The 72,089-nt window shown below is 33.8% G+C and overlaps 3 protein-coding genes across 5 annotated transcripts; 2 read left to right on the top strand and 1 right to left on the bottom strand.

The window, feature by feature from the left end:
- Positions 1 to 13,851: 13,851 nt before the first annotated feature.
- Positions 13,852 to 14,577, bottom strand: LOC140972476 (uncharacterized). The gene has a single exon (XM_073434897.1). The coding sequence runs from the start codon at positions 14,575 to 14,577 to the stop codon at positions 13,852 to 13,854; it is 726 nt and encodes a 241-aa protein (XP_073290998.1).
- Positions 14,578 to 23,751: 9,174 nt separating this feature from the next.
- On the top strand, positions 23,752 to 31,876 carry LOC140973503 (vacuolar cation/proton exchanger 3-like). 3 transcript variants are annotated; one of them, XM_073436361.1, is made up of 14 exons: positions 23,752 to 23,983; positions 24,311 to 24,439; positions 24,534 to 24,830; positions 24,927 to 24,994; positions 25,076 to 25,104; positions 27,768 to 27,961; positions 29,611 to 29,814; positions 29,912 to 30,046; positions 30,135 to 30,251; positions 30,331 to 30,384; positions 30,499 to 30,615; positions 31,156 to 31,249; positions 31,330 to 31,405; positions 31,530 to 31,876. In XM_073436361.1, the coding sequence occupies exons 3-13, from the start codon at positions 24,564 to 24,566 to the stop codon at positions 31,338 to 31,340; spliced, it is 1,290 nt and encodes a 429-aa protein (XP_073292462.1). In that variant the 5' UTR covers positions 23,752 to 23,983; positions 24,311 to 24,439; positions 24,534 to 24,563; the 3' UTR covers positions 31,341 to 31,405; positions 31,530 to 31,876. The 3 variants fall into 3 exon arrangements, with proteins under 3 accessions (XP_073292462.1, XP_073292463.1, XP_073292465.1); XM_073436362.1 differs by having other exon boundaries at positions 24,308 to 24,439; XM_073436364.1 differs by lacking the exon at positions 23,752 to 23,983 and having other exon boundaries at positions 24,020 to 24,439; positions 31,330 to 31,412.
- Positions 31,877 to 40,175: 8,299 nt separating this feature from the next.
- On the top strand, positions 40,176 to 61,018 carry LOC140972475 (uncharacterized). Its single transcript, XM_073434896.1, has 7 exons — positions 40,176 to 40,262; positions 58,714 to 58,863; positions 59,361 to 59,609; positions 59,717 to 59,893; positions 60,054 to 60,160; positions 60,501 to 60,721; positions 60,788 to 61,018. The coding sequence occupies exons 1-7, from the start codon at positions 40,176 to 40,178 to the stop codon at positions 60,952 to 60,954; spliced, it is 1,158 nt and encodes a 385-aa protein (XP_073290997.1). The 3' UTR covers positions 60,955 to 61,018.
- Positions 61,019 to 72,089: the final 11,071 nt, after the last annotated feature.

The raw sequence follows: 72,089 nt of genomic DNA, 5'->3' as shown, positions 1-72,089 counted from the left end.
TGACTCTTGGTATGCATTTTGGAGCTTATAAATAGTGGGGTTCATTTCCTCATTTCAAGTACATGAAAATCTTTTCTCTTTCAAGCATTCTCTTGCATTTCATATTGTTAGCTTTTCATTTGGACTCCGTTAAATCTCGGTGATAAAGTAAAGGTACGTTTTCAGTTCGCCGTAGTAGTGTCTCGTGCTAAGTCACTGCTGGTTGTTCCGTTGTATCCTGGGAAACAGACGTCCAAGACAATCCTCGAAGCACATACAGGAGGAGACGAATCTGTTTTAAGAAAACTGTACATGCTACAGGCCTCGGTTTGGTTTTACTTTCTTTTACACGATAGTCATACTGTAAACATCACATTTTTTTTGGTTATTGTTTTATCTCTACAAGTTCGTTTCTACGCTATTGTTGTTAGCAATTTTTCTAACAATATATACTTGGTACTGCGACAAACGTAAGGGGATGATTTTATCTTTTCGTGACTTGATCGTTTTGTTTGTAATTTTCACTCGCGAAACCTATTCACATGGCTTTCTATGGCTAAGATCACAAACCGATTTCTTTGAATTTGCGTACGGATTCTCACATAAAATTTGACCAGCTGGTATCTGCATCGCTTTACTTTTGAACATAAATGATTACTAGAGGATGATTTCTTAGCGTATTAATTCAAACAAACTTGGGAACAAACTAGTGAGAACTCCAGTCTTCTTGAAAAGATTTCATAGTGCAATGGAGACCTCGATCAGATATTGGATGGTGACAACTTCAATAAATTGGGTCAAAAAATCAATAATCTTCACATATCATGTAACATATTATGCCTAACTAAAACCCCATATACTAAAATATTTTTCTTTACGCTAACATAAAAAATTTCTTAAATCTAAAGAACTAAAAATTAAATGATTCGAGTCTATAGAGTCTAATTCATGTCACAAATTTCATATCATGAGTTCATCCTAAACTCGATCGTGTTTTACATTATAGACCATAACAAATTCGGTCTTTAAAATGTACAGAAGTAAATCAACTAAATATATTCTTGAAATTAAAATATGATCAATCCGCAATAATCTCAATCACATAGACGATGGTCATAGAAAAATACTAATTTGTTCTAATTTCTTTCAATCTCAGTATAAAATTTAATCACTGCTAAATCCCATCAAACACCTGTTGATTTCACAATGTACCTAGCCACCATAAGCTAATTTACCCAAACTTGTTCAGTCACATGAAAATGATAAAACTTTATCTTATGCTAAAATATAATTGTCTAGATCCTCGTAATTTTACTTATTAAAAGGAAATCATAATTTCTCCATTTTTTTAAAAATCTCAATGTAGAATTGAACACCTACATGAAACTTTGGAGCTCAAGCTAATGACCAATAACAATATGTGAGGCCCCGTACCTCTAATAACAATTAATTATCAAGAAATATTTATTACTTTAATTCTGCAGCAGAAAATGATTTAAGAATAGTTTAAAATAGATCTCACACCTATAAAAAAATTTCAAAATAAACTCTCCATAAATAGGACATGCAAAAAAAAATCAGACAACAATTTTATATCAAAATAACTAAACTAGGACCTCAGCAAACCAAAATAAAACAAAAACGGAGGTCGACCAAACGCAAATCAATAACATACATCCAACAATCAACTAAATCCAGTAAGACACCAAACATCAAAATGTAAACTCAAGCAAGCATCAACAGATCCAAATAATCATATATATACAAGAGGCATCTCCCCGGTGAATGAAATCTTGCTTAACTTATACAAGACTCAAAATATATAGATATACTAAATGGGAGACTCCAAACTGACTGGATAAACACTATTCAACCTCACTCACGAGATCCACTGTGAACCCTCCGTATGGTGCTGCAAAACTATCTAGAGACCTACCACGATGCCCCATAATAGCCACAACAGCCCCCAGTAAAAAACTGAAGTTGGAATTCTGATATAAAATAGTTAAACAACAAAAATAAACATAAATCATGCATACAAATATAATAAAATGAGATATGAAATGCATGTACAGGGCTCGATAATAACGAGTAACTAGAGTTAATAAACGGTACGATAACAACAAAAATATTTCTCGAGAAACAACACAGGAGAGCTATATCGTCATGCAGCTAAATCTCCATGCCAAGTATGGAAGGTATGTCGTATTGTGCTGAAACGAACACCCATGACTCGGCCACCATACAGCTGTAAAAGATATAACAGGAATGTCTCAATGAAACAGAACTAGATATCACAATCCTCGTGCTCACCCCCAGGGCTGCACTAACAAACGAGATTGTTCAACCGTATATACGATTTCAGGTGTATTAATATAAGCCTATCAACCACATTATGATCCTGAGATATAAAACAAGTGCCGAATAACAATAAACAATATTCATATATAATATGTCAAATAAATGAACATTTAAATTCGACGAGGCATATAACAATCCACATAATCCATAGAAACACATAACAACAAATAATTATATTTAAAACATAATTTATGTGTTACCATCATATGTTATTGAATTATAAAATATTTATACCCTCCACGAAGATAAAAATGATCAACTCGAACTTCCAAATTTATCACTTCGTCCTACAAATTAAATGTGGGCCCTCGAATCATAATATCATCATTTTCACTTTACTTACAATAACGGAAGCGTGTGCAATCCTTGATTTTATAACAGATAAAAAAATACGAACTCAACAGAAAAGTCACGGTCTTGCTAAGACAACATTTTCATTCTCAATTTACATCCTATTCGGAGTCATGTAATTCTGTATTTGGATTTATAATAAATAGAAAGAAAATAGAGGTTAAGTTTTTGGAGACTTAATGAGGAAATAAATTGGAGTTATATAAAGTTTACAAATCAAACGATAATATATTAATACAGTATTTCAATATGAGACTACATGTATCAGTAGTAATGTATTGTTACAAAATATCTTGGCAAGTGAAATGCAGTGACTGTGAAAAACTATGAAGTGAATATCGTAGATAAAAAAGGTGGCTCCCACTAACAGTCGGTGTAATACTTTTTCCCACGTTCTCAAGTACGATACATATAAATCAATCATTTATGAGCTAACGTAAACTCACATTTTCGAACTGAAGTCATGTTGTTCAAATGAATCATATACTAGGTTTTAATAATTTGACTCACATTTTCGGACCGAAGCCGCGTTGTCCAGTGGACTAGCAATCTGGTATGTAGACCATTGTCTGAGGCTCAAATCATTCGTTCATTCGCTCAGTCATTCAATCAGTAATAGTCGATCGATAATGTAATGCCTCGAAAATTTGAAGGTCCACGCGAACAACATGCATTCAAGTTATTAAATTCCTGGTGTATTTCAATTAATTGTTTTAATTGCATAAATTAATTATGTTGTGCATGTTGACGTGTTTAAAATTTTCTACATGGTTGCATTAAAATGTATTTTTAAAGTTTATTCGAGTTGCGATCGAGAACGGAGACCGAGGGCTGAAAAATAGAAAATGTTTTTTTATTAAATAGTTGTTTTTAATTATTTAAAATATGATTGATGCTTTTTCTTATTTTTAAAAATAAGGAGTTTTGAGGTGATTTTATACGCCGGAACGTAATTTTTATCGGTATTGGTTTTTCAACAAAAATACGAACGTATTGACAATCCGGCTAATAAATTCACGAACTTTATTTAACAAAAGATTTTAATTAAGTATTAATGGGCCTAATTAACCCTCTTAATGGTTCTAAGCTTGGTTAGTGTTTTAATTAACTTTTTAATATACAAATCTACCCCATAACCCGCACAAACCCATGCCCCACTTCCCCAACAAATCAAAACTCTCTCTTGCATGCAACACACGTCACACACTATATTTCAAGAGGAAATTTTCGGCTATTGCTAGGAAATTCAAGCCAAGGTTCTCCTCGTCGTCGTTCTTAAATCGTCAACGTATAATCGTACGTTAATAACACAAATGCACGTCAAAATCCATCACATCATATTACATGTTTTAATTATGTTTGCATGGAAAAAATGTTGGCCTTTTTCTTATTTTCGTTTTTATGCCATAGCATGTCAAAAAATCATGTTTTTAGGTTCTAAAACTTGTGATATTGATGCATAAAGGAGCTGTCATCACAGGACTATAAGAAGGGATGAATTTGAGAGGGTTTAAGGTCCTAGACAAGTTGACACAAGGGCTGGACATGGGGTAGGAAATGGCTGCTCAAAAATAGAGTCCTTGTGTGCAAGGACTCTTCGACGAGGACTCTTCGAAGGCCAAGGTTACTAGCTGTTGTTAGGATGTGTTAAGGGGACAAAAAGGGGCTGTAGGATGGTTCGAAGGGAGCTGTGCGATGCTAGGGGTGAAGACTACATGATCGCGAGAGGAAGGAGGGCCGCGCATGGCTAGGGAGTCGCGGCTGAAGCTTCTGGGAATGGGAGGCTTGGTCCAGCAGGGTTCTTAGGGGTTAGTCATTGTCCTAGGAGAGTAAACTAAGGTCTGGACAGGAGGCTAAGGGTCTGGAGGCGAGACAAGCCAAGAAACGAACCAAGAGAGCTAGGGTTGCGTAGAAACTATCAGTAGGTGCTTTGGGCTGTGCAGTTCAGTCTAGTAGGCTGCTAGGGTTCAGTTATGGTCCTAAGAGGATGGCCTAGGGTCGGGTCGTGGTGGGTATGGGCTAGGGCCGTAGTTGCATGGTTAGGGAATGCTAGGGCTTCTCGAGTTAGAGGGCAGGAAGTTCAGAAGAAGTCCTAACGTGTTCAAGTGACTTAGTGGGCTTGAATTGGGTTGAATATGGTTTAGTTGTGTTATAGGAAGCTTGGGTTCAAGTTTGGTAAAGTTTGGGTAAGTTTCGAGTCCATACGAGTCAAAACTAGGATATACGTCTAAGTTTAAAAACGAATCGAGAAACCTATCGAAAAGCTAAATTTTAGGCCTAAGAAATAATTATGAGAGGGTTTTAAGGTATTAGGATAAGTTTGGAATGATTTGGGGCGTCGGTTCGAGGTCTAAGGATAAATACGAAAAAAATATGCTACTAGGAGTAAAACCGTAATTTTACACCTAAAAATTAGTAAACGTCATGGCAGTGTCGTGAATGATGTTTTATATGCTAATATGATTATTTTAAATGCTATGAATTTTTATATGTTAAAATATGTATTTTAATTGTTTATAGATTTAATATGTTAAAATGTTTATTTTAAAATGTTTATGGATCTTTATATGTCAAAACGTTTATTTTAAAATGTTTATGGATCTCTATATGTTAATAATTTATTTTAAACGTTTATGGATTTTTATGATGTTAAAACGTTTATTTTAAAAGTTTATGGATTTTTACCATTGAACGATAACGTTAAAAGATATGTTGCATGCTTGGTTTAAAAGAAAAACGTTATATGCATGTTTAATTTTTATAAAGTGATGAAAATACGAAATTTTGAAGCAAGTGAAGTAATTGTGACTAATACGATGATATGTTGGAGATATCGTGAGGGAGAATGTCCCAGTGGAAGCCCGACGATCGTATTTCCATTGATACGAATACGATGATATGTTAATACGTAGGCAAAAGGCTCAGTTGACGGGTGAGAGTGTCGCTGATGTCCCCGCCGCCCAGTACTGTGATTATATGTAGATGGATCTATCGTCCAATACGAATATGACTCACAATTAACGATCTGAATTCAACGAAAACGAATACGAATATGAATATGAATATGTAGATATGGATATGAATATGAATATATTTATATGGATATGAATATGAATACGATGAATATGAATATGTTTATGGTGATATGAAAATATTTTGAAAATTTTTACGAAAAAGTTTACGAAAAAGTTTATGAAAATGTTTATGATTAAAGTTGATGCATTATTATGAAAATATTTTTGTTTTAAGTTTATGCATCATTATGAAAATGTTTATGAAAATGGTTATGTTTAAATTTTATGCATCTTCATGAAAACGATATTTTAAGTACAAGTATTTTCACTGTTGTATGTGTTCTGTATTTGTAGTACTTGTTATCAAGATTACGGTGTGTTGAGTCTTTAGACTCACTAGGTGTGATTGATGCAGGTGATTATGATGATAATGTTAATGGAGGTCTTGATGGTTGACTTTGCTGGACTGAAGGTGCATATAACCCGAGGACCAACAATAGTTTTCCGCAGTAGTTTATGATTATGATTTATGTTAAAGATATTTTTACGACAATCTATTTATGTTTATGAGTGGTTTTGGGAGGTTATAGTATGTGCTATACTTTTAAATAATTTTTTAGGTTTGGTAAAATGTGTGATGATTTTATGATTTAAACTATTTTCCTTCAGATTTTTAAATGTTAGTTGATTGTTTTATTTGAAAAATGATGTCAAAGCATTTTAAAATATATATATGTATATTTTGAATTATGAAGATTAAGGAGGAAGAAATTTTTTTTCTAGTACAAGTTAAGAAAACGAGTAGTGGACGTTTCAGATAACTAGCCAGGAATCAATAAATTCAATATGAAGTGTAATATGACCAATAAAATGAGAAATGCACAATATGATGCAGTATATATGAATAAATCGGTAGTTATGAAACTGTATTATAAATTCCAGATCGGATGTCAAAAGGGTCATAATTAAATAAATCAGTAGTAAACCTCACGATAGAAAAAAAAAACCTCACGGTAGATAAACCTCAAAGTATAGAAACCATAAAGTAGAAATCCTCACCTCAAAAGCTTACATTTTCGTCTTTGTTTCAATCCCAAGACAATATTTTTTTTTATAAATATAATCTGATTGACTTTATATTGGTTAGGACATGTAGTAGGTGTTGGATGACCAAAACAGTACTTTTGTTGACCGAAGGATGATCGGCAAGCATACTTGTTAACTAGAAAAATTTTTGAGCAATTTTTATCTATTACACTAGTTATGACAAGTAGTTTTATTTATTGTTGTTGTTCTTGTTCATTAAGTTAAATTTTGACGAAACACCTCAAATTTTTGAGGCGTTACAATCTCCTCTCCTTAAAAGAATCCAGTCCCCAAATTCATCTCTACATAGAAGAATCCCAAAAAAAATTTCATTCTGTTTTTCTCCCTTATCTACTTTATTTAAAGCAAGAATAAGTGTGAATTGGCCAGTTTTAGTACGGTAGTAGGTAAATATCTAACACGTGTAAACCAATTTTGCTATCCACCGCAATAAAAAAGGCAGAGCAACCTACGGAACCGGTTTCCTTCTTTCCATTCCTTCATTTTTAGCGTCTTCTTCACTTGTTAATGATTTCTTGAGGGGTCAATAAAAAATATAAGATCTATTTAAAATTTAATTAAATAAAAGGGATTTTGACCTTTTTAAATCGAGGAAAGGGAGTTGACTCTGTCAATTAGGTGAGATCATTAATTAGTTAGTTAGATTTTACTTTTTAAAAAATTATTTTTTAATTGGTCTCGTCTCCCGATTTCAGGGTTTCATTTTAACTATTTTTGTGTAGCTATTTTTGCGTTCGTCACAACAAACAAAACAAAATATAATCAAAAATCATTTGAAAATTTGAAGATTTGTAAGATAAGTAAGTATATATGTTGGAACATTTCATGTTCGCAATCTTGATTTTGATGTTAACAAAATTTGTTATTGTGTTTCTAACATATTTACTCAAGTGATAAGTTATTAAAACAAGAAGCAAGCCGAAACTGAATTCTGACAAACTGAATTTCTGGTAAGTTTCAGTATTTTGATGATATCTCTCAACTGGGTGATTCAATGACACTCTGCTAATTTAACTGATCAGAAAACTCAATTTGAAACAAGTCGTATTTCACGTCAGTTTGGCAAAATAGGATGTTATCAAGGTCTAACTAATCGTTGAATTACTGAACTGATTGCACGCAAACAACAATCAGTTGGGTTTGAGCAGTTGCGGTATTTTGGTCATATATCTCAGCTCGGTTATCAAATGAAGCAATTCAATATGCGTTGGAAAGATAAGACAATGATCTACAAATCATCTTCAGAAGTCAAAGTCTAAATAAAAGCTTAAAATGCTGATAAATGATGATGAATCTACTGGTTTTGCACAAATTGAAATCAACTAGGCTGAATTCAACTGACCAACTAAACTGAACAGAACCAGCTGCTGCTGACCAACTGAAATGAACTGAACCACCAGCTGAAGGTCAGTTGAACTGAACCACCAGCTGAAGGCCAATTGAACTGAACCAGGTGAAGACCAGTTGAACCAGACTAGTTGAACTGAACCAGCTGAAATTGAACTGAACCAGCTGAAGACCAGTTGAACCAGAGCAGTTGAACTGAACCAGCTGAAACTGAACCAGACCGGCTGAAGACCAGTTGAACTGAACCAGTTGACCACTCGGAAAAATCTCCAGCAAAGCGAATTTAACTGTTGCAATATCAGAAACAGTACAGAAACTTTTCAGACGGTCATATTCTTGTGTCTAACGTATATATCATTGTTGGGACTTATAAATACAACATCTTGAAGATCAAACAAGAGCTTTTAAAGAGGATTAAAAGTATGGACAATTAGCATGAAGAAATCAGCTAGTTGAGAGAACAAGCCCTTGTGTGAGGATACATTTGAGATGTACACTGTAAATGATAAATTCTTCACACACAATCACTCACACATATACAAGAGAGATGAACTTCAAATATTAGTTGAGTGAGTCTTCACACAAAGACGTAAAACAATGTGTCTGTAGTATTTGCATATTAGACATTAAACAATATGCTAATTGTGAGGTGCTGCCTACAATCTTGAGTGCTAGGAGTTCTAGTTGGGTGCTGCCCTTTCGGAATGGGTTTGTACAAAGAGTTGTATAAATCAAAGTCTTCTAGTGGATCCTTCTCAAGGGGAAGAATGGGTGACGTACGAGCATTTGAAGTCTTCGAACATCCATAAACAAATTCGTGTCTATTTGTTTATTGCATTTACTTATCATTTTCATAGTTTTAAAGATGCATTGTTGAATTATTTTATGTGTTCTTCAAATACCAAAATATTGCATATCAAGTATTTGATAAAATGCTTCAACCAAAATATTTTTACTCATTCAACTTGCATATATTTTAAATATTTTGCAAAATATTTAATCAGTTCCTACGAAGGATTATTTCGAGTGTCTTCTGCTCGATTTGAACACCAAACTCGATTTAATTCATCGGTGTTCAATATTTCAAGACCGAACTATTGTAGCTCAACGATGATCCCCCTAATCGATCCTGTCAATTGGTATCAGAGCGAGTTGTTCTTGAAAGAATATTGAAACTGATTTTGATGTTTAAAATTCGAAAATTCAAGATTTTGTAAACATATATATGGAAAACTGAATTTTCGTTCAGCTTGCAGCGACAGTAGGAAAAATGACATATCTCCTTGCTCGAGTGTCCAAATGATGAACCCCTTTTTGCGTTGCAAACTAGACTCATAGATTTATAGCAGTATAAAATTTGCAGCCTATTTATGCTAGAGAAAAATCAGTTTATTCATTGAAGGCATATCATATGTGCTTTCATTATATGAAATATCCTTATTATTTTATATCATACTAATAAATGTGTTTATTTTTTAGTGCTAGATTTTGGCCTATGAATATTTTCTAGCAATTGATGAAGTGTTCGATAGACGTCGAGAAGGTCCCAATGTACCGATACCTCGGACGTGTAAGGAAATGGAGTAAGAATCATTTCCCTTTCATGGATGACGTGAACAAAGCATTTATAAATGTATATGTCAAGGTAAATACAAAAAATTCGTTTTATTTACTTTTGTATTATCTAATAAATTTTTTGTTAATTGTTAACTAATTTTCATGTTTAATGTTAATGATTAATATAGGATATTTTGGGGATCCTCATTCCCACCACGGATGAGCTTCTGTCTGTGCATTATATGACTTGAGATTTTGTCGATTCTAATAATGTGGTAATCAATCGCATTAGTGAGTTGATTAGCCAGGGTATCAAAGTAGTGTGCAGTCAAGATCCATTGGGCTACGCAGAGGATGAAGTGGGTGTGCAGACTGAGGATCAACAATTTCCCCGGCCATTCACATATACATACTCCAGATCATCTCGAGATAAAGTCCGAAAATCTTCTCGGCCATCTGGTGGTCCTTCACACATGAATCAACCGTCTTCTCCATTGACTGACATGATAGATACATCTATGCATAGATATCATACATCTCTTGCAGATATGTATGACGTTCGTTTGACAAGTTTGGAGGATAAAGTTGCGAGGATGCAAAAGGACCAAGCCGAGATATATGCCGACTGATATCTCAATTTTGAAGGATATTTTTGGGAGATTGCCTCCAATGAGTGCTAATGTTGGTAAGTTTTATCGATATTTATATGATTTTTAATTGTTAGCATAGAAAATGACAAAATTGTATGTATTATTCTCTCATATTATGGCGAGACATCAATGCGAACAAACGAAGAGATTCCATTTATGAGAACGGATGAGGTGGATCCAAATACACCACTTGTGAGCGCTCCATCTTTAACTCATGCTTTTGAGAAAACTTCGGGCCATAAGTTAAGATTGTTCACAGTGGAGGAAGAGCTTATGACAGATGAGGAATTGCATCATCTTCTTATAAATGATATGATGTCCATGTCTTTAGAGAAGAGAGCTAGAATGTTTGCCAATATATCGTGGGCTCGAGTAAGTGCAGAGATTAATTCTTGCATGGAAAATACAAGGATATCTGGGCTGTAATCGTCCTACGATAGAACGTGGTTTCTTGAATCGGAGACACCTGCTTGTTGGTTGAATGAGACCATAAGTTTTTTCTTTTTTCTTTTTGTTTATTATATTGAGTTAGTAATTAACATATTTCACTTTATCACTTTCAGCATATTCAAGAATGTTGTCGAGGGTTACTCCAATTACAAAGGACGTACTCACATTTAATGTCATAGGAGGTGTCATTGATAGACGTCGATTTTCATCAGCTGGTTTTGAGTGCATTCAGTGAGGTCGGGCAGAATAATATAGATTGTTTGATGCCCTATGTGAGAGCAGAAATTGGTGAGTGGCCAGCTATTCCATGGAATAAAGTTAAAATAATTTTGTTACCATTTCATCTTCCCGGACATTGGGTTTTGTTAAAAGTTTTGCCTAATATTAAGAATATCACAATCATGGATTCAAACCACATCGTAGATAGGTCGGGCAAGACATTGTTTAAACTTATTAACCTTTGTCGCTTATGCTTCCACATATTTTGGGTGTCAATGATGCTGAAAGATAGAGTATAGTTATGCCAGATAATTTTCCTACTCAAAAAATCATGTTAAATTTTTTTATTTTAAAAGTTATTATTTCATTATTGTTTAGTGTATATCAATGTACATTTTAAGTTTGTTTTTTTATTGCAGCGGTGAATGTGGAGTTTACTATTTAGCGGCAACAACTTATACTATGTTCAGAGAAAATGCCTATCAACTTAACGATGAAAAGATTGAGGAATTTAGGCATTATTATTGCTGTTGTATTTGTGATAAATTAATGTCATTTGATTAAAACAATAATATGATACTTTTTATTGATTTTTAGTTAATTTATTTGATCCATTTAAGAAGTTTTGAATTTTGATCAAAGTTTTGTAGTTTCATAGTTTCAGTACACGCAATCTATTTTAATCAAAGAAAACAATTTATTTTAAACAAAGAAAACAATTCATTGGGTTGAGGACGAGGTCGTGTGGGTATCTATTTTAAACAATGAAACCAACTCACGGGGTCGTGTGGGTTGAGCCACACAATTCTCTTATGCTTGACCCTGCGACCCAATTTTGGGTCGAGTGGGTTAATTTGGGTCGTGGCTAGACCCATTCGACCCAATTTTGGGTCTAGTGGGTCGAGCCTTAGTGGTGGAGACCTGAAGGCTCGACCCATGTTATGGAGGCTCGATCTATTGATATACAATAAACATTCAGTTAATATGCATCGAGAAACATTCAGTATTTAGTCAAGCGAACATGTAATGAAATTTGTTATTATTTTTTTAGGTTCTATTATTATGAAATTTGTTAAAAATTTTCACTACAACAAAAACGCTAAACGACAACGGATTTTATCCATTATTGTAGGTCATTTAAAACTGTTGTAATTGGCAGTGTTGTTGAAAGTGCGTTCAACGAAAACGGTTTTAAACTGTTGTCGTAGCTATCATATTGCGACGGTTTTTGAAAAACCGTCACTAAATAACCGTCGCTAATTAGCGATAGTTTATGATATACCGTCGCTAATTTTAGCGACGATTTATAAAATGATTTAAGATAAATCGTCGCTAAAATTAGCGACGGTTTTTGACTAAGCCGTCGCTAGTTTAGTCAAAACCCATCGCCACATAATCCGTCGCTAATTTTTTTAGTAAAATAAAAAAAGTCTTTTATAATTTAATAAATCTACCAAAAAAACTTACAATCTGACTAAGTTAACAATATTCATTATCTTAATTAACACTTAGAAATTTACCAAAAATTGAAGCGAAAAAACTTACCTTAAATCGAAACTAAAATCGTCTAAGAGAGAAAATTTTATTGTAGATGTGAAGAGGTGTGGAGGAAAATGGATCGAAAATGTGTATATTTATAGACAATTTGCGACGGTTTTTGGTAAAACCGTCGCTAATAGCAACAGTTTAATATATAATTAGCGACGGTAAAGAAAAACCGTCGCTAATATTGTTTAAACCGTCGCTAATTTAAATTTGCGACGGTTTTATTTTTTTAAATAGCGACGGTTTTTGTTTAAACCGTCGATATTGTAAAAATTACGACGGTTTTATTCGCTAAATATAATCTAAAACCGTCGCTAATTAACAACGGTTCGCTAAAACCGTTTTCGTTTCTCTAAAAAACATGATAATCGATAACGGTTATCATTGTCGTTTCTCCAAAAAAAACACGCTAATCCACAACGAATTTCGAAAACTGTTGTCGTTTCTCCAAAAAAAAACACGCTAATACACAACGGTTTTCTAAAAAACACACTAATCCACAATGGTTTTAACAAAAACCGTTGTCGTTTGTCCAAAAACACGTCAATCCACAACAGTTTTAACAAAAACCGTTGTCGTTTGTCGAAAAAGCACGTCAATCCACAACGGTTTTTGTTAAAACCGTTGTTAAAAGTAAAAACACCACGGTTTTCCAATAAAACCATTTTCTATTGAGTGTTGTTGAAGGCATATTTTCTTGTCGTGTTTACTGGAATTATAAAATTTGTTAAAAATTTTAGTCGAGTAGAAATTCAACCCACATTGCTAGAGTAAGAGATACATTCTTCTACTATTGTTATGAATTTTTTAACTAACATATTTAAATTATAATAAATAACTCATATTAAAATGTTTACACAAATAAATTTTTTATATATATATTTAAGTTCTAATTATATATAAAGTGAATTATATATTATAACATGATCAAAACTCAAAATCCCTCTACCCACTCGACCCAAACTCGACCCAAACCCTAAACCTTAAACAAAACCCTACACCAAACCCCAAACACCACCTCTCGACCCACTCGACCCAAACCCGAAACCCTAAACAAAACCTTAAACCAAACCCCTAACACAACCACTCAACCCAAAATCGAACCACTTACCACCCACTCGACCCAAACTTAAAAATCGACTGCATACATTACAATCTTGTCCACTCGACCCACTCACCACCCACTAGACCCAAAGTTAAAAATTCACCACAAACACATTACATATTAATAAAATCAAATCTATTGTCTTTAAATTCAAACAAATTACATATCATTCATCCCTATCTTCTACAAAATTCTCCAACAGATGAAAATCTGTTTTATTTTTTCTTCCACATCTTGTCTTGATCACAGGTGGCAATACTAACATATCATCAAGTGGCCACTCATTCTGATTCAGGACAGGATAACTTGGCTTAGAATAGGCTAAGGACCATATCATAACAGAATAATACTCTGAGCACAATGAATAAAAATTAACATCACAAAAGTAACTCGCTGCAATTGCATGAGAACATGAAATCTTGTCAATATCAAATTCTCTACTGGTACATCTCTTCGATTCCAAATCCACACTGTCACTGTTTGTAGCACTACGAACATTGAACTCAAGACGACCCATCTCATAAATTTGATATCCCCGACCAATATTAAACCTTTCACACAGAATCGACTCAATAGTTGAAGTGAAATTTGTTGTTGATGCGATGGATGCATTTCGATACGTTGAAAACCAAGATGTAGTCAATGTCTGCAAAGAATTTAGTAGTGCAATGATTGGAAGGTGTCTTTCTTCATGCAATCTTGCATTTATTGATTCAACACCATTCATTGTCATAATGTTATACCGAGATCTTGGTCTATATGCTCGAGTCCATCGATCCAATAAATCACTTTCATCCAAAAACTTTGCAACATCGGGATATATTTTCTTAAACTTTTCGTACTCCAAGTCAAAGTCGGCTTGCTTATAATTTTTGGCTAACTGCATAAACATTTCGGCACAACCCTTCTTTTTGCAACGAATTTTCATATTTTGTGACAAGTTTCATATACAATGACCATGATGTGCATTTTTGTAAACGTCGGCAACTACAACAATGATGCCCGGATGTCTTTCTGAGATAATCACCAACTCTTCCTCATCAACCACTACTTCCAAGAGCTTCATCAAAAATCAACTCCATGAAGCAATGGATTCTACATCAACAACAGCCGAAGCCAAAGGATATTGATGAAAATCTCCATCTTGTGCTACGGCCACAAGTAAAGTACCGTCTTAATTTCCTTTTAACCATGTACCATCAATAGATACGACTTTTCTCATGCATCTATATCCTTTTGCACATGCGTCATATGTTAAAAAAAATACTTGAATTTATTATTCTCATCTACTACTAAATCTATTATACTATCATGTTTTTTTCTCTCGACCCTTTATAAATATTAAGGTAAAAGAGCAAAACTTCTTTTAGGATCATATCTGAAGATATTATGGGCAAGTTGTTTGACTTTCAAGGCTTTGTAATTGGTAATGTCAATCCCTTTATTCCGCATCATTGTCATAATAGATTTTGGTTGAGGTGTTTTCTATTGTCCACGAAATTTCTCTACCAACATATCACAAACGACAGATGAGCTGGCTTGTCGATGCCTTTTACGCATCCATGTCAAGTCACAGTTGTGTGTGTTTCAGTATGTACGAATCACAAAATCTGTTGAGTTTTCATGTTTTGAAGTCCAAATTCTCCAGCTGCAACCTTTAGTCACACAACGAACCGAATAGATATTTCGAGAATATTTGACACTTTCAAACTCAAAAGATGAGTTCAAAACAATTTTGGATAGCACTTTCTTCACTTCGGTCTTGCTTGAAAATCTTTCACCATTAAATAAGTTGGAACCATCGGTAAATGAATATGTATCATTGTTAGCTTGAACATAAGTCTCAGTATCATGAGCTACACTGATGTGGTGGATGTTGACATCATTATCATCCACATGCACTGCATCTATATCCTCCACATCTTTTTATGTGCTTCTCACATCATTCTCTTCCATATTTTCGGTTGAAGTATTTATATTTTCTAATACATCATTATTGATACAATGGTCATTTGAGACAAAAGTTCTATCAAAATAATGATCATACATATTTGTTTCATCATCGACGCACTCATCATCCAAATGAGTCACATTTAAATCCGATGACATGATATTTTCACTTTCAACAATATCAAGAGAAACAACACTGAGTTCAAATTCGACATAAAGTACTGATCTTTCTTTTGCACATCCAAAATATAAGTATGCTTTCAAATCATTAGCATCCTCAATATAAATTGGACGAATATTGCAATGTTTCACGTCAGGAAGATAACTTAATTTCAATTTTTCCGTATCAACTAGATTCATAATTATGTATATCTCACTTTCTATATATTCCGTAGAACAAATATCAGAATCCAAAGGAATCGCTGCCTACTTACCACTCGGCCATGAACTCAATTTAAATATATTATCTTATTTAATTTCCCATTCGTTGTTGTACTCAAAGAGAATAACTGTTGGCATAACTTACAAAATATAGATAAGAATTTATATTATTGACAACATTATTTATTTAAAGAATATGCTATGTGAAAGAGATGAGTGCTTAGGCGCTACAAACTAACGCCGCAGCGCTTGAATTTGTGAAGCTCAAGCGCCTGGGCGCTACAAACTAGCGCCGGAGTGCTTGAATTTGCGAAGCTCAAGCGCCTCGGCGCTACATACACAACGCCGCAGCGCTAAGATCACAATATGCAACACTCGACCCATGAATTGCAACATACACACATCACTCGACCCCATGAATTGCAAGCTCATCCAACACATTTGCAACCTCGATCCACACATCACTTCATCAACACCTCATTCCACCAACACATCACTCGACCCGCACATCACTCCACCAACACATCACTCACGACCCATACATCACTCAACCAACACATCACTCGACCCACACACACTGGGTGTGAAGAGCTCGACCCACTCTTCATGCACCTCGACCCACCTGTGGGTGGAGAGATGGGAAAGCTCGACCCACACACGACCCAGATCCAGCACACACGATCATGCTCGACCCACACCAGCACACTCCATCTACCTACTCGACCCACACAATCAACCCATACTATGTTGCTCGACTGTAAATGCTCACACTAACTCCACCCACACAAATTCTAACAAAAAACAACATAAATAAACTGAAACAACATTCGAGCATATACTTATTTCTCTTACAAATATTCAAATTTTCAAATTATTTTTGATTATTTTGCTGTGAAGAACACCAAAATATCTAAATGAAACCTGAAATACAAATCTTCAAATTTTCAAATGATTTTTGATTATTTTGCTGTGAAGAACACAAAAATAACTAAAAGAAACCTGAAATTGGAGAGGAAACGATATCAATTAAAAAATATTTTTCTAAAAAGTAAAATCTAAGTAACTAATTAATGAGTTAATAAATGAGCTCACCCAACTAACAAGAGTCAACTCTCTTTTCTCGATTTAAAAAAGTCAAAATCTCTTTTATTTAATTAAATTTAAAATGAATCATATATTTTTTATTAACCCCAACATATTGTATATATCTTTACTATATTGTTCAATTGGAATATGATATAATTACAAATTACATAAAATTGATAATATTATCCCTATATAATTATGTGCTATGTGAATTATATACATTAATATTTTTTATAGACGATAAGCGAAGACCCATTATCTCTGAGTTTTTTTAATCAAATTTGTTGAAAAATTATTTAAAAATGTGAAAAATATTTGTGTTGAAAATGTGAATGTTGAATGTTGAAAATTAGGTAAAATTAGGTGTTGAATATTGAAAATTAGTGTGTGATGATGTAGGTAATGATGTATTTTATTTTTGGATTATTTGTAAAAATTTTCTATAAATAGATCTCTCATTTGTGAAGAAAATCACAATTGAGTTGAGAGAAAAATATTATAAAGTGTGTAGTGTGATAATTTTGAGAGTTTGAGATTTTTACTTTTTACCGTAAATTTTTACTTTTTCACAACACGTTATCAGCACGAAGCTCTAAAAGTCCTCCATATTTTTCCAAGCTCCGAACAGAAGAAAAAGGTAACAAAAGTAATAATATTTATTTTACTGTTATTTATTTATTGTTTATATATGTAATATATAATATAATGTTATTGTTAGAAATAATAAAAATAATTTTTTCAAAAACTTGTTATAAATCCTGGGAGGATGTTAAGACGACATCCCACACTCCCGGTAAGGGATACGACAAGTATAAAAGCCTATAAGGTTTTTAAACAAAATAACTTATGACACCTAATTATAATAATGTGATATGATATACATAATTATTTAAATATGACTAATATTATATACACCATATTATTACCATAAAATTATACAAATACATACATTTATTTTCTTATACACCAACGGTAATAAACGGTAACAAAACGGCTAGTTTTTGCTCTATAAATACAATCTCACAAATACATTCAATCACTCCAACTTTCTCTTCTTCTCTAAAAATTATTCTTCATCAAATTTTCGAAGAAAAAAAGAAGATGGCTTTCACGAGGTTATTTTTAATTATTTTGGTTATCATACTCACCAGTCTTGTATTTATCGGAGAATATCCTCCTCGTGTGTTTTCTTTATTTTTACGAATACTTGTACTTGTTGTTTATCCATTACTTTGTATTGCAATATTCATTAACTAATAAAATGCATCGTAATTTTTAGTACCACCATGGCAAACTTGGCAAAGCTCGAATTCATCGCTCTTGATATTACTGGGAAAAACTATATGCCATGGACTCTTGATGTAGAAATGCATCTTGAGTCATTGGGTCTAAGCGAGACCATTAAAGAAAATGGTATATCTTCATCACAAGAAAAAGCAAAAGCTATAATATTTTTACGACGACACCTTGATGAAGGTTTAAAATGTGAATATCTCATCGAAAAAGATCCCATGGCTCTGTGGAAAGGATTAAAAGAGAGATTTGAACATATAAGGGAAGTTATACTTCCGACCGCCCGTGATGAATGGAATATGTTAAGATTCCAAGACTTTAAAAAAGTCAGTGATTACAATTCAGCGATGTATAGAATAATCTCGCAGTTAAAATTTTGTGGACATGAGGTTACAGAATCGGAAATGCTTGAAAAAACATTTTCCACGTTTCACGCATCAAATATAACACTACAGCAACAATATAGAGTGCGTGGATTTGCGAGATATTCTGAACTCATCGCCTGTCTTCTTGTGGCGGAAAAGAACAACGAGCTATTAATGAGAAATCATCAGTCCCGACCCACTGGATCAACAGCATTTCCAGAAGTAAATGCTGTAAGTAAAAATGAATTTAAACCTGGAAACCAAAATCAAATTCAAAGACAAGGTTTTGGTCGAGGTCGAGGTCGAGGTCGTGGACGTGGACGTGGACGAGGAAGTGGTCGTGGTCGTGGACGCGGCCGTGGTTTTGAAAATAATCGAGATAGTTATTTCTATAACTCATCTCAAAATAACGTCCCAAACCATCCACAGAAAAGGCATCAAGAAAACATGAGTGTTAATGAAAATCACTCGAAAAGATTTGAAAGTTCTTGTTTCAGATGCGGTACTCCAGGACATTGGTCTCGTATTTGTCGAGCCCCTGAGCATCTTTGCAAACTTTATAAAGAATCGATAAAGGGGAAAGAAAAGGAGACCAACTTCACTGAGCGAAGTGACCGTTTGAGTGATTCAACTCATTTTGATGCTGCTGATTTTATGAATGATTTCTCTGGAAATGATCAATATGTTGGTGGGATAGAAATGAACAATATTGATGCTGCAGATTTTCTCAATGATTTCTCTGAAAATGAACAATATAGTGGTAGAATATAAATGTACAATAATTTATTTTTCATGTATTTATATGATAATGTTTTATTGTACAATTATGATATGTGTTATATTTAAATATGTATTGTCATTAATTTTTTTTCATTGCATATTTTTTGAAGTTCAAATATGGAAAATGCTATGAGCAAAGCTGAAGTTTGCATACCCGATAGTGGTACAACGCACACTATCCTCCGAGATAAAAGATATTTCTTGGAACTAAAACCAACAAAAACAACGGTGAATACAATATCAGGTCCTGTAGACTTGATTAAAGGATGTGGTAAAGCACAATTTTTGTTACCTAATGGTACAAAATTTTTGATCAATGATGCTTTATATTCACCACAATCGAAAAGAAATTTGTTGAGTTTTAATGATATATATTCCCATGGGTATGATACTCAAACAATGAATGAAGGGAATGAGAAATATATGTGTCTTACCACATATAAATCAGGAAAGAAATATGTGATTGAAAAACTACCAATGCTCCCTACTGGATTGCATTATACACATATACGTCCCATTGAATCAAACATGGTAATTGATAATTCTTCAATATTAACCAATTGGCATGATCGATTAGGACATCCTGGTTCAACAATGATGCGAAGAATTATAGAAAATACACATGGTCATCCATTGAAAGACCAGAAGATCTTTCAGAATAATAAGTTTCAATGTAAAGCATGTTCTCTTGGAAAACTTATTATAAGACCATCACCAGCCAAAATCCAAACTGAATCACCAATGTTTCTTGAACGTATTCAGGGTGATATTTGTGGACCAATCCATCCACCATGTGGACCATTCAGATACTTTATGGTATTGATTGATGCCTCCAGCAGATGGTCACATGTATGTTTATTGTCAACTCGAAATGTTGCATTTGCAAGATTACTTGCTCAAATAATAAAATTGAGGAATCAATTTCCCGATTATACAATCAAGAAAATTAGACTTGATAATGCTGGTGAATTTACTTCCCAGACTTTCAATGATTATTGTATGTCTATGGGAATCATTGTTGAGCATCCTGTTGCTCATGTACATACTCAAAATGGATTGGCTGAATCATTGATTAAACGTCTGCAAATGATTGCTAGACCAATGATTATGAAAACAAAGCTCCCTATTTCTATATGGGGACATGCAATTTTACATGCTGCTTCATTAATTCGCATCAGACCAAGTGCATATCATAAATACTCCCCATTGCAGCTTGCATTTGGTAAAGAACCAGACATTTCTCATCTGAGAATTTTTGGATGTATGGTGTATGTGCCTATTGCACCACCTCAACGAAAGAAAATGGGACCTCAAAGAAAGATTGGAATTTATATTGGTTATGATAGTCCATCGATCATTCGATATCTTGAACCACAGACAGGCGACGTGTTCACAGCACGTTTTGCTGATTGTCATTTTAATGAGGAAATCTTCCCAATGTTAGGGGGAGAACAGAAACATACCGAAAAAGAAATTACATGGTATGTATCATCATTGTTACATCTGGATCCAAGAACAAAACAATGTGAAAAAGATGTACAGCAAATTGTGCACTTGCAAAGAATAGCAAATCAAATACCAGATGCATTTGCAGACACAAAAGGGGTAACTAAATCATATATACATGCTGCAAATGCCCCTGCTCGAATTGAAATTCCGAAGAAACAAATTGAAGATAGTCATGATGTCATTAAACGCCTGAAGCGTGGAAGGCCAGTTGGTTCCAAGGATAAAAATCCTCGAAAAAGAAAATTCATAGAGAAACACAATGATCACAAAATAGAGAATGATGTTCCTGAAGAAACACATAATGATCACAAAATAGAGAATGATGTTCCTGAAGAAACACATGATGATGAAAATGTTTTGTCAGAACCACAAACTGACGAGAATCATGAAATCTCTATCAATTATATTAATACTGGAAAAATATGGAACCGAAAAGATATAGAAGAAATTGATGATATATTTTCTTATAATGTGGCAATCGACATCATAAATGATAATGAAGATCATGAACCAAAATCTTTTGGTGAATGTAAAAATCGGCAGGATTGGATAAAATGGAAAGATGCCATCCAGGTTGAATTGGATTCGCTAAATAAACGTAATGTTTTTGGACCTATAGTCCTTACACCTGAAGGTGTAAAACCTGTTGGATACAAATGGGTTTTTATTCGAAAGCGAAATGAGAAAAATGAAATAGTAAGATATAAAGCTCGACTTGTTGCACAAGGTTTTTCTCAAAGGCCTGGAATTGATTATGAAGAAACGTATTCTCCTGTGATGGATGCAATTACGTTTCGGTATTTGATTAGCTTGGCAGTATCTGAAAATTTAGAAATGCGTCTTATGGATGTTGTTACAGCCTACTTATATGGATCACTTGATAGTAATATATATATGAAAATCCCTGAAGGATTTAAGATGCCTGAAGCACAAAGTTCAAAACCCAGAGAATGTTATTCTGTGAAATTACTAAGATCATTATATGGGTTGAAGCAATCCGGCAGAATGTGGTATAATAGGCTAAGTGATCACTTGATGAAAAAGGGATATGTAAATAATTCAATATGCCCTTGTGTTTTCATTAAGAAAACAACATCCGGATGCGTAATTATTGCTGTATATGTTGATGATTTAAACATCATTGGAACAAATAAGGAAATTCAAGAAGTTGTGTCATACTTGAAAGAAGAATTTGAAATGAAGGATCTTGGAAAAACCAAGTATTGTCTGGGTTTACAAATTGAACAAAAAGAATGTGGAATATTTGTTCACCAGACAAATTATACAGAAAAGATCCTTAAACGTTTTAATATGGACAAATCAAATCCTTTAAGTACTCCAATGGTTGTTAGATCATTAAACATAGAAAAGGATCCATTCCGTCCATGTGAAGATGATGAAGATATTCTTGGTCCAGAAGTACCATATCTAAGTGCTATCGGTGCCCTTATGTATCTTACAAATTGTACAAGGCCTGATATATCTTTTGCCGTAAATTTATTGGCAAGATTTAGCACATATCCAACAAAGAGACATTGGAACGGAATTAAACATATATTCCGTTATCTACGAGGAACGACAGACTTGGGACTTTTGTATTCAAAAGATGCTAATCCAAGTATAATTGGTTATGCCGATGCTGGATACTTATCTGATCCACACAAAGCACGTTCTCAAACTGGATATGTATTTACTCGTGGAGGCACTGCAATTTCTTGGCGTTCACAGAAACAAACACTTGTAACAATTTCATCAAATTATGCCTAGATTATTGCACTACATGAAGCAAGCCGTGAATGTGTGTGGTTAAAATCAATGACTCAACATATCCAAATCTCATGCGGATTATCATTCGACGAGAAGCCTGTGATACTATATGAAGATAATGCTGCATGTGTTGCTCAAATGAAAGAAGGATACATAAAAAGCGACAGAACTAAACATATTCCTCCTAAGTTCTTCGCATTCACCAAGGAGCTTGAGAAGAATAAATGTATTGATGTTCGTCACATTCAATCAAGTGAAAACTCATCAGATCTCTTCACAAAGGCACTTCCTACGACAATATTCAGAAAGCACATATATAATATTGGGATGCGCAATCTACGAAATTTGTGAAGAATTGTTCGTGTCAACATGAGGGGGAGTTTACGTGACTGCACTCTTTTTCCCTTACTATGGTTTTTATCCCAATGGGTTTTTCCTAGTAAGGTTTTTAACGAGGCAGTATAAAAACACGTAATGTAGACAATCATTATGATCATCATCACAAGGGGGAGTGTTGAAAAATTATTTAAAAATGTGAAAAATATTTGTGTTGAAAATGTGAATGTTGAAAATTAGGTGTTGAATATTGAAAATTAGTGTGTGATGATGTAGGTAATGATGTATTTTATTTTTGGATTATTTGTAAAAATTTTCTATAAATAGATCTCTCATTTGTGAAGAAAATCACAATTGAGTTGAGAGAAAAATATTATAAAGTGTGTAGTGTGATAATTTTGAGAGTTTGATATTTTTACTTTTTACCGTAAAATTTTACTTTTTCACAACAAAATTCTCTTTTGTCTTTTTTTTTTAATCAATTATCGTTGAGTCTTTGAGTCTTCTTCTCTATTTAAAATTAAAAATTAAAATTAAAATGGTGGCGCGTCATACTCACAATTTCCTGGAACCTTCCTCTTTCTCAACGCGGCCCCTGATTCTTCAATCCTTTCTTACAGGACCAGAAACTGAAACAAAAATCTTGTTATTTTCAACCAAATTTTTTTTTTCTTATTTCGTTGACGCGTAAACTATGTAGTAGTTCTCTTTCTTTTCTTATTTCTTAAAAAAAATTCAAGAAAATATCGGCACAATAATTTTCATTTTTCTTTGCGGGTCTAGATTTTTGGATCAGTGAAAGAAGTGAAACTTATTTAAACCTCAAAAAAGGTAAAGCCTGGAACTTTATCATTTGCATTATTCTTTCTTGCTGAATTTTTGTCTTCTTTTTTTAGTCTGAAGAATCTTTGATCTGGGTTACTGTATTTGCTACTGGTGGTGTTGCTTATGTATTTGTTTTTAACTAACGTTGTGTTTTTCAAGGTTACGTGTTGCTGCTCTTTGTTTTTGGCTGTGTTTTTAATTGATCTGGCCAATTCTTATTGAGCGAACCTGATTTGGATTTGAAAAGCGAAAAGAGTTTCATGTTGCCTTACATTACTGATGTTATTGTGCGTTCTGTTTAGTTTGAAATGATTTTGTACATCTATATAGCAGAAGGATTTGATTTCGGTCATTCAAATTCCCATCTTCTTGGAAACTGATTGATGTGGCAATAGAAACTTGGATTGTTGTTGCGGCTATGCTCTAGACTTGTGATCCGGCATTGCGGTTTAACACATTGAGGTATGTACAATCAATATGCTAAATATAGCTTTTATCTCCTTTATTTAAAGTAAATTTGTGTATTGATTTATGCCATTCCTGAATTGATTCTTAGGGAGATTCTCTGGATTTGTGGAAACTGGAGATGGTATCCTTAGAAGAAAAGGTAGAATTTGAATCTGACGAGATCCCACTTAGAGTAGCACAGCCGACGAACAAAATTCAAACATTGAATTGTGAAAGGCCTTACGTTTTCTCACTCCCAAAATTTTCTGCTTCATGGATCCTAAGAACGGCGCATCGAATCAGTGTTCTCAGAAGTGTTCCCATTGTCTTGATTAAAGCAAAGATCAACATTTTATTGCCTTTTGGGCCATTGGCAATAATGCTACACTATATAACCAATAAACATGTAAGGATATAAAAACTTTCTCTATCCTCCTGGATTTTTTTACTTAAATTAAGTTACGGTTTCTTTATGATCTTTTTGGCCTGCAACGTATTCTAGGGATGGGTCTTCTTCTTCAGCTTACTTGGCATTACTCCTCTGGCAGAGCGCCTAGGTTATGTAACTGAGTAAGTACCACTTTTGCTCTGCTAGTTTTATTTCCCTTCTCGACAGAAATACTTACATCGTTCTCGATGCATTTGTTGTAGGCAACTTTCTTTTTATACGGGACCAACAGGTAGCTTTTCTCGAGTCGTTTCATTTTTCTTATTTCGACGATGATCGATGCTAATTTAAGTAGTTCAAGATGACAAGAGGTTTTCTACCTTATATTTCATAAGGGTAGGTACTAAAGTAGTGTAAATTTTGTATAGTGCTTGTAGAAGCTAATTTGATTTTCTTCATGCATTTGCTTTCTGTTGTGTACGGAGTTATTATAGCTGACTAATGTTCAGATTATGACATTTTGCCGACTTTTTGTCTGCTGAAAACAATTGCAGCCTAGAGATGCTAATCGGTATCACCTTCTTGATTCTTAAGATGCAATTAACTAAGGTATTGTGACATCCACATAAAAAAAATGAATAGTCGAGAGATCAGAACCATCATGGGTACTAAGGTTACCCTTCCGACTAATGTAAAAATTGGCATATAACTACTTTGTCAGGAAATGACGCCAAAGGGGCCCAATTCTGTATTTATATGATTGTTAGGTGAGACCATGCGTAGGTAAAAGAGGAGGTCAAATTAGGTGAAGAATCCACAAAAGTATTTTACTTGACCATAATCTTTGTTTTGGCTGGGCAATATTCCTGGAACATTTCCTTGTTAGGTTTAAATGCCGTATATCTTTGGAGAAAGCAATCGTTGTAAAATATGGCCAATACTTCATAAGCTTGACAATTAACAATATTATTCACCGTCATAACACGCTATTATGATTCAAGATTTTCATAAATTTTTGACATAATCTACATGAAGACTGGGATCTCATCAATAATATGACATGTACTAGCACAATACATATTACCCATGTCCACAATGCATTTTCCCCAAGACAGAATGCTACCTCATAGGCATGCATCGTACAAACACAGAAAAAAATGGCTGAAGGAAAATATGCAAAACCATATATGGACATCAAGGTTTGGAAGCAACCCAAAATCAAAGCATACTAAATGTCTCGATGGTAATCTCTCTCGTGATGCAAAATACTTTGACGTCCTTATATCACTAACCATGGCCGAAAACTAATCTTGATTTCCCACTCTAATGCGTAGCTCCTTACGGAAGAATCTATTACCTTATTCGCTAGATACAAACCCCTCAACAAGGAGTAATCAAAGTAATGAGATAGGTTATAATTCCTAAAATATCTAATCTGATCAAGAATTCTCTATGGAAATGAATCATTATTATAATAATGATCAAAGCATAAAAACCCATGGCTGTTTCTTTGAGTATCCTCAATCAAATTATCTGAAATTTTTGTATAACAAACATTTGCCTTCCCACAATGACCCACATTGATAGACTGACATCACACACTTGCAGTTTACCGCAAGCAACATGGGGGAATTTCGCATTCTTTCTTTTCATTACGTGAAAACGCCCTTAAGTCAAACATCATCGGCTCGTAGTATGTCATGTGCTAACATCAAACACCATATGCTCACAGTTCGCTGCAATCTAATGTCGTCAAACAGTATACGCTTGCAATCTGCCAGAAGCTGATGTCATCAAATGGCATATGCTTGCAATCTGTCACGAGTATCCACATCAATAAACATAATCACAAAATTTTTATGTAATAAGTGTCCATCTATTTCAGCAAACTCGCGTCTAACATCTAAATGGAGTTGATATTTGCTTTTTCCCGTCAAACCACGTCCGACGTATATATTAAATGTTTGCCTATTTTATTAAAGCCAAATCATGCAACAACATTTACTATTGGCTTTCATCTTTAAGTATCATAGTGATGTCTGTTTGTTACCCAAGTTGATATTGCTATAGTTACACCTAACTTTCATATAATACGTGATATCTGATTTGTCATTAGTTTATCATAATAGGCTTGGGAAATGAACCTCCAAACAAGAAGAATTTAAAGGTTGAATCACTCAAAGAACATGGCTCCTCAGTTCTCTCTTATCTCCATTTGATGATAGAAGCATATATACTATAATTCACACCAATATTTGATTTATGTAAACACTATACATGAGTAAAAGTTTAGCAAAATTCGGTTCACCCAAATAGTATATATTTGATTTGTCATTACCAAAATTTAAAGGTTGAATCACTTAACAACATTTCTCTCTTTTCTTAATTATGGCTTTCTCATTACAAAAATTATATAGCAAAATTCAGTTCACCCTACACTTAGGGTTTTAGAGACTATGCAATTGAATCTACAGTGAACCTTCAGTTTCTGAGGAATGAACGAAGTGTGTTGCAATGATTCTTGTTGTACTTGGTTTTGGACTCTGTAAATATGAATCATGTGTATTATAATAAAATCTTAGATGAGATAAATTCATCCTGGCATCTCAAAGTATTCTGTAAATATAATATGATCTATATTAAGTTTATGATTATAAATCATCTACTTTCCTACTTCTTTGTTTTATTTGACATATATGGCGTGAACGAGCGTATAGATGGGTTGAGTTACCCATTTTTGGTTGCACAGACATCTTGTGCTTAGTTGATAAGGTTTTGGATTGTTTAAGCTCAGTGGAATTTTCTGTCCATGTGTGTCTTCAAAATGTTTGTATCTAGCAAATTTTGGCTGATTATTTTATTACCTTAATGCTTACATCTATTCGCTTGTACTAATTTCCTGGCTAATATAGGTGTTTTTTACGGCATAGTTTTCTTGTTTTGCTTTATCTGCAGTGGGTGGGCTTCTGAATGCTACATTTGGAAATGCTACTGAGGTGATAATTTCAATGTATGCTTTGAAGAACGGGATGATTAGGGTGGTTCAGCAATCATTACTAGGTTCAATACTGTCAAACATGCTTTTGGTGCTTGGATGTGCATTCTTCTGCGGTGGGATTCATAATAAAAAAATCCAAGTTTTTGACCAGGTGATGGATCTTTGTATTTTAGCAGTCAAACATTTTGAATTATGAGTGCTACTGACCAAATCAAGCCGAATACTATTTATTTTTCTAGTATTATAATTTATAGCTCGAGCTCAAATCTTTTTAGGTGGCTCAAAGCTCGAAAAAATAATTATTTAAGGCTTTGTGCTCGACTTAAAGTTTGGATTTGAACTCTATTTGTTAGTTTGAGCTTAACTACCTAGTTCTATTGAGCAAAAGCTCGAATTCGAGCTCAAGTTCATGAAACATATGTGTTGCCTATGTAGCACGGATACTTTAAATTTTTTTTTTTTGAAGTATCGGATACGGATACGAAACGCGGATACGTGTGTCGGATACCTCAAAATCCATGTCGTTGACTTCGTTTAGGGTTGACCAGCCGGATACGTTTTGGACACGGCGAGGACATGCCATGGATACGGCGTGGATACGTTTTTCGGATACGTTTGGGCAAAATTGCAAATATTTAAAAGTTTCAGGGGTTAATTAAAAAAAATTAAAATTTCTAAGGACTAAAAGGAAAATAATTTAAAATAAATTGGGCTGGACTTTTAAATCCCTAAATACATTTTTCCGTCTCTTTCATTCTATTTCTGCTCAATACTAAATTTATATAAATATAAATATATATAATATTTATATATATTTTAATGATTGGCGTATCCTAGTCGTATCGTGTCTTATATTTTCAAAATTTGACGTGTCGCCGTATCCGTGTCGTATTCGATACGATACTCGTACCCGTATCCATGCAACATAGTGTGTTGCATGTTTGTAATATAATATATGAATATCATGTATTGCCTGTCTTATCTATTTATTTTTCAAATAATTGGTTTAGTTATAATTTTCTACCTATAAAATGATGGATGAATGAATTAAGTTACTTATCCAATATTGCCATGGAGGATTCGAATGACGAAATCTGGCATTACCTGGGGTTTTGTATTTTATCTCTTCGAGTCTATTTAATTACAAAAACTATTTTGTTTTTAGAAAAGTATTACAATTTGTAGGAAATTGATTTGAATGGAGGGAAGAGAAAGACGTGAACTGAAGCAGTTGAGGAGGGTGGGAAAAGTTGGAGAAAATCTAGGAGATTATAGTTTTTGAAATTTACAAGAACACAACTTCTTGCTGAGAAAGAACCGAGTTTAAGATTTATGGGAGGACAGTAGGAGGGAAATGAGAAAATGTCCGGAAAAAATTGGTGAGAAATGTTGAAATTACATATCCAATATGACGCTAAGCAAAAGTGGGAAGAATATTATTTGTCGTGATGCTGCCATACCCAAATACTTGTGTCAATAGTCTCAACTATTATAAAATAGTAGAAACGTTAAAGATCGCGAGCTGAATAGAATAATTCGTGCTCAAATTTGGCTCATAAGATAAACCTAGCATATTTTACCTGGGCTCAAGTTTGATACTTCAAATATGAATTCACTAATATTTGAGTCGGCTGAAAACCTGCTTCGGTTTTTTGCACCTTTTCTGAATGTTTGAGTCGGCTGAAAACCTACTTCGGTTTTTTGCACCTTTTCTGAATGCCAAATCCATTTTGTTATCAATTTGATCCTGGTGGCCGTAAATATGTATGTCACTAGCTAATGGACATGAAAACGTTTCAGGCAGCTGCCCAGGTGAATTCTGGGTTATTGTTAATGGCTGTTATGGGTTTATTGTTCCCAGCAGTGTTGCACTTTACTCATACAGAAGTGCATAAGGGCAAGTCAGAGCTTGCGCTTTCACGATTTAGCAGCTGCGTAATGCTGGTTGCGTATGCTAGCTATCTCTTCTTTCAGCTCAAGCTTCAAAAAAATCTTTACAGCGAGGTAGGTCTGTAGTGCTTATAATTTGAGGACAGACACATCTTGCGTAGTGTGATGATAAATGATTTATGCTTGTTCCCATTAATGTTGGTCTGTGCAGGTAAGGGAAACTGATGAACAAGATTCTGATGAAGACGAGGAACGTGAGATTACCAGTTGGGAAGCAATCGGGTGGCTCGCTGTTTTGACACTGTGGATATCTGTTTTATCCGGATATCTTGTTGATGCAATACAGGTAATTACCTTGATGAAGAAGAAAACGAAAAAGAGGGAAAAGAAAAAGTAAAAAAAGATTATCAAAGTTAAAATTTTTATCTTTTCAGGGAGCATCTGAATCAATGAACATACCCGTGGCTTTTATTAGTGTCATTTTGCTTCCGATTGTGGGGAATGCTGCAGAACATGCTAGTGCTATCATGTTCGCGATGAAGGACAAGCTTGTGAGTCCTGAAAAATTGTAGAAATTTCCAAGCTAGGTTCTTAAACATTGTTTTGTATGATTGACGGATGTATTTCCAGGATATTAGTCTTGGAGTTGCCATTGGATCTTCTACTCAAATATCGATGTTCGCGGTAAGCTTCTTTCATTTTGTTTTTTCATTTTTTCTGCTGATACTGGGGAAATAAAAATATTCGGTCTGGTGGATTTGTGTTTGAGTTCTAAGTTATTTATGATGGCGAACGCAGATTCCATTTTGTGTTATGGTTGGTTGGTTTATGGGAAAGAGAATGGATTTGAATTTTCAACTGTTCGAGACGGCTACCCTATTTATCACCGTTTTAGTGGTTGCCTTTATGCTTCAGGTTTGTCCTGTCTCCTTGTCATATGATCACACGTGAAATTCATATGGGACTTGTACATATTAGGTGTGAAAGAGTTAACCAAGTCATGTTTCGTGCAAATTTTAGCTCGTTCGGTTTAATATTAGGTCATAACATGCCTGGGTAAATATAACCGGCGCAGATTGGATTTGGTTCGGGTTCAGGTTTTCTCAATTTATTTTTATTGTTTTTGAAATAAAATAATAGAAATCATTGTAAAAAATAAGAAATTTTTTATGAATGTAATAACTAAATGTATAATTTAATTTATCGAATATATGAGTGTGAAAAATTCATAGAGATATTTAAAGACGAGTAACTTTTTTCAGTGTGCTATAGGATAGCAAGGTTGTGTCAGTCTTATGGAGAAGGAAAAAACCTATCCATATAAAATAGTTTTTTTTTAAAAAAAATAAAATTTGGCCTGATTACACCTGTTCGGACTGGATTTTCGGGTTTCCGGGTATGTTGATCTGATGCATATTACATTATGCAAAAACTTATACAAATTTGTGGTTACAGGAAGGTCGTTCGAATTATTTTAAAGGTTTAATGCTTATTCTGTGCTATCTCATCGTCGCGGCCAGTTTCTTCGTGCATGTCGATCCATCAAATGGTGAGTCCTTATTGACCTTAAAACATTACACCTTAAGACAGTAAAATGACAATGTTGTTACCTGTTGTGTTCTTGTGCAGCTGACGATTAACGACAGCCATCAAATTACATATTTTGTGCAATGGAATGATGGCGACCAGTATACCTCGTCGATCTGTAATTTGTTTATTTGTTCATTTCTTCTCTCTTTTTTTTCTTTTTTAAGAAATATGTTTATGCGAGATTTAACGAGGGAAAGGCTGGCTGCTGAATTGAGAAATCTTAATTTTTGGTTGTTCAGGTTGTTGGGATGCAAATGAAACATTACAGGTAGAATGGGAAACAAAGGACACAAATATGTGGTTAGAATTCTCATTCTTTCTGTATGAAATCTCATGTGCTGCAATTGTTTTTAGAGACTTTTCATGTAATATTTACGTTTTTTTCTTGAAAGTTGGGGAGTATCACCCTACTGGAGCTCGACTTGGAAAGAAAATAGTAGAGTACATGAGTTTGATGGATATGATTCATACTCTTGAAAGTTTTTACAATTAAATGTTGAATCATGTATATTTTATGATAAGTCAAAGGATTTATAACAATAATAATATCGAGTTCGAGATACTATTCGGGCTCAACTTGAATTTAGTCAATGTTGAATGGGAAAAAAAGTAATAGAGTAGGTTTTGTAAGACGGTTTCACGAATTTTTATATGTAAGACGGGCAACCCTACCGATATTTACAATAAAGATATTCACAATAAAAAGTAATTCTTTTAGCATAAAAAGTAATATTTTTTTATGGATGATCTAAATAAGAGATCTGTCTCACAAAATACGACCCATGAGACCGTCTTACATAAGTTTGTCAAAATAATATTATTGACTTTGACGATGATTGTTATTATTTTGTAGTTCGTAATAAATGACTAAATATGTACTAAAACCTAACTTTTGGTATGACTATTCATTCTCGTTTACTCATTAATTGTATCGTGGGTTTTTAATTAATTTTAACGTCACAAATTTTAATATAAAGTTAAAAAATTGTATATAGTATCTAAATTTGGACCGAACCAAATCGAAAATTTGTTTACCCAATTGAATTTCACAAAAAATTTGAACTGTATTTGCAGAAATATTTTTGAATTTTCGGTTTAATCGAATTCTTTTTTTTTTTAAATTATTTATTTATTAATAAAAATAAATTAAAAATTATTTCAAATTTACAAAACGATTGTAAAAAATAATAAAAATCGGTTTTTGGTTCAGTTAACTTAGCTAAAAAAATTGAACCGAACTTAAAACGAAAATAGAAGCTAAAAACCGAATAGAATTAATAGTTTTGTTTTTGGTTAAAACCTAATTTTCGATTTCAGTTCTGAAAGTTAAACGAACCGTTGACAACCTTATATAAAACGAGTAGATCTTATGTGAGACGGTCTCATGAATCTTTATCTGTGACACGGGTCAAACCTACCGATATTTACAATAAAAAATAATACTCTTAGCATAAAAAGTAATATTTTTTCATGGATGAACCAAATACGAGCTCTGTCTCACAAAATACGATCCGTGAGACCGTCTCACACAAGTTTTTATCAAATAAAACTCATTAAACATGCTCACGCACTTATTTATCAGTCTTGATTTGTTGCTAGTAGGTATTAATATGGCAAATTTGGCAATTATATACTTTTAAATAGTAGTTTTAACATATTTTACAATAATTTTATTAGAATGGATGAATTTAAAGTTAAAGATTTCAAATATAACAATAAAATTTATTGATATGTTTGGAAAAATTTGTTTCCTAATAGATATTAAATCTCAAATAGTTATTTGTGAAATCATTTCAATAATCTTAACAAATGCCCATGAAATCTAAATCTTCTTGTCCAACACAATCTTAATTGAAATGTTTAATCATCCAAGTTTACTTTATTTTGAAAATTTTAACATTCGGGTTAACAATCAGATTTTTTCCATAAGAGTGAGCTTTCCTTGAGACTGTCTCACCGATTTATATACGTTTGACATGTTGATTCGATCCATACCTGTAGTGAAAAGTAGTATTTTTTTGCAAAAAAAATATTTTTTTTATTAGTAGGGTTGGATATTCCTATCACAAAATTGACCGTATACAGATTTTTTTTGTTTCTGTAAAATGGTTTGAAAACAGAAATTAATTGATACACCGTTGAAGAACTTAGAAATAAAATAGATAGTGCTCACAATTTGTTCGTAGCTGCTTTAAATCAACTAAATAAAAGAATCATGTATGCCACAGTATTAAAACGAATTTTAAAAGTTAATACACATGAATTTGACACTCTTGAAAATTATGCATTAAAAAACAAGAATAAATATTTTAAAAAAAATTCAAAAGCAAAAATTAGTGTGAATGAAAAAGTTTATGTATGAAAAAGATAGAGTAACAGAAGTTTACGCTTTCTATCTTTTTTTGTTTGAAAATAATTAAATGATCCATTATAAAATCATATTAGAATTGTCATATGTGACAGAACATGACTTTAGCTTCATAACTTTTCATTTAATTTAAACATGAGAAAAAGTGAAATTACGAAGGAAATGATATGAACAGACGTACGTCTTTGTTAACGTTAAAACGTCTGCCTATCGTGAAGTGGTTCACTGGTTCATTCCATCAAGTCCTTCCGTATTTATGGAAATCATCAATAATTCTTCGCTTTTTTCATGAAAATGATTTTTTGAAAATTTTCATGTATCAAGCTTTAAGCCTTATGAATAAATAAAGTTATCCTAAAGATTTGAACAATTACATAGTGAAACCTATCAAATGCTAACAAAGGTGATTGTTGGACCATCTTTGTGTCAGAATAAGTGTCCAGCAAGAGAACTCGTTGCTTGGATTTTATCGACTCTTATGTTGCATACGATCTTTATTCTAATAATATTTTACGCTTTATACATTTTGGCATTTACTTTATCTGTTTACTCATGCAATCTGCATAAATAAAGACCTAGAATATATTATGATACAATGAGGTTGTACATATGATGAAGATTTCTAGTTGATTCAGCTAGTCTAAAATAAGAATAAATATCGCTCAAACTCGAGACTAACATTTATAATGTTGTGTATCACGTTTAAATGATAAGGATATGGAGACATGCAATCATACATGATGACTTCAATTGTTATCATTTATCGAGTTGATGAATCCATGGTTATGGTTGTACACCATTAATTCATACGAGTCGGGACAACGTAGAGGTTCTACGTACTACTTTGACTCATTTTCCGGCTCTGGCGAGGTTGGCTGTACTATCGACATACGTATGAGCCAATGCATTGTGGTTGGGATTAACCGCTCACCTACAAGTGTGGATATCTAATGTGATCTGATGAGTTAATAATTCAAAGAATCTCTGGCCAGAGTATAAGTTATGTTTTAGGGTAAAGTGGTTCTATAGTTGCACATTTGATGTCACTAAGACCATTGAAAGATACATCACGTCATAATCATTCGGATGCAACTCTCGATGTACCAATGATTACATATTTAATTGAGACTAGTAAAATATACACACGCGTTGCATGTATTATTATTATTTTTTAATTTGATGAAATAATACTAAACAATTAACACAAAATTATTTTCAATTTATAAGAGTTATTCGATTTAAAAGGAAAATTTAGTTTAGATTTTTTTTCTATGTAAAATATGGAGTGACTTGAGAAGATTTTTAGTAGGATAAGAAGAGTAATTATGTAATTTAATATTTTAGTGTCCTCTAAGATTGTAACGTCCAAAAGCCAGCCTACGTAAACCACATGCATGCAAATAAATTAAATTACACAATTATTTTATTCAATTGATTTTAAATGCTTACATGATTCATACAACATAATTAAGGATCTAATTGCATGATTTTATGAAAACTGTAGATTTTAACCAAATATTCGATAATAGGCTGGAGAAAAGAAACCGGAGACGATCAAGATAAAATAAATATTTTTCAATAAATATTTTCAAGTCTTATTAATATGATTAAATATGATTAAATTTTTCTAAAAATGATAGAGTTCAAATGATTTTACGAGATGAGCTCGATTTTCTTCGGGAAGAGGATTTTGAGCAAACAAGTGACTTTTAAAATATCAAAATTATTATTTTCGAAAACTAAATTTTATAAATTTTTATTTTTCAATTAAATAGGTGTTATTAGGCCTAATTTACCTAGGATTAGTAGGCTCAATTGCTCCTAAACTCAAAGGCCAAAACCTAAGCCCATTAACATGCAATTAAAATCTATAAAAAGGATTTTTAGGTCTTCTGAGGCTCATTTCAGCCGAAATCTCACACTTCGCACACAATTAATTTTTGAAAATTTGGAGAAGAGAAAACAAGGAGTTTTCGTCGCCCATTCGTTCTTCTTCGCACCCCATGCCGACGATCGTATATTAGAGAGTTCTAAAACGCAAAGGCACGTTTCTAAATTTATTTGACGCGTCATTCAAACCATATTATGCATGAAAAATACGTATGCACGATTTGTTTAACGATAGGACAAATATTTTCAAAGTTTTGATGATTTTATGCTTGTTTGAAAAAATTTATGATTTCCAAGGGATTGGATGCCAACATAGGATGTTTTATGGACAGAACAAGGACGATTTAAGGTAGAAACGAGGGCTGGAGTCGAGCTTGTCTAGGAAGCACAAGCCTAGGGTTTTCTATGGCTTCCACATGAATAACGATTTGGCTTGGTGCTAGGCTACGTGTGGCTCGGTCGTGGCTTAATTGGTTAGGGGTTCGTGCTAGACGTGTTCAAGGTTAGGAAGAGTCCTAGCCAAGGGAAGACTCCACAACCGCATGAACTCTTCCCATGCAAGCATATGATCGTTCTCGGCGGGGGCGGCTCGGGATGTGGTTAGAATGCTCTAGGCTGGTCCAGCAGGGTCTAGAGGATGGCCCAAGGGTGGTTAGGTGCGAGTGGGGTCGTTGGTGGGAGGGTTAGGAGAGTCCTTGCGTGGCTAGAATTCTAGGAAGGGTGCGACTGGGGTTCATGCACAAGGGTGAGCTTCGCGCGTGGGCTAGAGCTGGTGCCTTGGTCCAGGGCGGTCCAGGTGGAGTCCAAGAGGGTTTGGTCAAGGTTAGGTATAGGGTGGCTCGATGGTTGCTCGATCAAAGCATGAGGGAACTCGAGCGGCTCTTGTTTAGGTGCGCAAAGGGCTGGTCTTGAGGCTGGGGACCGGTGCGCTGGGTTAGGATATGTCAGTGAGGGTCCAGGAGGCTCGAGTGAGGGTTTGGTCCATGATGGTTTGGTGGTGGCTCGATGAAATCGAGCCGTGGCTATAAATATATAGGCTAGGGTTCGGTTTTGAGGTTAGGTAAAGAAAGGGGTTCGAACCATGGTCCACGGGGGTCGTTTCATGAACAATGAGGGTAAATTAGGTTTGAAAAGTTCATGGTTAAAGTTTGGGATTAAAATATTGAAGTTCTAATTAATTCGGGAATTAAACGTTTCAATTAGAAATTAATGAATTGAATCGAAATCCTCGAGTTTACATTAAATAAAAATATTTGAAGTTGAATTTAAACATAAATAATTATTGGGATAGTCTCGAGTCCATAAAAGTGAGAAAAAGTAAAAATAGAGAATTTTAGTGTCCAAGGACAAAACGGTCATTTTACACCTGGGTAGTACAAAAAGAGTTGGCAGTGTCCCGAGGGATCATAACGCATGCTAAATGATATTTTAAAATATTTATCATGAAAATATGAGATTTTATGATTTATGGTAAAGCTGTGCAATTTTTACTGTTAAAAATGCTATTTTTCAAATATAGAAAAGATACAATATTTTATGATTAAAAAGAAAATAAAAAAATANTATATATGATTTTTTGGTAATATCGTGGGACTGTCTCACCGAGTGAAAAATAGTATTTTTTTGCAAAAAAAATAATTTTTCATTCGTAGGGTCGGATATTCCTATCACAAAATCGACCATATACAGAGTTTTTTTGTTTCTGTAAAATGGTTTGAAAATAGAAATTAATTGATACATCGTTGAAGAACTTAGAAGTAAAATAGATAGTGCTCACAATTTGTTCTTAGCTGCTTTAAATCAACTAAATAAAAGAATCATGTATGCCAAAATATTGAAACGAATTTTAAAAATTATTACACATGAATTTGACACTCTTGAAAATTATGCATTAAAAAACAAGAATCAATATTTTAAAAAAAATTCAAAGCAAAAATTACTGTGAATGAAAAAGTTTATGTATGAAATGATAGAATAATAGAAGTTTACGCTTTCTATCATTTTCTGTTTGAAAATAATTAAATGATCCATAGTAAAATCATATTAGAATTGATATACGTGACAGAACATGACTTTAGCTTGATAAATTTTCATTTAATTTAAACATGAGAAAAAGTGAAATTAAGAAGGAAACGATATGAACAGACGTACGTCTTTGTTAACGTTAAAACGTTTGCCTATCGTGAAGTGGTTCACTGGTTCATTCCATCAAGTTCCTTCCGTATTTATGGAAATCATCAATAATTCTTCGCTTTTTTCATGAAAATGATTTTTTGAAAATTTTCATGTATCAAGCTTTAAGCCTTATGAATAAATAAAGTTATCCTAAAGATTTGAACAATTACATAGTGAAACCTATCAAATGCTAACAAAGGTGATTGTTGGACCATCTTTGTGTTTGAATAAGTGTCCAGCAGGAGAACTCATTGCTTGGATCTTATCGACTCTTATGTTGCATACGATCTTTATTTTAATAATATTTTACGCTTTATACATTTTGGCATTTACTTTATCTGTTTACTCATGCAATCTGCATAAATAAAGACCTAAAATATATAATGATACAATGAGGTTGTACATATGATGAAGATTTCTAGTTTATTCAGCTAGTCTAAAATAAGAATAAATGTCGCTCAAACTCGAGACTAACATTTATAATGTTGTGTATCACGTTTAAATGATAAGGATATGGAGACATGCAATCATACATGATGACTTCAATTGTTATCATTTATCGAGTTGATGAATCCATGGTTATGGTTGTACACCATTAATTCATACGAGTCGGGACAACGTAGAGGTTGTACGTACTACTTTGACTCGTTTACCGGCTCTGGCGAGGTTGGCTGTACTATCGACATACGTATGAGCAAATGCATTGTAGTAGGGATTAACCGCTCACCTACAGGTGTTGATATCTAATGTGATCTGATGAGTTAATAATTCAAAGAATCTCTGGCCAGAGTATGAGTTATGTTTTAGGGTAAAGTGGTTCTATAGTTGCACTTACGATGTCACTATGACCATTGAAAGATACATCATATCATTATCATTCGGATGCAACTCTCGATGTACCAATTATTGCATATTTAATTGGGACTAGTAAAATATACACACATGTTGCATGTATTATTATTATTTAATAATTTGATGAAATAATACTAAACAATTAATACAAATTTATTTTCAATTTAGAAGAGTTATTCGATTTAAAAGAGAAATTTTGTTTAGATTTTTTTTCTATGTAAAATATGGAGTGACTTGAGTAGATTTTTAGTAGGATAAGAAAGGTAATTATGAAATTAAATATTTTGGTGTCCTATAAGGTTGTAAAGTTCAAAAGCCAGCTTACGTAAACCACATGTATGCAAATAAATTAAATTACATAATTATTTTATTTATTTGATTTTAAATGCTTACATGATTCATACAACATGATTAATGATCTAATTGCATGATTTTATGAAAACTGTAGATTTTACCGGAATATTCGATAATAGGCTGGAGAAAGAAGACCAGGGACGATCAAGATAAAATAAATATTTTTCAATAAATATATTCAAGTCTTATTAATATGATTAAATATTATTAAAGTTTTCTAAAAATGATAGAGTTCAAATTATTTTACGAGACGAGCTCGATTTTCTTCGGGAAGCCGATTTTGAGCAAACGAGGGACATTAAAATATCAAAATTATTATTTTCGAAAACTAAATTTTATAAATTTTTATTTTTCAATTAAATAGGTGTTATTAGGCCTAATTTACCTAGGATTAGTAGGCTCAATTGCTCCTAAACTCAAAGGCCAAAACCTAAGCCCATTAACATGCAAATTAAAATCTATAAAAAGGATTTTTAGGTCTTTTGAAGCTCATATCAGCCGAAATCTCACACTTCGCACACACCTAATTTTTGAAAATTTGGAGAGGAGAAAACAAGGAGTCTTCGTCGCCCATTCGTTCTTCTTCGCACCCCACGCCGACGATCGTATATTCGAGAGTTCTAAAACGCAAAGGCACGTTTTTAAATTTCTTTGACGCATCATTCAAACAATATTATGCATGTTTTATTTATTTTTGCATGAAAAATACGTATGCATGATTTGTTTAACGATAGGACAAATATTTTCAAAGTTTTGATGATTTTACGCTTGTTTGAAAAAATTTATGATTTTCAAGAGATTGGATGCCAACATAGGATGTTTTATGGATAGAACAAGGACGATTTAAGGTAGAAACGAGGGCTGGAGTAGAGCTTGTCTAGGAAGCACAAGCCTAGGGTTTTCTATGGTTTCCACGTGAATAACGATTTGGCTTGGTGCTAGGTTACGTGTGGCTCGGTCATGGCTTAATTGGTTAGGGGTTCGTGCTAGACGTGGTCAAGGGTTAGGAAGAGTCCTAGCCAAGGGCTGCCGAAGATAAGACCCCACAACCGCATGACCTCTTCCCATGCACGCATATGATCGTTCTCGGAGGGGGCAGCTCGTGATGTGGTTAGGATGGTCTAGGCTGGTCCAGCAGGGTCTAGAGGATGGCCCAAGGGAGGTTAGGTGCGAGTGGGGTCGTTGGTGGGAGGGTTAGAAGAGTCTTTGCGTGGCTAGAATTCTAGGAAGGGTGCGACTCGGGTTCATGCTCAAGGGTGTGCTTCGCGCGTGGGCTGGTGCTGGTGCCTTGGTCCAGGGTGGTCCAGGTGGAGTCCAAGAGGGTTTGGTCAAGGTTAGGTACAGGGTGGCTCGATGGTGGCTCGATCAAAGCATGAGGGAACTCGCGTGTGTGAGGCACATTTACTCTAACGACAATTAATGATTAAACAATAATGGTTTGATTTAAAACTGCAGCGGAAATGGCTTAAAATACTTTAAAACAGACCTTAGGGCCTAGAAAAATTTCGGCATGACCTCCCCGTAAGCAGGACATCCCGAAAAACTCAAGCAGCATTTTATATCAAAATATACTCCAACTAGAGTCATAAAAACAAAAACCAAAGTCAACAACAATAGCCGCACTGGCCAGGACTAAACAGAAATTAAAACTTACCACTACTCACCAGATCATAAGAATCACAGGGTCAACTCAGAACATCACAAAAACAACCAAATATCACTACAAATACACGAGGCATCTCCCGGGCAAATAAACTACAATACAAGACTGAAACAAACTCAAGACATACATATAGACTAATTGGGAAACTCCACTGACAGAACCAAGCAATCCAACCTCAATCCCGAGCTCCACTGGCGGAACCTCGGCCTGATGCTGCAAAACGACTCGGGAGATCTTTCATGGTGCCCAATAGCAACCACAGCAGCCCCCCAGTAAACAACTGAGGTTAGGATTCTGGTATGAAACAGTTCAACAATAACAACAATAATCATAAATCATGCATAGTCATATAATAAAATGTAATATGCAATGCATGAAAGGCTCAACGAATAATCGGGATAACATGAGACAACAAACGGTACGATAACAACTGGAATAATGCTCGAGCAACAACACAGGGGAGCTACATCGTCATGCAGCTAAACCGCCCTGCCAAGTATGCGAGGTATGCCAAGCTGTGCTGAATAACACCCCTGACTCGGCCTCCATACAGCTGATACGGTATAACATGATGGCACAACAGAACAACTAGAAGACACAATCCCAGCGCTCACCTCAAAAGGCTGCACTAACCACGAGATTGTTCAATCATATCTACGGTCTCATGTGTATAGGCCTATCAGCCACACAATGATCCCGAGATAAACAACAGTGCCAGATAAAAACGGATATCAACATGGGCTAACAAGAACGATAGGGCTCAACATGAATGTCATAACTGTATGCCCGATGCTAAATGCCAATAATATGTCATAATAATAAACATAGACCACAACGAAGGCATTTAACAATTTACAACAGTCAACAAGTCATAAACACGATCCATGTAACACAGAATGACAATTAAACTTAATTTATGTTTTACCGTCGTATGTTACCGAGCTGTAACATACCTATACCGATTGATAACGACAACAAGTTCAACTTTGATCTCCTCGGCCTAACAATAAGATGATATAACAAGTCGAGTAACTTTTCAATTCAATATAATATTTCCAAATTTCAGCTAGTACCTATACTAAGTTTTAAGGTCAAAACTTAACCAAAACTCAACCAAAATATACTTATCATACATGGTTGGAATCCTAACTTAAAAACCCATATTTCATCAGAAGATGTCAACAAGAAATTCAATCATCTTGACATGGATAAACATCCACAACCAGAATCTAGAAAAATGAATTCTGTTACAGTTTCAGATTCGGCACCTATGACCATAAAATTCATAGCTAATTCATTTTTGATCCAAATCAATATCCGCCAATTGGAAATGAAAGAAAACTCAATTATCTAAGTTTCTCCAGTTGAAACCATCTTCAGAATCTCAGCAGATTATTCTCAGAATTTTCAAGAACACACTGCTACTTCCGAATTCGCGGACAGAATATCATACACTGAGCAGTTCCAGAGAAACAAGCATAACTTGCTCAATTCTCAATGGAATTTAACGAATCTTATATCATTACGAATACAACGCATAGCTCTACAACTTTATTTTTAACCAAAAACCCAGAATCCGAGCGTAAACATGCCATAAACCCGAATTACAGTAGGTGTTGTACACAGCTCCAACACAGAATTCCATTTTGACACATTTTGGTAGACAAATCATATCAAATCCGTTTCTTATTAAAATTCAATGATTTTAGTGGCTATAAACAGAAAACGTAAACCACTACAAAGTTTATTTAGGTTATTTCTACAAATTCAAATTACAAAAATCACAGCAACCCAAAAACTCTCACCCAAAACTGGAAGAATTCGTGCAGAAACAGAGCACCCGAACAGCAGTTTTGATCTACCCGAATCCTTGCTCAAACTTCTCAATTTTTGAATTGAATCGAAGCCTACGATGTTAGGAAGACACCCATTCAGACCGATCGAGATTTGGACGTCGGACGGAGGAGATATCGCCACTTTCCCGCAGCTGCTCCAAGGGTTGCGAAAATTTGGGTTTGGGGAAGTTTCTTTCTTTTCTTTTACCTTTACTTCCTTCTCTCTCATCAAGGTAAGTGGTGTATATGTATATGTATATATTGTGTATTTGGTTACTAAGATAGTAACTCAAGCCCATCTATCCCGGTCTGTATTTCTTTTGCTCTCGTGTGTTATTTTAACTCTATGTATTTTATATCGTTAAATTCTCCGATATTCTAAAATACATATTTTTAACACACTTCTTGAAATTATTTGGCATAAATAATTATTTTAATTTACAACTCAATAATTATTCTAATTATGCCAAATTACCGGATAATTAATTACAGGCCCTTACACGTGGCTCTTGTTCAGGTGCGCAAAGGGCTGGTCTTGAGGCTAGGGGCTGCTGCGCTGGGTTAGGATAGGTCAGTGAGGGTCCAAGAGGCTCGAGTGAGGGTCTAATCCATGATGGTTTGGTGGTGGCTCGATGAAATCGAGCCGTGGCTATAAATGTATAGGCTAGGGTTCGGTTTTGAGGTTAGGAAAAGAAAGGGGTTCGAACCATGGTCCACGGGGGTCGTTTTATGATTAATGAGGGTAAATTAGGTATGAAAAGTTCATGGTTAAAGTTTGGGATTAAAATAGTGAATTTCGAATTAATTCAGGAATTAAACGTTTCACGAATTAGAAATTAATGAATTGAATCAAAATCCTCGAGTTTACATTAAATAAAAATATTTGAAGTTTAATTTAAAAATAAATAATTATTGGGATAGTCTCGAGTCTATAAAAGTGAGAAAAAGTCAAAATTGAGAATTTTAGGGTCCAAGGATAAAACGGTCATTTTACACCTGGGTAGTACGAAAAGAGTTTGGAGTGTCCCGAGGGATCATAACGCATGCTAAATGATATTTTAAAATATTTATGATGAAAATATGAGATTTTATGATTTATGGTAAAGCTGTGCAATTTTTACTGTTAAAAATGCTATTTTTCAAATTTGGAAGGATATGATATTTTATGATTAAAAAGAAAATAAAAAAATATTTTGAAGGTTGTAAATTGACTGTAACATAAATGATATGATATATGATTTTTTGGAAATATAGTGAGAGAGAAGGCCCTAGAGGGAACCCGTTTACGGGAAAAGGCCCTAGAGGGAACCCGTTTACGGGAAAAAGCCCTAGAAAGAGCCCAACGATCGTACTTCTATTTTACGTCGGTGCCTAGTGCCCGTCCCCATGTGCAATGGTGAGTTAAGAATGATCAGTCGACCAGAGGATAAATGCTAGTCACTTTTAAGGATCAAACTTCACCTAAAATGATAAATGATTGAAAGCTTTACGGTTTGACGATTTATGATTTATTTATACTTACAAGTTTATTTTAAGTAAAAATATGATTTCAATGCATGTGCCTGTATATGTATTATTTATTACTCATGTTTAGGAGGTGTTGAGTCATTAAACTTACTAGGTTTGAATGCTACAGGTGATGATGATATTGAGGGAGGCGCTAACGCTTGAGTGGATCAAGTCTGGCAGTATACTCCCGAGGGTTGATATTAACCCCAACCTTTGTTAATGCTTTAATTAAAGATTTTTATGCTTTATTTTGAAGTTAGTATTATCATGTTAAAAGGTTGGGATTGAATTTTGTTAGTTGACGATATAGGGATTTTTATGCACTTGTTATTTTAAATGCTAAATTCTTTTGATTTATGGAAATGTTAGGTTATTTTAAATGATGAATTTCGAAAGTACGAAAAAAAATTAGTAGGATTTTAAAGTTAAAAATTAGTGTACGTTTCAGTTGGTATCAGAGCGAAGGATCTCCAAAGGTTGTGTTACTGCCACTCCAAGAAGCTCAAGAAGTTATGCCTCAAGTCTGTGAGTTTTTATTACTTAAGATTTTATATGCTAAATTTTAGATGCTTTTATTATACATGATATAGGAGATTAGATGCATATTTTCTTAAAAATGTTAAATGCATGTTGGTTACGTGGTTGGGACGAATTGTACAGAGATGCTTCCTAGACGAGTTCTTCGTAGTGGTAATGATGCTGGACGTGAGGAGGAGATTCCACCGCCTCTTCCTAATCAGGATGCTAGTGCTCGTGTACTAGCGGGCATGACACATTTATTAGACCAGCATGTTGGAAATTTTGCGAGGGGACGAGCGGAAGCTATCTATGAGCGTTTTAGGATAATGAACCCCGAGGATTTTTCTGGACAAATATTTCATTTCTGACCGTTCTATTGACTATACTACTGCTGTTGCTAAAGCTTTTCTAGCCGAGCAATCACTTAAGGATATTGATTGGGAGATGCAGCGTAAGAGGAATCGCGCCCAGCAAGCTAGTCAGCATAATAAGAAACCATATACGGGACCACCTAAGCGACCGGGACATTCGAAACCACAAGGACAACCACACAGAGAAAACGTACTGAAGACTACTGAGAAGCCACTTTGCAAGGAGTGCGATCGCCATCACTACGGCAACCGAAGGAAATGTTCCCATTGGAAGTAAATGTATTTACAAAAAGAAGCTTGGGGCATGTCATAAGGTAGTGATCTTCAAGGCTAGACTGGTAGCTAAATCATATACTCAAAGAAAAAGAATTGACTATGAGGAATCATTTTATCCAGTCACAATGTTCAAGTCCTTAGGATTCTACTAGTCATAGCAGCATGGTACGACTATGAAATATGGAAATTGGATGTGAAGAAAATGTTTTTCAATGGTGATATTAATGAAGATATTTACATGGCTCAGCTTGAATGATTCACATCAATGGGAAGTGGCCATAAAGGATGCAAACTTCAGATATCGGTTTATGTTATCAAATAAGCATCGAGAAGTTGAAACTTCAGATTTTGTAAAACTATCAAAGATTTTGATTTTGTTAAAGAATCCTGACGAAACATTAGTGTACAAGAAATTTAGTAGGAGTGTTGTCACATTCTTAGTACTTTATGTTTTTAAGATTCTACTCATTGGGACTGCTGCAGGATTATTGCAATAAACTAAAATATGACTAGCAAGAAAATTCTGCATGAAGAACATGGGTGAAAAATCCTATGTATCGGGAATAAAAATCTAAGGAGATAGATCGAATATGATGGTAGGGCTCAGCAAATCCACGTATATTGATACATGCTGAAGAAATTTTTTATGGAGGAGTTCAAGAGAGAACATCTACTGACGTGTCATGGTAGGACTATATAAGAGTCTTTGTTGCATAAGACTGATGAGCAGATAGAAACCATGACAGTTCCCTATGCATCAACCAATATTAGTGTTACGTATAATATGATATCTATACGACTTGATACATCTTTCGTACTGAGTATTGCAAAAAGATATCATTAAAATCTCGATCCATTGCATTAAAAAGCTGTGAAAGATATTCTTAAGTACTTAAGAAGGACTATGATTTGTTCATAGTCTATGAGGGAAGAGAATTAAAATTGAAAAACTACACTTATTCTAGGTTCCAATCAGACGTGGATGATTTAAAATCAATCTCTTAAATTTTATTCATACTCAATAATGGTGGTGTCTCTTGGAAGATTGCCAAACAAGACACCACAACATATTCTACCACTGATACTGAATACAGTGCTGCATCTGTAACGTACCGTAACTTTAAAATTACTTAAAATTTACGGAAAATAAAATTTTTCTTAAATAAGTAATATTCTCTAAAAATGAAATACAAATAAAATGTTTGTCTAAATAATCGAAATGTAAAAGAGCTTGCAACAAGTACTTGTTTAATCAACATGAAGTAATTTCATGAAAATCAGAGTAATTGAATTTAACTTGCATAAAAATTCTTGAAAAATTAAGCGGTCTACGGGTTAAGCCTCTACACCGTCCGAGCCAACTCACTGGTCCCCGCCCCTCGCCTTCTCATACTAGTTCTCACCTGCATCGATCAAGTCTAGTGAGTCTAAAGACTCAACATGTATAAACTGAGAATAGCAAGTAATACATAATAAATCTACATGCACTTTAAAGTAGCACAATACATACTTAAACTCTGAACATACTTACATAAACATAGATGTGCCATCATTTCATAAACGTGCTTGCGTCATACATGCTTAAACATGCATAATCATCATCATTTTGCGTAGAGATATGTTTCAAAGCAAGTGACCCATAACATAATGCACCTGATCAGACTAAACCACAGTACTGGGCTGGTAGGGATCATCACAGCCTTTCAACCGAACGTCCATTCCTACATATATAAGATCCCTGGTCATGCTTTATCGGGTGGATTAGTCCCTAGTCATGCTTTACCGCTTCCCAATCCTGATCAAAACCCGGTCATTCTTTACCGGGGTGGAGAGGTACCCGGACACGTTCTCCGGCTTCCAAACCTGTTCATAATTGGTCACAAGACCATTCGCGTACCTCAAATACATAAAAAAGTTTCTTTTTGCATGTCGAATATACTTACATAGCGTTGAGGACTTCTTTGGATCTCGCTTGGGCTACTGCTGGAAAAACTAACACACTATTCATGCAACTTAAATTCCATAACTTAACCGTACCAATCGTACTCACTACCGACGTAATTAAATAACTTATGACTTCCTACACCACTCGGGACTTGACCATATTTAATCATCATACTAAACCATGACATCGAACCCCGAAACAATCCTGATATGGAGTATGAACATTTTCCTAGTAATGGAAGACACGGACCAATACTACCTAACTAGTAGCTCAAAAATCCAAGGACTAGCGCCTAGGCGCTGTGCAATGTGGCGCTGCGGCGCTGCGGTGCTACAAGCATCGAAGAACTAGCGTTGCGGCGCCACAGGGGCAGCGCCGCGGTTCCAGACATGCGAAACAATATCCCCAAAAATGACTCTTGATACAAACTCTATGCCACGTCCAACCGTCTCGAACCAACCATGGACTAACCTCGAGACCCATCCTAGGATGCTATGGCATTGACTCAAACCCATACAAATGCCCCAAACAATGACACGCAACCACAACGTGTTTCAATCGCATAAACCCGAAATTCGGCATAATGCGCTTCCCTACGACTTCTATTATAACCAAATCTTACTGACCCAAAACGAAACATCAAATGACATCTGATCACAACACACAACATGCCTAAATGCATCAGTGACCACCCAACGGTTCCCAATGAAGCCTGCAACAAATAAACCTCAAGAAAACTTGAAGAACACATTTTTATAACATCACACTTTGAGCAGTCACACGTGAATGATCATAACTCACTCGTCTCTTGTCAAAAAATTACGAATTTACTGTCAATCGAAGATATCAAAAAGTACTACATTTTGTATGTTTAATGTTTTTCCAGAAAAACCGACCGAAAATTCACAAGATTTGAAATGACAGCAGATTCAGTTTTTGAGATCTAAAAACCGTTCCAAAATCGTTTCAAACATCATTGCTCAAACTTTGCATAACATAGACAGATTTTTACGCGCAATATGCATCCAAATATTTACTATGACAAGATCGATGCAGAAAAATAAAAGAATATACATGTCTTGATGATTATACTCACGAAACTATGAATAACGAAGCGAGGATATGCGAGAACCGATCTGGGGACGACTTGTGACACGTTTCTTGCTAAAATCGAACGTGAGTCTACTGAAGTAAATTGTAGGGGAAAGGGATGGCTGCTGGATACTCTAAGAACCCTAGTTCTTATAAAAATAAAAAAAAGAATACCAAGTGTGTGTGTGAGTGTGTGTCGAGTGGGTGTGTGTGTAGCGTGTAAGAGTGTGTGTGTGTTGATTAGGGAGTTAATTAGTTAAATAAAAATATTAATAATTAATTAACATGCTAAATAAAATACTAATCCCCCACTAATTTACTAGGACCCCTTATTTTAAATAAAATGCACAAGTGTCAAATTTTCAAGATTTAAAATCCCCAACTATTCAAATTAGTATTTTTGAATAGCTTAAAATCTTAAAATCATCTAATAAATTAAATTATGATTAAAAATTTCATAAATCATTTAAAATACCAAATTTCTTGACTTGAAATAAAATACCACATTATCCATAAATCGCCTAAATCTTCACCGGTCTCTTTTTCCGATCCCGTATCGAATATTTGTCTGAAACATAAACCTCAAGAAAACGTTTTAACGGTCATCAAATAAACATGTAATAATTTAAATAATGCAAATCATAAATCATGCATCGATAAAAAATCATTTTAAAAATTAAATAAATAATTTAATAAATACATGGGTTTACGTGTATTGATTTTGGGCCCTACAATTCATCCCCCACTTAAATAAATTTCGTTATCAAAATTAAATCTTACCAAACATTTTATAATCTTACCAAACAACTCCGGGTAGCGACTTCTTATATCTGCTTCGGCATCCCAAGTGGCCTCCTCCACTGATTGATTCAGCCACTGGACTTTGACCAACTTAGTCACTTTGGTCCGAAGTCTCCGCTTCTGTCTCTCTAGAATTCAGACTGGGCTTTCTTCATATGACAGATCTGGAGCAAGCTTCAAGGGATCAAAACTCAAAACATGTGAAGGATTTTCCATATACTTACTCAGCATCGAAATGTGGAACACATTGTGTAATCCGGCCAGATTCGGCGGTAGAGTTACACGATAAGCTAGTGTCCCAACTCTGTCAAAATATTCTCTCTGATCGAATCAACACTAAGCACCCACATCCTTCCTCTGTACTTCACAATACCATCGGACACTGCGTAGAGTACACCGCCCTTGGATTCATCCTTCAGTCTCCATTTCTATAACTATTCATCTGAAGCCTGACCTCTACGGATTCGGTCTAGCAAAGAAGACTGGACTGTCAGATTAGACAACTTGGAAGCTCTGCCCTTAGGATAAACTATTAGGCCAAACCTCTGAATCTCTGAATGAAGAGATCTCTGCGCTGAAAATTGTACTAAGACTGCTACTTTCCTGCTCAAAGCATCTACCACAACATTAGCTTTCCCTAGATGGTAGCTAATTTCACAATCGTGGGGGTTAGTGTTCGGTCCATATAGGCAAAAACTTCAGTAGCTGATTTAGGCTTGATCATGGGTCTTGATTGGCTTGATTTGGGTTGAATGTGTTTTAATTAGGTGTTATTAAGCTTTGGTTCATGGCTAAGTTTCAAATTAATACGAGCCAAAACCGAGACGTACATCTAAGTTTGAAAACGAATCGAGGAAATTATCGAAAACCTAAATTTTAAGCCTAAAGAATACTTAAGGGAGTGTTTTAAGGTAATAGATCAAGTTTGGAATGATTTGGACGTCGTTTCGAGGTCTAGGGATAAATATGGAAAGTTATGCTTCTAAGGGTAAAACGTCATTTTACACCTAAAATTGTTAGACGTCCTGGTAGTGCCCTGATTGATGTAAAACGAGGATTTAGAAGGTAAATTTAATTGGGATCAAGGAGACGTAAGGACATCCTAAAACTTAAGTTTTATGAGAGTGGCGCAGCGGAAGCGTGGATTATTGGGATACTAGAGCTAAGTCTAAACTTTTGGTTATCAAGGATAAGCGAATTTCAAGGACGAAATTCAATTTAAGGGGAGAAGATTGTAACGTCTTGAAAATTTGAAGGTTCACGCGAACCACATGCATACAAGTTATTAAATTCCTTGTGTATTCCAATTAAGTGTTTTAATTGCATAAATTAATTATGTTGTTAATGTTGACATGTTTAAAATATACTTTTCTACATGGTTGCATTAAAATGTAATTTTAAGGGGATATTCGAGTTGCGATCGAGGAACGGAGATCGATGGTTGAAAAATGAAAAATATTTTTAATAAATAATTGTTTTTAATTATTTAAAATTAAGGATGATGCTTTTTCTTATTTTTGAAAATAAGGAGTTTTGAGGTGATTTTATACGCCGGAATGTAATTTTTATCGATATACGATTTTCATAAAAAATGCGAACGTTTGACAACCGGCTAATAATTTCACAAACTTTATTAAACAAAATAATTTTATTAAGCACAAATGGGCTTATTGGGCCTAACTAACCTAGTTAATGGGCCTAAGCTATGATTTGTATTTTATTTAGTATTTAAAATACAAACTCACCCCATAATTCACACATTCAAACGCCCTTACTCGCAACAAACAAACAAGACTCCTTTTTTGTCTAAAACACATGGCACACACCATAGCAACAAGTGAAAGTTTCGAATTCTTCAAGGTTTTCAAGCCAACGTCTTCCCGTTGTCGTTCTTCGATTCGTCAACGTAAATTCGTGCGTAAAACACGAAATGGTACGCCATACTCTTTCCTTTACTCATCTAGGACACCATAGTAATTTTTTAAAAACGTTTTGCATGAAAACAAGTTGCATCATGGATTATTTTCGTTTTTGTATCACATGTGAATTTTTAAGGCATGAACTTGATCCAAAAAACATGTGTATTATGTGGTTAAGGGGCTGCCATGATTAGGGTATTGATCAAGGATGTTTTTACATGGGTTAGGGAGTCTAAGTCACCACAAAAACCTTGCACAACACGAAGAACAAAAGCTGGAACCGAAAATTGATGTTGGGTGATCATGGGGATCGGTTTAGGGGAATTGTTGCTTGGCTTGATCTCGGATGGGACCAGGGCTGGCTAGGGTCACTTAGGGGTCATGGAAGGAGTCCTAGCCATGCTAGGACTCGAGCACTAGGGCTGGGAAGGAGTCCTAGCAACCCGAGAAGCACATAGCAGCGCGCATGGGTGCGCAGCCGTGCAGGGAGTAAGGGGCTCAGCCAGGGGGCTTTGGGCTGGGCTAGGTCGAGTCACTAGGGTCCTAAGAGGGTGCACAAGGGTCTGGTATGATGGCTAGGTCCTAGGCACGAGTTCGAGGAGTCCATGTCAAAGTATGAGTCTTGGCCGCTGCTTGCACCTGTTAGTATGGCTTCGGTTTCGAGCTTGGGGATGTGTCTTTTGGTTCTAAGGGTCCAAGAGGGTTCCTAGAGGGGCTGGGTAGGGCTCGGTTTGAGATGGTCCAAGCTTGGTTCGAGAAAAATTGAAGATGGCTCGTGAGGTAGGCTTGGGTCCAGGGTTAGGGTTATCTTCCTTTGATTTAATTCGAAACATGTCTCACGGGGGTCGAGTCATGGTTCACGATGGCTAAAATAATATAAAAAATCTAAGTTTTTAATTTAGGAATTTTATATTAAAGTTGAAATTAAATCGGGATTAAAACGCATTAAAAATGAATAATTAAAGAATAAATGAAAAGTCTAGAATTTAAGCTAAATAAAATTGTGATAAATTTAATTTAAGCTTAAATAATTATTTGAGATATTTTAGAGTCAATGAAATTAAGAAAATGTCAAAAACGTGAAATTTTACGTCTAAGGGTAAAACGATAATTTTACACCCGTAAAATAGTAAACGTCATGACAGTGCTCTGAATGCATTTTTATATGATATGTTTATTTTAAATGTTTATGGATTTTTATGATTTATTACGTACATTTAAAAGATATGTTGAATGCTTTATTTAAAAGAAAAACGATATTTATTTGCATGCTTTTGTAAAGTGATGAAAATAGGTAATGTTGGAGGAAGTGAAGTAATTGTGACTAATACGAATACGTGATACGATGATATGTTAATACATAGGCCAAAGCTCAGTTGACGGGTGGGAGTGTCGCTGATGTCCCCGCCGCCCAGTACTGTGGTTACATGTAGATGGATCCATCGTCCAATACGAATACGAATGCGAATACGAAGTCACAATCAACGATCTGAATTCAACGAATATGAATATGAATACGGATATTAATATGAATATGAATATGTTTACGATGATATGAAAATGTTTACGAAAATCTTTATGTTTAAAGTTTATGCATCTTCATAAAAATGTTATTTTACGTACAAGTATTTTCACTGTTGTATGTAATCGGTATATGTATTACTTGTTATCAAGACTATGGTATGTTGAGTCTTTAGACTCACTAGGTGTGATTGATACATGTGATTATGATAATAATGATAATGGAAGTCTTGATAGTTGACTTTGTTGGACTGAAGGTGCACATAATCCGAGGACCAGCACTAGTTTTCCGCATTAGTTATGATTTATGATTTTAAGTCATGTTAAAGATATTTTTATGACTTTGATTATGATTATGAGTGGTTTTTGAGAGGTTGTTAGGTTAGCAATTTTGCTAATTTATGATATACAAACGATTGGATGATTTAATGATGCAAACTATTTTCCTTTGATTTTCAAATATTAGTTGGTTGATTTATTTTTAAATGGTGTCAAAAATATTTTATATGTATGTTAAGCGTTCGGCCGAATTAGTAAGGGTTTTAAAAAAAAATTCTAGTATTTTTTAAGAAAACGAGTAGTGAACATTTCAGTTGATATAAGAGCAATGTTCCTGTAAAAGATTGTGCCACCATCAGTGCTGGAAAGCTCAGTTGTCAAGCCTCAAAATTGTTAGTTTATTTGCTTTATATGATTATTACGATGTTATCTACATAATTACATGAGTTATATGTTTACGTCATATGTTTAATAGCATTATAAGAATATCTGTTTTATATGCGTAAAATTGTTCAAAAATAAATTAAGTATATGCTGTATGATTTAAAAACGTGGATGTAACTGGGATTTATGTTTAAGTTTGTATGATAAATGATTTTTAAAATCCTGCATGATTGCATGATTTTGTTATGCTGAAAGATTATATGCTTTAGAATTTTTATACGTGTTACGATGTGAAATGAGAAATTATATGATTTCCATACATGCTGACTTTGTGGTGGAATTGGACATGTTTAAGAATTTGGATAATGGACCTTGAGAAAGGTGGAAAATGATTAGACTATATTGATTTTTGGGCTTTAGTAATGATGTTATACTTTTTGGGCCATAAGATAATCGTGAAGAGTTTGAATGCCTTTGAGACATGTAGATTTTCTAAGAAAATACTGATGATTCGTGGTTACTAGTTGAGTTAATTTTTGGGAATTGCACATAAGTAATAAGAAAATGTATAATATGGGATGCTAGGTTTCGATGGGAAGGTAATATCGGTTATGAGAATTGATTTTTGAGTTAATAAGCTTAAAATTATTGAAAAATTATGTCATGAGAAACCTATAAAAGAGACATAGGAATGCTAAGAACTTATGGGTTAATGATAGAAATCGGAAATTTAGGAACAAATTGGATAATTTTTGAGGAAATTAGAAATTTATTTTGCAATTGTTAAGGAATTTGGGGACTAGTTTAGCAATAAGTAAGAATTGAATGGGTTAAAAAATAGGAATTTTGATGATTTAGACTTGTAAGGATATTTAGAACCTCAGGATATCTGGTTATAATGTTATAAAGAATATTAATTAAGGATATTGTAGGATGAAACAATATTAGGCTTGAAAATATAAACGATAGCTGATACGTTTGAGAGTTTAATGTTGAAATATGATAAGTTGACGAACATTTTGGGTTTAAAATTAGGAAAGTAATACACGATAAGTATGGTCATCCATACTTTTATATTAAGAATTGTAAGAAAAGTTGAAATTCGAGATTATAGTAACATAGCACTAAGTCATCATGGGTCGTTTTAAGTTGAGATTCCCAAACGAGGATTTAGAAGGTAAATTTAATTGGGATTAAGAAAACATAAAGACATCCTAAAACTTAAGTTTTATCAGAGTGGCCCAGCAGAAGCGTGAATTATTGGGATAATAGAACTAAATCTAAACTTTTGGTTATCAAAGATAAGCGAATTTCGAGAACAAAATTCAATTTAAGGAGGAAGATTGTAACGTCCCGAAAATTTGAAGGTCCACGCGAACCACATGCATACAAGTTATTAAATTCCTTGTGTATTTCAATTAATTGTTTTAATTGCATAAATTAATTATGTTGTGCATGTTCACATTTTAAAATATAATTTTCTACATAGTTGCATTAAAATGTAATTTTAAGGGGATATTCGAGTTGCGATCGAGGAACGAAGACTGAGGGCTGAAAAATGGAAAATGTTTTTAATAAATAATTTTTTTTAATTATTTAAAATTACGGATGATGCTTTTTCTTATTTTTGAAAATAAGGAGTTTTGATGTGATTTTATACGCCGGGACGCAATTTTTATCGGTATACGATTTTCATAAAAAAATGCGAACGTTTGACAACCCGGCTAATAATTTCACAAATTTTATTAAACAAAATAATTTTATTTAGCACTAATGGGCTTATTGGGCCTAACTAACCTAGTTAATGGGCCTAAGCTATGATTAGTATTTTATTTAGTATTTAAAATACAAACTTACCCCACAACTCACACATTCACACGCCCCTACCCCCCAACAAACCAACAAGAATCCTTTTCTATTTAAAACACATGGCACACACCATAGCAACAAGAGAAAGTTTCGAATTCTTCAAGGTTTTCAAGCCAACGTCTTCCCGTTGTCGTTCTTCGATTCGTCAACGTAAATTCGTGCATAAAACACGCAAAGGCACTCCATACTCTTTCCTTTACTCATCTATCACACCATAGTAATTATTTAAAAAAGTTTTGCATGAAAAACAAGTTGTATCATGGATTATTTTCGTATTTGTATCACATGTGAATTTTTAAGACATGAACTTGATCCAAAAAACATGTGTATTATGTGGTTAAGGGGCTGCCATGATTAGGATATTGATCAAGGATGTTTTTACACAGATTAGGGAGTTTAAGTCACTGCAAAAACGTTGGACAACACGAAGAACAAAAGCTGGAACCGAAAAATGATGTTGGGTGATCATGGGGCTCGGTTTATGGGAATTGTTGCTTGACTTGGTCTCGGCTGGGACCAGGGCTGGCTAGGGTCACGTAGGGGTCAGGGAAGGAGTCCTAGCCATGCTAGGACTCGAGCACCAGGGGTGGAAAAGAGTCCTGGCAGTGCTCTGTGTTGGGTGTAAAACGGTAATTTTACACCAAAAAATAGTAAACGTCATGGCAGTGCTCTGAATGCTGTTTTATATGTTAATATGTTTATTTTAAATTTTCATGGATTTTTATTATTTATTACACACATTTAAAAGATATGTTGCATGCTTAGTTTAAAAGAAAAACGATATATATATGCATGCTTTTATAAAGTGATGAAAATACGAAATGTTGGAGGAAGTGAAATAATTGTGACTAATACGAATACGTGATACGATGATATGTTAATACATAGGCCAAGGCTTAGTTGATGGGTGAGAGTGTCGCTGATGTCCCCGTCGCTCAGTACTGTGGTTACATGTAGATGGATCCATCGCCTGATACGAATACGAATATGAAGTTACAACCAACGATCTGAATTCAACGAATATGAATATGAATATTAATATGAATACGGATATGAATATGAATATGATGAATATGAATATGTTTACGATGATATGAAAATGTTTACGAAAATGTTTATGTTTAAAGTTTATGCATCTTCATTAAAATGTTATTTTACGTACAAGTATTTTCACTGTTGTATGTGATCTGTATATGTATTACTTGTTATCATGATTATGGTGTGTTGAGTCTTTAGACTCACTAGGTGTGATTGATACATGTGATTATGATAATAATGATAATGGAGGTCTTGATAGTTGACTTTGCTGGACTGAAGGTTCACATAACTTGAGGACCAGCGCTAATTTTCCGCACCAGTTATGATTTATGATTTTAAGTTATGTTAAAGATATTTTTATGACTTTGATTATGATTATGAGTGGATTTTGAGAGGTTATTAATTTAGCAATTTTGCTAATTTAGGATATACAAACGAGTGGATGATTTTATTATGTAAACTATTTTCTTTTGATTGTCAAATATTAGTTGGTTGATATGTTTTTAAATGGTGTCAAAAATATTTAATATGTATGTATAAGCGTTCGGCCGAATTAGTAAGGGTTTTAAAAAAAATTCTAGTACTTTTTAAGAAAACGAGTAGTGGAAGTTTCATGTTGCATGCTTGGTTTAATATAAAAATGAATATGTGCACGAATTTTTATAAGTGATAAAAATATGAAAAGTGATTGTGACTAATACGATGATTATGATGATACGATGATATGTAAAGACAATGATCAATTGATGGGTGAGAGTGTCGCTGATGTCCCCGCTGCCCAGTACTGTGGTTACACGTAGATGGTTCCATCGAACTTCAGCTAATACGAAAGTCACAATTAACGATACGAATTCAATAAAAAGAAAACGTATACGTATATGATGAAAAGAAAAATGTATATGATGAAAAGAAATGTAATATGATATGGTGAAAAGAATTATGACATGATATGATGAAAAAAAAAAGGTTTAAGTTTATGCATGTTCATGAAAAGCTATTTGAAGTAAAAATATTTTCACTGTTTCATGTAGATGTATATATAACGTGTTATCATGATTAAGGTTTGATGAGTCAAAAGACTCACTAGGTGTGCTCGATGCAGGTGAGCATGAGTTTGGTGTTAATGGAAGCCCTGATGGTTGATCTTGCTGGACTGAAGATGCACACAACCCGAGGACCAGCACTGGTTTTCCACAACTAAATTTAGTTTATGATTTATATTACTTTAAAAATTTTTATGATTTATGAATGCTTTTGAGAGGATTTTGAGATGATGTTAGAGTTAAGTTTATTTTTGAAATATTGTTAGTTTAGGTTGGTTGACGTTTTACGATTTTATTCTTTGAATTACTTTCTTTTGAATTTCAAAATAGTAGTGGGTTGATTTATTTTAAATGGTTTAAAATATTCATATTTTAATTGCTTAGTGTTTCGGCCGAATCAACTAGAAAGAAAAAAGAAAAAAAATTCTAATACTTTTTAAGAAAAACGAGTAGTGGACGTTTCAAAATATAATGAGTTTTATTAATAAAATAATTATTTTTTATGAAGGACAAGATTAATATTTTATTAGGATTTTATTTTTATCAATATTCTATTTAAATGAAAACTCTTAGTATCTCAATTGCATTAAACGTGAAAAGGATAGAATAAAGCGTAAAAAAACGTGACTAAGTGTGAGTTTTTTATATAAAATTTTAAGTTAAATTTTATTTTTTTATATTAAATTTTATATATTTAATAATATGAATTTTTTTAAAAAAAGACCTTAAAGATGCCTAAATGTCTTTTAATGGTTACTTTTGATAAAGTTGTAAAATTTATATATTTATTCTTAAATTTTGTATCTTTATGTGTTTTTTGATCTATTTATTTACATGATATAATTAAAATTATAATAAACCTAAAAAATATTTTTTCAACACTTAATCTCGTACTAAACTCGCTTAAACTTGTAAATCTTGAAACTTGACCTCGCCGCTTGTTACGCTTTACTCTTTTTAGAAAATTTTTGATGAGTGAATGTAAAAGTATCATGATTTCCTTTCATCTCATTTACTTAATTGGGTATGGTCATTGTTTGACTGAAATCCTGAATTATTTAATGAAAATTATTCAAATGATTTTGCAAAATGAGAAAAGACACTAATAAAACATCAATAAAAATTTTCACATAATATAAATATATAACCATGCACCTATCCTAGTTCTAAATTTTAAAATGATTGAGCTCTTCTACACCAGAGAACAACCAAATATTTGGGAAAATAATTTTTTTGGTCTAGTATATAATTAGTTATATTTTGATTTATTTTAGTATATATTAATTTATCAATGTTTAGTGTTGGTTCACAAATTAGTAATTTCCGACTATTTTGGTCTAACGGCCGAATTAGTTTCGAAAACGTCATTATTTTCTGGGTCAAAATATTATTAAATAAAAAAAATTAAATAAATAATAAAGTTAGAATATAAAAAATAAATTTTAAATATTTAATGAATTCCCAATTTTGTTTTTATAAAGATTCTCATATTTGTTTGCGCCGTAATTAACCAACTTATAGATTCACCCCGAAGAAGTTTGGAATCTTTGAAGCTACAAGCCCGATTATTGCGACCAGTGGGAACTAACTTATTTATTATATATAATTTGGTCCTATTTTTAAGCCTCCCTTCTCTGTACATATTATTATCTCTAAAAACAACAACAACAAATATTCAAAGGGACTGAGCGCCTATTTAATTTGCATCTTTTTTCCCCAGTTGGAAGACGATAAAATATTAGATTGTGAAAATAATCGATGTTCGGAATCTGGAAAACGTAAGCTTCTTGAAGATGGATTAGATCAGAGTTTCGATGTATCATCTGCTTCGAAGAGAGCTAGGGTTTCACCAGAGTTTGTAAATTTCCAGGTTTCTTTTTCTTTTTTTTTTTTGTTCACTTTCCTTTTCTTCTAAAACTCTTCTTTGTTTTTGTTTGGTCATCGGTTTTTTCAGTTTTGTGTCGCATGCATGAAAAAACTTTGGATAAGCGAAAAGTTGGGTTAGATTCTGGGTGGTTCGATGATTTGCATGCGATATTTCTGTTTGCGTTTTGGTGTATCAGATCTTGTATACGATTTTGTGGAGAATGGTGGGGTACGCCATTTTTGTTTTTTGTTTTTCCGTCTACATCGCATAAAATAAAAATGAATTATGTTCCTTATATAGATGACAAAATTTAGTTTTTGATTCGCCTGTATCCATTTCGTGTACATGTCGAGTTATAGCTAATATACAATTCAGTATCGTCTTCGATCGATCAAGTGAAACACGAACATGACTTGACGTAATCACAATCACAATCACGAATTTGTCTCTCTTTCGACTTTATCGTTGTTTAATGACATTAAAATCTTGTATTTCTGCAGAATGGAGATTTCGGAGGATGTACAGAATCAAGCCTTCTTGGGTTGAAACTTGAGATATCAGATTCTTTTCTGGATTTGTTGAATAAAAAGTTGTGTGAAGTGAAGCAAGTATATTTTTCATATCATCAAAACCAGGGTTTATACCTTAATAATAGGCGTAAAACAAGATTTGATGCCTCGGGGTCTTCTCAACAAAAAATTAAAGCTTCGAATTTGGCTGTGGTTCTCTTAAAAATCGGATCTTGGCAGGTGCACATATACAAGCCCTTTCTTGAATTATATATATTTCAAGTTAATAAAAATATATCTTGATTCCCTATTACTCTGATATGTATACTTTAAATGCATGTCTCCAGAAACACAGTTCAAATGGAGGTGATTTGACTGTCAAATTTTACTATGCCAAGCGTAGAATGGTGTGGGAGATTCTGGAAGGAATATTGAAAAGTAAGATCGAAATAGAATGGTCCGATATCATGGCCATTAGGGCCGTCGTGGCGGAGACCGATCAACCAGGGATTTTGGAAATCCAGGTTTAACCGGCCTTTTTCCTAGTCTGACTATATGACCATATATATCAGATTCATAACCATCGAGTGATACTTTAAATTCATGAAGAGACTTCATATATGGTTCTACTATATGTTTTATGTTTACAATATTGAATTAACTTGACGTTTTTTGTTCTTGTAGTTGAATAAACCGCCTTCGTTCTCTAGAGAGACCAATCCTCGACCCAGAATGCATACCTCTTGGGCACCGGTGTCTGATTTCACTGGAGGTCAAGCTACCATCACAAGGTATCGTAGATATCATTATATATATGTATATATATATACACACACATACATATATTTATCTATATATATAGTTTATTCAAAATTAATCAACACGTTGGGTCAATGTCACATGAAAGAATTTTTTGGGACAATGATGGTCGTTGGATCTATCACATCCTATCAGCTCGGTTTTATAATATCCAAATTTCTCATAATCGAATATATAGAAAACTGTAAATTAATTTCACACTATTATCAACGTTTTCTGAATTTATATTTCTCAAAAAACGAAATAATCAATGTCATCAGAATTGGAGAACAGATTATTATCATTTCTATTTCACTTTCCCTTCTTTTGCAGGAGGCATTTGGTGGTATTCCCTCCCGGACTCCTTGATAAACACTACGAACAACTTTTGAAGTGTGATGAACGACTCTCTGCTTTAAACCAGCTACCATTCCCAGACCAAGAATGCCCTTTTTTCGATACAAATCCACCACAACATTCCCTCAGTTTAAATGGAAGTCGATTGGGATTCGAATCCACCTTTATTGGACCATCTCCAAATTCAACAGTTCCAGGTATGTAATATCGTTCACTACATTATTCAGTTTCAAAGTTAGACGATTCCGACATCGATTTCTTAGGTAATAATGGTCAAGTTCCATGCTCAAATGAGGGAACCCTAGACGCAGAAGTACTGGAGGCCATGACTCGATCGTTTTATAATCCAACCAGTATGCAGCTTTACAACAACAACAATCTGATAAAAACATGCATGGCTTGCGATGTTACGGATAACAACCTTGATTGATTGCCATCTCAAGCTCCTAACGAAGCATATTCATTGTAGGGCAGGAGAGTAACCGGTGGATGCATGTAGAAGAACTCTTTTTTTGAAACATGCATGTCGAACTCTTACGTAAATATATAAATCTACACCATCTTATAGCATAAGACGACTACCATAAAGATGGTCTTTTGATGACACGCATTGTGAAATATCGAAGTGCATATTCATTCGATTATTTATTTTATAATTCCTTGAAATATATGGAAAAGCTAACCTCCATATAGAACCATTTTCCCGCTATCCTTCAGTACGTACTAGGTAAAACTCGGACTAGCTTGCAAATCATATTAATTAGGTAAACGGTACTAGGCAAACCTACATGACCATTGATCAAACACTCATCTCCTCCACCAACTCAGACACCCATTGGGGACACCAATTTCCCGTTCTTGCTTAGATATATGATAGTTTTCTCCCGTGGTCGTGTAATATATGATTTTTTTTTTGGACTCTAACCCCTTTTGATTTCTTCTACCTTATTCCTTCACTCCATAAAAATGTCAACCCAACAATGTATCAACTCATTTTTTTTACTCAAGTACAATTTTCAAAATTACTTGTGATCAAAAATTAAAATAAAAGTATAGTGTTCGATATTTATTCACAAATTAATCGTACAATATATACTATCCTTAACATATATTTCAAAAAAATTATAATAAAACATAATCTTACTTTAACACAATAAATATTTAAAAGAAAAAAAGAAACTAATGATTCTTAGCGTAAACTCTTAACTTTAAGTCAAAACACCATAATTAATAAAACACAAAAATTCAAAAATATAATCGATTTCATACTAAATTTTACGAAACAAAACATTAATAAAAAAAATCATCATTTAGCTTAAAAGTTCTTAAAATAAAAAATAAAAATAATAGATATTACCTACTATATATATCACTTTCAGAATTTTGAATAAAAAACCTAAATCGGAAAATAATAATAATAATAAATGAAATGAAATCAAGCAAGAAAAATAATTTGGGATTTAGGAATTAGAAAGAAAAAGAATGAAAAAAAAGATTAGTGTAGAACCCGTAATTAGACTGCGTATAAGCCATGCATAATTCTAAATTTTTTAATTAAATTGACTTCATTGCATGAGTATTTAAATGCATTCTTTGAAGCTAAATATTTTATTCAGTAGTTTAAATTTTATTCTTTTCAGTTCATTAAGTGAGGCCGGACCGGAGTTGGAGTAAAGAGATAAAAATTTAATGCTAAGAAAACATTTCCTAAAATTTATTTAAGATAATTAATAAGTAAATTTATTGTAAAAGAAGGTTTAAGGAATTATTTAAACAAGTGGAGATAAGTAGTAAATAGAGTTCAATAATTAATTCCTTAATTCTTTTAAATATTTAATGAGTAGATAAAACACTAAAGAGTTAAAATACAATATTCAATAAATATTTTCCCTCCTCTTTATTATAATTTTCGGCCCCTATTATTCAATTTAAAAGTTTAGTTGACAACCCATTTAATTAATAGTCTTCCTATCCATTTTTATTGGGAGATAATTATATCACAACAAATCTTCTATGATAATTAATGGAGCAAGATCCCACCCCACCTAGCTAGATAAAAAAATCGGCCATGTTGTTTTTTTTAAAGATTTAATTGTGATTTTTATTTCAACTCATTCTTTATTTATCCCCTTAAATATTCTAGATAGATTTATCCTCCCCAACTTTTAAATCACTACCAAGATTTAATTAAACCAATTCTCCCTTTGCACCTAGACCTTAAAATCGTCCATATGCACCTCTAATATCCCCAAGAAAAATCTTTGATATCATTCTTTGATTTTTGGGAGCACCATTTAATTAATTAACAAGCATTATCCTAACCTAGTCTAGCTAGAGAAATCGGCCACACCCATTAAATTATCCATCCAAAATTTTTGATAGCAAACAACATTTCAAATTTGAAAAGAAAGGTAGACTTGGTATCCCTTTATTAGTGGATCTCCCACTCACTCCCCTAACCACTTAATCCCCTCCTCCATCACCGAAAACAGCAGCCATTTCAGATTAAAAATCGTGACCCTCATAGCCTAGAACAAGAGAGAAAAATCGAGCAAGTAGCAAGATAAGAAAGCGTTCCACTCGTCCGCGCCGTATCGTTCTTCTTTTCGTTTTTCTTTCAAACGAAAAATCCAAGGCATGTATTTATTTCTTTCAAACCTCAATCAAGTCCTATTATCATTTATTTAACATCACATGATCATCATTTATTGCAAAAACCGAAACACACCATGAAATTTCAAAAACAAAAGTGCATGCAGATTTCGGTCCTTCCTTGTGCAGTTCACGGTTTTGCTTGTTTTTGTGCATTCAGGTGGTTGGCTCGACTCCAGGCTCACCAGGCTACATCTAGACACGTAATAGGATGCATTAGGACCATGTTGGTCCATTCAAACCAGCCCCATGCATGATGAAACCCGAAATGACAGCAGCTTTCCTCCACTGCCATTGTGTGCTTCGAAATTTCAGTTTCTGCTGTCATAGGAAAAGATCTGATCTTGGCTGCCCTAAGGGCCTATAGCCATGGTTAGATCACTTCCCTAGTATGTCTAAGACGTGACTAAGTCACCCTTTTGGTGGCTTGGTCCATGGTGCATCGGTTTTTAAACACAAAGCAAGAACAGCCCCTTCGCCCCTTTTTAATTCTGCATGTGTCCCTCGGTTTTTGATGGTATGGGATGGATCTTGGTTGGCCTATGGCCCTTAGCCACGGTTCATACCATACCCCAAGATGTCTAGGTCGTGCCATGGTCAATGAAATGGCCACTGGAACGACACGAGACAACGAACAAAGCAAAACACCCCTCACGCGCGCAAGGGTGCTATCGGGTGGAACTTTTCTGATGTTGCTGGAATAATTCGAATGGTGGCTGGCCTAGGGCCCTTAGCCATGGTTCAAATCATTCCTTGGGATGTTGTGGAGAGGCTCTGGTCGGTGGTTCAAGCCCCAATGGCCAAAAGTCTCGCAAACGACGCGATGCAAGCGAAGTTGCTGCTGCTGGAATTTGACAGCAACTTGCTGTGTCGGTTCGGAGGCTCGTTTGAGTTCTTGGTTGGCTTTTAGCCTATGGCCTTGGACTGGACAGTGCCTCATCGAGTTAGGAAGGCCACGTTTTTGGCCGTTCGTGATTCGGATCAATTTTGAGGTCGTACGAGAATTTACGGTGCGATGTGCCAAATTGACTCTCGAAAGAGCGTTTCATGTTTTGGCCTCCATTCACCTAGATTTCGGCCCTCACCATTTTAGGAGCATAAATTCATAATTTTAAGTGTATTTTAATCATGACTATACGTTGGTTCAGTGTTGGTTCGGGTTGGCTCGGAGTCATGATTAAATACGAAGTCGTCGAGCGTCATTGTCGCATTTTTTTTACTTAAATTGCATAGTTGGTCAAGTAGAAGCTATTGCATATTTTTCATGGCATATTTAGGTTGCAGCGAGCCTGGGAACGATCCAATCCAGTTGGTAAAAATAATACAGGATATTTCATTATACAATTTAATTATATTACGTGCATGAAAATAGAAAATACTTATTTTGAGATTTATGCGATATTGCTTGTGGTCAATTCACTATTTTGGGAGCACTATTTACTCGGTCGCCAGTGACCGATCAGTTCAGTTTGGTACCACCCGGTCGCCAGTGACCGGTCAGTTCAGTTCAGTTTGATACTCCCCCGGTAGCCAGTTACCGATCAGTTCAGTTCAGTGCAGGGGCCACATGCGTAGACCATAATCTCAACAGAAAATTATTACCAGTTATTTCAGTACAGGGCTCCAAGGAGCAACATTTTTACTACGATTTTAATTCAGTCATGCACGTATTATAATTGCTCAGTACAGGTTATTTTCAGTATGCCCCATGACATGATATTTTATCCCATGCAAAATTTTACTAGTATTTACTCGTTACCTACGATATATGCATGCTGAGTCTTTAGGCTCACTAGACTTGATTGTTGTAGGTACTGATGAGGTCAGGGCCGAGGGCGGGGACCAGTGAGCCAGCTTGGGTCAGCAGTAGTGACACCCGAGGACCTCAGTTCAGCATTTATTATTTTATTTCTCAAACAATTTTTATCAGTTGTGGGATATTCTTAAATTGTTATTTCGCATACAAATATTTTCTTCCGCTGCCATTTTGAATATAAAACTTTGTTTATCGGTTTATTTATGAATGAGGCATTTTGATTATTTAAAAAGAAAATTTTTAATTTTTCCGCAAATTTTCAAGCAAGGATTCATAGGCCTTCACAATTAGGGAGTAGGATTTGAATGAAAATTTGGAAAATATATATTTTTTATATTTCTGTAAGGCACCGGAGTTTATCAGTGTTATTTGACATTGGAATAATAAAAATTGTTTGATCCAATAGATCCGGAGACGATCGATCGACTTTGATTTATAAAATAAAAAATGTAAATAATAAAATCAAATGTATGAAAAGAAGTTACCGTACGAACTAGGTCGTTGATTCATACCGTTAATCTTCTTGTCTCACTCTTGCTCCAATGGTAGACTTGCCGTTATAAATAAATATTTTTATTTAGGCTTTTTCAAAAGTATACAATAAAGTGTTATATAAAATATTTCATAACTTTCAAACAGTAAATCAAATTTACTTTCACAACAAGCGTGATGAGCTCGTTATTACAGTATCATGTCCACTTTTTCATTTTCGGAATTTCCAAAAATAGAAAATTTCCTAATTTAAAATTTTTACTTGATTTCGAGTCAACTTAGAATTAATAGCTAATAATCAATATTATAAGCTTATAAATTTAAACACATTAAATTTATACTTCCTAAATTTGACTCATTGAATTTAATTATAATGTTAGGTAGATCACAATCAGTATTTGTATGACCCAAAATAGTTCAGATGTATACTGGTGGATCACAATTCTTTTTGATTTTTAGATCAAACACATTTAATATTTTGTGGACACCCCAATTGTCTCTATTAATTTGTTAAATTCTTTTAATTATTAATAGCCGAACTCGTTTTGGTTTAACTCAATGAATCTAATTAGTGCCTAGCAACATCATGTCACGACTTCCTAGATAAGAACTAATAGTGCATGCAAAAACATTAAATTATAGTTAACGTGCAATACAATCTTTTTATCTTATATATCTCAATTGGATGTAGGGTATTGGTCTGTCGAGGCCCCAATTTATTTCAATAACTATGTGTATGTTCCGAAGTTTCATATCTCATTTGTCAGATATTCATCGAGTTATTCAATTGACCGAATTCATATTGATATTATGAAGAGACTGAATTCTCAACTACATTAATGCACAAGCTTATATCTAATTTACCACTACACTGAATTTGACACCTTATGACTTTCAAGGAGTCGGAAAACAAATTTGTTAGGATATGAAATATGTTTAGAGAGAGAGGTGTCGAGATATTCATTTGACCGAATTCATAGGACATCAACTGATATTATCAAGAGACTGAATTCCCAACTACAATGCATAAGTTCATATCTAATATATAGCTACACTTAACTCGACTCCTTATGACTCTCAAAGAGTCGGAAAACAAATTTGTTTGGATATGAAATATGTTTAGGGAGAGAGGTGAATAAACACTTACAAAAATTATGAGATTTCTTTCTTGAAAAGTATATTTCAACTGAGACTAAAGCTGGTTTCTTGAAAAATGTTTATGTTCAGCAAGATACTGAGGTATGAGATATTGGGAAGAACTAAACTTAGTAAAAAAAAAAAAACTGCATATATAGCTGATTTCTTGAAAAATGGTTATGTTTGGGAAAATACTAAGGTATGGGATATTGGGAAAAAGTGTACTAAACTTATGGCCACTCGTGTCGTTGCTGAAATGTCCACTACTTTTAAACTTTAAAAGCATACTATTTTTTTTTTAAACATGCCATGTAAAATAACTTAGCATTTCCAAAATCCATAAATTAATTTAACATTTAAAATTTCAAGTGTATAAAAATCCTTAAATCGTCAATTGATAAAAATCATACGTCAACCTTTGACATGATCAAAACTAACTTCAAAATAAAACATAAAAATATCTAAATAAATCATTCTCAAAATCTTTATTTCAAAACTTTAACTATCAAGCTAATGCGGAAAATAAGTGTCTCTCGGGAGTGTACTGCTGGTCTCGATCCACTCAAGCGTCAGCGCCTACCTCAATCTCATCCTCACCTGCAACCATTCAGACCTAGTGAGTCTAATTACTCGGCATGTTCTAACCATGAGTAAAAAATATTACATATACAGACACATGCATAAAAAATCATACTTTTCTATAAAATAGCTAGCGTAAATTTTTTAAGCATAAATAAATCATAAATCATTTAATCGTAAAGCTTTCCATCATCATATATCATTTTTGGGTAAAGTTTGATCCTTGAAAGTGACTAACTGCATCATGTGGTCGACTGATCAGTCATAGCTCACCATTGAGCATGGGACGGCACTAGGCATCGCCGTAAATGAAAATACGATCGTCAAAATCTCTCTGGGTCTTTCTCTTGTAAATGGGCTCCCTCTGAGGCTTTTTCCTGCATGCTGGCTCCTTCTGGGGTCTTCTCCCATAGACAGGCTCCCTCTGGGGCCTTCTCCCTCACGATATTCACAATCATATCATATCATGTTTGTCACAATCAATTCACATCCTTCAAAATATTTTCTTTCCTTTTTATTCATAAAATATCGTGTCCTTTCCAATTTCGTAAAATAGAATTTTAATAGGTAAAATCGTACAGCTTTATAATAAATCATAAAATTTCATATTTTCATCATAAACGTTTTAAAATATCATTTAGCTTGTATCATGATTCTTTGGGGCGCTGTCAAGCCTTTCGTACTACCTGGTACGCAAAATGACCATTTTACCCGTAGACTCCTAAATTCTCGATTTTGACTTTCTCTTACTTTTATTGACTCAAGTCTATCCCATAGTATCATATAAACTTAAGTTTATATTTTTCTTAGATGTAAACTTTAGCCTTTCAATTTAATAACTTAATGACTAAACCATGAACCGTTTTTAACCCCAATAAATTAAAAACGTAATATTTTCTTTTCGAATTTTAAACCTAAACTTTTCATCTTTAAACTTAACATGACACCTTAAAATACACCAATAAACATTTCTTAGACGTAAAATTAAGCGTGACGAGCTCGTTATTACAGTAAAGTGTTATATAAAATATTTCGTAACTTTCAAACCGTAAATCAAATTTACTTTCACAACAAGTGTAACGAGCTCGTTATTACAGTATCCATGTCCACTTTTTCATTTTCGGAATTTCCAAAAGTAGAAAATTTCCTAATTTAAAAATTTTACTCGATTTCCAATCAACTTAGAATTAGCTAATAATCAATATTATAAGCTTATAAATTTAAACACATTAAATTTATACTTCTTAAATTTAACTCATTGAAATTAATTATCATGTTGGGTAGATCACAATCAGTATTTATATGACCTTAAATAGTTCAGATGTATACTATTGGGACCACAACTCTTTTATTTTTAGACCAAACAAATTTAATATTTTGTGGATATCCCAATTGTCTCAATTAATTTTTTAAATTATTTTAATTATTACTAGCCGAACTCGTTTTTGTTTAACTCAATGAATCTGATTAGTGCCTAGTGACATCGTGTCACGACCTCCTAGATAAAAACAAATAGTGCATGCAAGAACATTCAGTTATAGTTAGCGTGCAGTACGATCCTTTTATCTTATATATCCCAATTGGATCTAGGTATTGGTTTGTCGAGGCCCCAATTTATTTCAATAACTATGTGTATGTTCCGAATTTTCATATCTCATTTGCCAGATATTCATCGAGTTATTCAATTGACCGAATTCATATTGATATTATGAAGAGACTGAATTCTCAACTACAATGCACAAGCTTCTATCTAATTTACAACTAGACTGAATTTGACACCTTATGACTCTCAAGGAGTCGGAAAACAAATTTGTTAGGATATGAAATGTGTTTAGAGAGGGATGTGTCGAGATATTCACTTGACCGAATTCATAGGACAACAACTGATATTATCAAGAGACCGAATTCTCAACTACAATGCATAAGCTCCTCTCTATTTACATCTAACCTGAACTTGACACCTTTTGACTCTCGAGGAGTCGGAAAACAAATTTGTTTGGATAGAAAATGTGTTCAGAGAGAGAGGTGAATAAACACTTACAAAAAATTAGTGGGCCTCACATAAAAAAAAATTAATGGCTCAAATTGATCCAAAAATTGTGCTACACTTGCAATAGATACTGATATTTTTTAAAAAAATTACTCACATTTCATTTTTTTACATGTTCCCAAATTTTTCATTGTTATAATATTACTTTAACCATTAGAAAATTAATATATGTACTTAACATTAAAAATTTAATCCCTTATATCAAAATTTAAACGTGTCATTTTTTTTTATTCTCCATTTTTAACCCTCGTGAATAGATCTACGGTTAAATAACACTACAAAAAAAAACGCTAAACGACAACGGGTAGCCCATATAAAACAGTTGTAATTGAGAGTGTTGTTGAAAGTGCGTTCAACGACAACGGTTAAAAACCATTACCGTAGCCATCATTTGAAAAACCGTCGCTAATTAGCGACGGTTTATGATATGATTTCCATCGCTAATTAGCGACGGTTTTTACCATTGATAATTAACCGTCGATAATTAGCGACGGTTTATGATATTATTTCCGTCGCTAATTTTTTCAGTAAAATAAAAAAAATTACTTTATAATTTAATAAATCTACTAAAAAAACTTACAATCTGACTAAGTTAACAATATCCATGATCTTATCTAACACTTAGAAATTTACCAAGAATTGAAGCGAAAAAACTTATCTTAAATCGAAACTAAAATCGTCTAATAAAGAAAAATTTATTGTAGATTTGTAGAGGTGTGGAGGAAAACGGACTGAAAATGCGGATATTTATAAACAATTAAAAACTGTCGCTTAAAACCGTCACTAAAAGACGTTGCTATTAGTGATGGTTTTTGTAAAAACTGTCGCTATTTTAAAAATTACGACGGTTTAAGCAAAATCGTCGCTAAAAATAGCGACAGTTTAAGATAAACGTTGTTGTTTGTTCAAAAAACATGCTAATAGACAACAGTTTTTTAAAATCGTTGTTGTTTGTCCAAAAAAACACGCTAATAGACAACGGTTTATAAAACCGTTGTCTTTGACCCCGAAAAAACGCTAAAAGACAAACCGTTGTCGTAGACACATCAAAGATAACGATTTTTAAGAAATTGTTGTCTATTAGCAGGTTTTTTTAGGCTACGACAACGGTTTTTGTTGAAACCGTTGTTAAAAGAAAAAAGACAGCGGTTTTAATAAAAAAAACCTTTGTCTTTGATGTGTTGTTGAAGGCATATTTTCTTGTAGTATAAAATTATACATATAACTAGGCTTGTCAAAGTGGGTCAGGCCCGTCATGTCGGCCCGCCCCGCTATAAAAATTGACTGTGTTGGGTTGATAAAATAGCAGCCCGTTTGGAGGCGGACCAAACGTGCTCACTCTTTTTGGGTTGCGGGCCAAGATGGGGCGGGCCCTAAATTGGGTAGAATTTTATATTTTTAAGTTTTATATAAAATTCTTATTTCTTTTTTAGGCCCGCTAAATTGGGTAGAATTTTATATTTTTAAGTTTTATATAAAAATTCCTATTTCTTCCTTATTTTTTCTCTTGCGCCTGGCCTCCATCACTCTAGTAAAATCTCTATGCTTCTATTTTTTTTTTTGAAGAATTTATGCTCTCCAGTCTCCTCTATTTTTCTGTAATGTTTAACTCGAATTAATCAAGAATTATCGAAATAATATAGTAAATTAAGTAATTATGTGTATTGTTGTACACATAATATTTTCTGAAATTCACAACCGTCTGTTTTCTCGACTTTCTGTTATCTTCCAATGTTTCTCACTTTTTAAGAAAAAGAGGATGGTAAGAGCTAGGTGGCTTGTGCGGACAAACCCTTAAGATCGTTAATTTTTGTTTCTTGTGAGGACAAACTCTTAAGAAACTAGGGAAATTGTATACTAAAAAAGATTTGGAATTCACCTTTAAAGGTTTCATTTTATTTACGGTTGGTGAGATTACATGAGTTAATTTTTAGTATATGTGTACGATGAAATCTTGTGTGTAGATTAGAATAAGCACTTTACTTTTTATGAATTATGTTGATTATTGTATGCTTTCAATGTCTTATCTCAATGTTTTAAAGTATTTTATGAAATTATTTGACTGAAATATATTTTTCTTCTATGTTTATTGTAATATTGTTTAGTATTTTTTTCTTAAAAAAAAAAAATAAACGGGTCGACCCGCCAAACCTGCGGCCCAAGGTGGGTTGGGCAGGGTTGGCCATGTAGAGGCCCGCCCCTGCCCCGCCTAATTTCCGGTTGCGGCGGGTGGCGGGCTGGCCTGCCCCACCAACCCGTTTTGATATGTATAAACATAAATAAATATATACACAAACTATGCAATTTTTAGTTAAATATAAGCAAATTGTTTCTTTGCATTTATTGTGGCATTTACAAATGGTTAGAATAAGTTTATTGTCATCTACAAATGAGTAAAATAACTCTTTGTAATAATAATTAATTTAAAATTAGTTGATTCTAAAATTTTTTTTTTACTTAAAAAAAACAGAAGGAATAATAGATGTTAAAATTGTAGATATCAACGTGAACATTTAACCCTTGAATATAAATTTTAAATATAAAATTTTCTAATCTTATATGTTTGCTTTTATCATCGTGGTTAGAGAATCACAAAATTGTGAATCAACCATTATAATAAAGCAAAAAATAGGACTTGCATAAAAATTTGAAATGGGGATGTAACTAAACCCACTTACCCGGAGTAGCATTGAAACGTCCACTATTTTTTAATTTTAAAATCTTACTAAAATTTTTTTTCATACTTATTTTTGAAATTCATCATTTAAAATAACTTAACATTTCCATAAATCAAAATAATTTAACATTTAAAATCTCAAGTGCATGAAATCTCTACATC

This window comes from Primulina huaijiensis, chromosome 3 (assembly GCF_012295235.1).
Source record: "Primulina huaijiensis isolate GDHJ02 chromosome 3, ASM1229523v2, whole genome shotgun sequence".
Taxonomy (NCBI): Eukaryota; Viridiplantae; Streptophyta; class Magnoliopsida; order Lamiales; family Gesneriaceae; genus Primulina; species Primulina huaijiensis.
Note: the sequence above shows the minus strand (reverse complement) of the source record. Positions and strands in the feature narration are given on the sequence as shown.

What these genes read in the sequence shown, in the direction of transcription:
- LOC140972476 (XM_073434897.1), bottom strand. Translation starts at nt 14,577, where the DNA reads ATGTTTATGCAGTTAGCCAAAAATTATAAGCAAGCCGACTTTGACTTG.
- LOC140973503 (XM_073436361.1), top strand. Translation starts at nt 24,564, where the DNA reads ATGGTATCCTTAGAAGAAAAGGTAGAATTTGAATCTGACGAGATCCCA. An exon ending in TTTTTATACGGGACCAACAG is followed by an intron (nt 25,105 to 27,767) that starts GTAGCTTTTCTC and finishes CTTTATCTGCAG; the next exon opens with TGGGTGGGCTTCTGAATGCT. An exon ending in AAAAAAATCTTTACAGCGAG is followed by an intron (nt 29,815 to 29,911) that starts GTAGGTCTGTAG and finishes TGGTCTGTGCAG; the next exon opens with GTAAGGGAAACTGATGAACA.
- LOC140972475 (XM_073434896.1), top strand. Translation starts at nt 40,176, where the DNA reads ATGCTCAAGGGTGTGCTTCGCGCGTGGGCTGGTGCTGGTGCCTTGGTC. An exon ending in TCCAAGAGGGTTTGGTCAAG is followed by an intron (nt 40,263 to 58,713) that starts GTTAGGTACAGG and finishes TTTTTTCCCCAG; the next exon opens with TTGGAAGACGATAAAATATT. An exon ending in TAAAAATCGGATCTTGGCAG is followed by an intron (nt 59,610 to 59,716) that starts GTGCACATATAC and finishes GCATGTCTCCAG; the next exon opens with AAACACAGTTCAAATGGAGG.